We start from the raw sequence: 72,089 nt of genomic DNA, 5'->3' as shown, positions 1-72,089 counted from the left end.
TATATATATATATATATAATATATATATATATATATATATATATATATACATATACATACAGAAATACACATGTAAACATACTACTTTATACGCACATACACATTTTAGCTGTATTTTAACTCTTTTTAATAGTTAAAATAGAGCTAAAATGTCTAATACATAATAAAATCATCATAAAGTTAAATTAAAAACTCTAACAAATGTCAAAGTTCATATCTGAATGTGTAACTAATGGATAAAAGTAAAATATTTGTACTTATCAGCAAAATGGTTATATTAAAAGGTGAAAGAAAGTTTGAGTTTAATTAAAAGGTAAAAAAGCGTTCCGAGGGTATACTGCTAGAACGCACTAAGTCATTTTTCATTGTTTTGAGATAATGGCAGTTTAATTAAAAAAAATTTTTTCATGCAATGGTGTATATTCCCATTGTATATTTGAGAATGATCAATAACTTGGTTTTGGAAGTGATAAAGCATATAATAGTTAGTGTTTATGTTGACTTAACTTAAAACCAACAAAAAATGACTTAGTGCATTCTGGCAGTATACCCTCGGTTTAAACGTAAAAAATTTAATAATTGCTTCATATTATACTAACGCGGACTAAACATTTACATAAATTATATATACTTTGATAAAACTTACGGGAAACTTTTACGATTCAAAAACACGCGGTATACAGTCGGTTGATTGTTGGCACGGAATGCCATCAGTTAGCCAACTATAGCCAATACTGGCCCGTCAGTTGGACCAACTAAAGCGTGTTTGCCGGGTTATTTCTCATTAAGTAAAGTGAATGCAAGTGTAGCCAAAATATAAAAGAAATACTAATTAACTCAGTTTAAAAAAATGTCGCCACTGATTGGAAAATCACTTGTTAACTTAATAGTTAATTAAGTTAATATACTAAAGTTAAGATAGTACATACTTATGAATAAAACGTACAAATCAACGTTTTCAAAAAAAAATTTTAAAAGCAATTAAAGTTCCATGTTAACTGCTTTTAAATTTCCCATAGATATTCCCTGGAAAACTCTATGGAAAATTCCTATAAAATATTTCTCTGTATATCCTTGCATATCAAAAAAACTGCTATTTTTTTACCAGAGTTTATTACTATATTCAGTTTTAAATTTTCAAATTTTCATGTGAACTAGTTAAAATACGAAAAGGTCTAGAGTAGGAAAAGCTTTATACACAAGAAAAAATCATCAAGATGAATTTATTGAATTATCAAGACAAATTTATTGGATTATCAAGATGAATTTATTGAATTTGGTCTCGAAAAAGTGTAGTTGTCGGTTCGAAACTTCCATTAAAAATTGGTCTCTTTTAAGAAGATATTTGCACCTCTGAGAAGTTGACAATATTTGTGGAAAAAGATCGTCTTAAACTCGCGATGTTTTTAACATCATTTTAATTAAGTTTAAAGAAATTTAGGGGAAAACAAGAATTCCAATCAAGCCAGATAACAAATGCCACGACTACTTTTTAAAAGTGTTAATTGAATGGAAAAGTATAAAGAAAATAGGAAAAAGATGCACAAAGAAGACACGTGAAAACTTCAAGACAACAAATAATCTGCTGTGTGATATTTCAGTATCTAAAGTCTACGAAATATTGTGGGAATCTCAAATTTCTTCAAATTTTCTTGAAAAGAGAAGTGGCTGTTCTTACAGAATCAGCAAAAATATCAACAGATATTTTTGCTGATTTTGTAAGAACAATGAAACCTATTCAAGTGGATTGGTTGTAACAACCTATTGAACATTGGACAGAAATGAAGAACTTATAACTACGTTATAAAAGTATTTGAGTTTTTATAAGTGGTTAATGACTGAGCTGAAATCATTACAACTGAGGAGTCAATTTGATCCAAGACTAAAAACAAATTCAAAGATTCAAATCAGTTGCAATACGTACTTCAAATTGTTGAGAGTCATCGCAAACGGGTGCCTCTCATGGGAAAAAACTTAACATATAAATCTTTTAACCATAGTTTAAGGCAACTCTGTACATTAGTAACGTTATTTCTGTCCTGTGCAACCCCTAAATATTTTTCTTTCAGCCCACTTTTTTTTACCAGTAACACAATATTTAGTGAGAAGTAACATCATAGAAGTTCTTAAATGAATTATAAAAAACTGACCGTGAAATCTTAACAAATGTTGGGAAAAAAAGGCGCGAAAACTACAATTTGCTCAAATTAGGTAACTGTGCTACCCCTTAACAATGTTTGATTGTCCCAAAATTTTACAATAACTATTTTTTAATCATTATGCACCTTACGTAAAAAGTTTAACTCAAAATTAAAAAAAATGCGGAAACGAGAACCCTAACCCAACCTAGTCATAACAATTTCCGGGTGAAAACTGTTCAATTTATGGATGTTACGCTTCTAGAAGGTATAATGGCGCTGCTTTCTTTAAAGTTCCTAATAAAGCAGATGGTTTTATCAAAAAATGGGCTTTAGGATTGATTAACATTATCACAAAAGATCCGGTTGTTTATGATACTCTTCGATTTTAGTGATGTAAAAATTCAGGTAAAATTTGATTCAAAATTTACTGGTAAAATTTACCGGTAAAAGTTAAATCAGAGAGGGTAAATTTCCCAAAAAAAGATATGTGAAAAAAATTTTCTGGAAAATTTTTCCTTCGCAACACTATTCGATTTTGAACATAAAAAACTGTGGATATGCGAGCCTTTTTTTCCGAGCAAGTTTGGTGGTATGAAACAAAAAAAAAAGTTGAAAGATGGGGAGCTACCATCCCAAGAAAAAGCACCAAATTGTCAGCTTCGATTGCTATTTCTTGATCCTCATCGTCCATATCTAAGCGAGAGGATTCTCAATTACTTCTTAAAAGTTCTTTATAGACACAGTCTTTTTCTTCTGCCTTCATTAAATAAGTTATGGAAGTTATAGAAGAGATTTTTTTGATTATTTATCTAATGCTTCATTTAATTTATTAGAAGAAGTCATTCCAAAATTTGAATTTTTTGTAGAAGATTCTTTATATTTTAATTATTTTATATATATATATATATATGTATATATATATATATATATATATATATATATATATATATATATATATATATATATATATATAAATATATATATATATATATATACATATATATATATATATATATATATATATATATATATATATATATATATATATATATATATATATATACATATATATATATATATAATACTTATACATAATTATATATACATCAAATATATTGCTGCACTTTTCTTTTCTTAACTTTATTCTTATAAAAAATTTGTGTGCTTGTCGCTTGTTGATATGATGTTTCTTACGAATTGGGGTTGTCCACAAAGTACATACACCAAAAATTTTGAAATTTGACCCCCTCCCCCGGGTTGCCAGGCGTATTTATTAGGCCCCCCACCCCCACTTTTTAAAAAGTACGTACGTTTTTGAAATACCCCGGCGGAGATCGGAGATCGGAGAACGTGTCTCAGCTAAGTCAAAATTTAAGGAGCTTTTTGTTTTAGCATTACCTTGCAGTAAAATGTGGAAGATTTTGAGACCATAAATACACGTTTTTTTTGGTTACCCTCCGACCCTTTAACCACGGTACTGCTAAAACCTGTTTTTTACGAAATCAAAAAAGAGGTTGTCTAAAATACGCCTTACCTAGGACCAGTATATAAGGGGTGGCATGTGTGTGCATACAGAAAAACTATACGCTCGACTTCCCTATACCCCTTTTTTTTATGCTGGCAAACTAGGCAATCTTTAGTCAGAATTTTAACTTTTCTATTGGTTAGCTGGATAGTTTTGAGAAATTAGAAAATTGAAGTACGTACTTTTAAATTGATCTCTCAACCCATCCCCTCTCCTTCCCTCATACGCTTTTGTACGCTATTTGAAGACCCCCCTTCCCCTTTGAGCATACGTACTTTATGCATGACCCCATATCTCTTGCATAAGAAAAGCTTCTTCCCCTTGAGAAAAAAACAAGTTTAATTTCAAGAAGAAGAAAGATATTTCTTTATCAATCTGCATTTCAGTACTGCAACATATTTTGTTTAAGTTACAAAAAATTGTTTCACATTGAATAAAAATATTTTGAGTATAAATGTTAGTTTTAAATAAACCACCTTTATTCATTGTGTTATAATCCGCAGGATTTTTTTGTTGTTGACATTTTTATTTAAGATTAACATGGTTGTATAGAGCTCAAAAAAACCTTTTTTTTATTTTTTTTATTTTATATATATATTTTATCGTTTGACAATAATTACAATAACTAAGTAAATAAATAAAAATTGACATGACAGGAGCAAAAAAAGACTATAGTTGTCTTATCACCTAGCCCCGTAATATATACCATACAAGGCATAGCTTTTAAAAACTGTGTAAGATAATGCAAAATCTTTTAAATATTAATTAAATTTTCTTAAAAATTATATTTTAAATAAAAAAAGAAAGAAAGCAAAAAATAAATAAATTAATAAAAAAATTGAAAAAAATAAAATAAAAATTTTTTATATTTTATCCTCCCATTTCTTCTTCTTTTTTATTTTTTTAATTTCTTTTGTAAGATTGAAAATAATAAAGAAAAAAAAATTTTGAAAAATGCATATATATATATATATATATATATATATATATATAAATATATATACATATAACAAAAACAAAAAGATAAAAAGTGAATGCACACACTCATATAAATACATGGCAAACAATTAGGGGTACTTTTAAGATAAGATTTCAAGAATATATAGCATAAACTTTTTTACTTTCTCGGTAATAAACAAATGATAAAATTAAATAGTGTAAAAATTTACAATATAATTTTTTTTTTTTTTTTAATATATGCATATATAAAATTAATAAATATATTCATAATTATATAAATCAAATCATAGGAGTACTCTTATTTAACGCCTTAGAAGAAATTTAATCTATTGTCGTTTAGAAAAAGAGTTTGCCTAAGTTTTGTTTAAATTAGTTAAGCGAAGAAAGTGTTTTAAGATCATTATTTAAAAGTGTATTCCATAATTTAGGTCCTCGATTTGTGATTGAGTGTTTAGTGGATGAATAATAGGTTTTGGATTGACTGAAGTTGTTTTTGAGAATCTTGTGCTATATATATGATTTATTTTTTTAAATATTGAGTAAGATAAAGGCAGTGTAGTTTTTTTTATCAAGTTTAAACATAAGTATAAGAATTTGATAAAGGTTTATTCTGAAAACATTTAATATATTGAGTTTACTAAAAAGTATTTTTGTACGGGAGAGTCAACCTTCATTTGTAATAATTCTAATAGCATGTTAATGTTTGCCGAGAAGTTTAAGTAACAATGTATAAATGAAAAGTATATGTATTTCAAACAAGATTGGTTTACAAACTGTTTAGCTTTATACAGTATACCAATATTTTTTTAAATTTAATTCTCAATTACATTTATATGTTCTCTCCAATTAATATTTTCATCTAGAATTACGCCCAAGAATTTTAACGATATTTCCCTTTTTATTAAATTATTATCAATAAAAAGATTCGGTAGTTTCCATGGAATATTTTCCGTTTTTCCACCTTCGTATGAAATATATTGCTTCCTGTTAAACAAGTAACTTTTAAACCAAGCCAAGTTTGAATTTCTTATACCGTAGATTTCGAGTTTAGATAAAAAAATTACCGGATCAACTGTATCAAAGGCTTTGCTTAGATCTATAAAAACACCTAAAGTTTACTTTTTTCATTTAACCCTTTAAATATATCATGTACAAGATGTAAGATTGTGTGATCAGTAGAATGACCAGATTTAAAACCAAATTGTTTATTGCACAAATTATTATTTTTGCTTAATAAAGAATAGAGTCTATTATATATAATTCGTTCTAGAATTTTTAAAAAACATGTAAGAATTGAGTTCGGCCTATAAATAGTAACGTCATAAGGATCACCTGATTTTAAAATTGGGATAATTCTAGCGATTTTTAACTTTTCCGGAAAAACTCCTTCTTTTAAAGATAAAATAAATATATACAAAAGTAGGATTGTAATGAGTTTTATTTATAATAATGCTACTACTTATATTGTAAACTCCAATACTTTTTTCGGGCTTTATAAAGAAACTGCGACTAATAATTCTTCTTCAGTAAGTTTTTCATTAGACATAACATAAGTGTTATTAGAAGTCAAGTATGCATCAAAGCTGGTTTGTGAGGATTCAATTTTTGATGCTAATGAAGACCAACATTTACAAAAAATTCATTGAGTGTTTCAGCTACTAGTTGTTTCTTTAAAACGTAATTATTATTAAATTTGAGTAATTTTGGAATAGTATTTCTGCCAGAATTATTTTTACTAATGACTTCCTTAATAATACGCCAAGTACTTTGAGGATCATTCCAGTGCTTTTTTAAGTGATCTGAATAATAATATTTTTTCGATTTTTTTACAATTGACTCGTTTTGTAGGTTTTTTTTAAAGAAATTTGTTATATAGTCATTGTTTTTTTTTTTATAAGATTTAAGAATACCCTTCGTAATCCAAGGGTTTAATAGTGTTTTTGTTTTAACTAATTTTGAAACTTCTGGAAGTGCTTTGTTATAATATTTATAATACTCTGATATGAATATACCGTAGGCTTTATCAGAGTTTTGATTCAGGAATAGGCCATCCCAGTTAACACATGATAAAAGATTGTGAAAATGTTTAACTGAGGAGTCGTTTATTCTTCTTGTTGTTATTTTTTTATTTTTTTTACTATCATTTTTATTACACTTTTGTGAATTAATGAAAATAGGAAAATGATCAGATATATCTGCTTTAAATATTCCTGTTTTTATTTTTATATAAAGGAAGTTATTGGTGATTATTTGATCTATTGAAGTTTCATTTTTTCGAGTTATGCGCGTAGGTTTATTGATGACAGGAATGTTACTATTTTGATAGATTACATTGAAAAGTTGTCTAATATTTTTATTTGTGTCATAATATAAAATATGGAGATTCAAGTTACTAAACAGATAAACAGATTTTTTAAAACGATAATGTTTTCAAACACTTTAATTGATCCATTTGGTTGTCTGTATAAAGCATGGACGATGTTTTTTGAGGTTATATTAACTAGTTCAATACACAATGATTCATAATCATTAGTGGTTGAACTTAAATTTGACTTGTCAAACTTAAGTTATGTCAGTAATCTTTTTTTTTTAGGATCAGAATCTTTTTTTAAAAGTATTGATTTTTTAGTTAGGAATGAATTAAATTTAAACTTTTTTAAAGTTGAATCCTCAGCCACTTTAAATAAGAGTAATATAACAAAGAAAAATTATTAAAAATCAAAAACTATTAAAATCTTAAAAAAAAAAAAAAAATCATTAAACAAAATTTTTATTTCTAAAATCTTTGACAATTAACTTATCGTAAATGACAAAAGAATATTTACCTTTAATTCTATGACTTTTACTTTCTTCAAAAAGTCTTTGTCGAACTGCCGCAGTTTCAGCAATTCGAAAAAGAATTTTTGAAGAAAGTCGATTGAATAATCTTCGTTAATGTAAATTCCCGATTTTTTTAGCTTGTTTGCATTCTTTATAATTTTAACCTTATCTTTGTAGTTTGGTAATTATGTTTCAATAGTTCTTGGTTTTTTTGTATTTAATTTCCCTGTTCTATAATCTCTTTCAATAACTACTCCTTTTACATTAATAGTCTGGTCGCTACATGTAAAAAAAAAGAAAAACTAAACATTTTGAGTGGACATTTTAATTTTTATATAGACTTGTACCTTGTAACTTAAGAAGTTTAAATATTTTTACGTGCCACTTGGAAACTACTAATAACTTTAGTAAGAGACACAATTAAATGCAATCTTGTTTAAAAATCGAATACCGCAAAGCATTGATTTAGTTTTTACAAATTATCGACAGGGGGTTGATATTATGTAAAATTAAATGTTTTAAATATAGTTATTCAAGTATATTTAATCAAAATTTCATAAACCTTTTTCAAAAACAAATTTTTTTATAATTGTTTTTTAATATTGTATTAAAATAATAAAATAGTTGTAATTTAATGAATCTAAAAAAAAAAATTTGTTTTCGTTATTTGTTTACGTTAAAAAATGTTTACTTTTAAAAAACTGTTTTATTAAAAAAACGTGTTTTATTTATTTTTATTAATTAATATTAAAGTAAATAATGGCGAGTAGCAAAAAAACACAGCATCTTAATCTAGTTCCTAGAAAAGAATTTAAAAATGCTTGCATACTTCATTAAGAGGAGAAGTTGCCCATAATAATAACAAACTGCGGGGTTTTACTGAAAATGCGCTTGCGAAAGTGAAGAATGCTTGGTAAGTCACAAACTAAATGCCCAACTCAATTTATTTCTTTTTTATATACCTAAAACATTGTACGGAAAAAACAATAAATAGCATGGATTTGATAATAATATTTTTTTTTACTATAGTCAAATTCGAAATGACTTTAAAGTCATAAACATTCTACCTGATACGTGCCCAACAACTCTCTTGTTCCATCAAAGATGTTACGATAAGTATGTAAATATAAAAACATTAAACATTCTACAACATCAGAAAAGTAGAGCAGAAAAAGTCAACGAGAATGTAGGCGTGAGTAATGTATCCTCATCTAAGCGCAGAATCTCAGCTCGGAAAAGAGATAGATCAGGTAAATTAAAAAACCTTTGGGTGGGAACTGCAAAGCAAATAATATTACCCTCAATTTTCACATTTTTCATTGTTTTATGTACTACTTCAAAGTTAAAATAATTCCCTTGTTTTAGGAAAAATTATTGAAAATAATTTTTCCTAAAACAAGGGAATTATTTTAATTATTTGCTGCACTTTCCGTTACAAAATGCGTAACGGAAAGTGCAGCAAACGTGTTAAAAGAAAACGCTGTAAGTAAAGCTGACAACCCACGACTCATAGCTAGTATATCAGGCACATAATGACAAACCATAATTTCCTTAGAGTTATATTATCATCGGTCTTGTTACCTTAAATATACAAGACCCCAAAAAACTCCTTTTATTACAACAGAAGATGCAATTATGCGTTTGCTCTTCGACTATGTGAAAGAACACGTATTAGACAACTTAGAGATTATTCATACAAGTAAGCTATTTGAATTTTACAAAGAAAACTGCACAGATAGAACAAAAATTCCATATAGAAGGACTTTACAGGATGCTGTAGTTGCAGAATTCGGCGGGTCTGTTCAGTTGTGGTCACCAAAATACGGCTATTCTTTCTTATATAACGATACTATTGAGAAGGGAAAAGTCATTGAAGTTTTTTAAAAAACAATTGAGAATCTAGGAAAAAAGAATAATCCAAAACCGATTGAACAGCTTATCGATCATGTCGCAAAAGAGATTTTGTCTATGAAAAAAACATACTTTAAATGGCCTCCTAATGAAGACGAATTGCTAAGAGTTAAAACTGAAATTCCACCTCTTCTGCATCAACTTTTTGCAAAAATTCTATTTTGTGCTAGAGTTAGTAAAAGAGGAATTGTCAAAATAAACGCTCTTTGCGAAGATGTTATTTACAATGTAACAAACGGCCATCATCGATGCTCTAAACACGTGTTATTAGGGTTAAGTACCAAACGAAAAACTGGATCAAAAGAGTTAGTGAAATGGCCGAGTGAATTAGGACATGGAATTTCGAATAACGAAGTAATTTATTTAGAAACATTTCTTGCACAAAATGCAGTACAAAATCAAATTTTTAAAAGTTTTTGTCCTTCTGTTCTCCAGCCCTCAAAATTTGTGACCTTAGTTTGGGACAACAACGACATAAATCCTGAAACTTTAAAAGGAACTTCTATGCACATTGCAAATGATATTGTTATTCAGTTACAAAATATTGGTCAAGTACACAAAAACGAGGTTAACAAAATAATTTCAAGAAAAAGAGAAAGATCTTTTAAAACAATTAAGAAAGAGTTGCCTCTGTACGTAAAGCATAATCGAGAAGAACCAGATTACCTACAGTATCGGACAAAACGAGTGCAACCAAATTATGCTAATTTAGTTTCTTTATATAAAAAAGCTGCATTTTTTCAATTTAGAAAAACAACTTTGTAACTGTTTAGAGACAAAGTTCTTCAAGTTTTATTCATCACAAAGTTCATTATTTGTACATGAAAATTAATAAATTAATCAAAAGTATTAAAAAAAGTTAATTTTCTTCTGGACAAAACATGCGCAACTCGACAAAATGTTGACCAAGCTGTATTTCGCTATCAATATTTCGTGGCGATTCCTTTGTTGTCGATCATAGTCTTGCATCTTCGAGGCATAGATTCGATCAGGTGATCAATGAAACTTTGTGGAATCGCTGCCCGGGCCTTTTGGATTTGTTCAAACAGTTGATCCTTATTACGAACACCTTCACGATTAATTCTGCGGTTGACGATCTCCCACAGGTTCTTGATAGGGTCGAGATCCGGAGATTGAGGCGACCAATCCATCACCGATAGGTGGTTGTCTTGAAACCACTGCTTGACTACTTTTGCAGTGTGTTTCGGATCGTTGTCTTGCTGAAAAACCCATTTTATTGGCATACTCCATTCAGCATGAGGTAACATAACATCTTTCAGGATATTTTTATACATGAAACGGTCCATTATTCCATCGTTTTGATGTATTGGACCTAGACCGTTAGCAGAAAAACACCCCCTGACCATAACATTGCCTCCACCATGCTTCACGGTCTTATGGCAGTAACGCAAATCGAGGCGTTTTCCGGCCGGTCGACATACACGGCAAATGCCATCGCTCCCAATGATGTTGAACTTCGATTCATCACTGAACAGGACAGTTTCCATTTCTGCACATTCCAGTCAATATGAGATGTAGCAAACAGGAGTCTTTTCCTCTGGTTTTTTAATGAAATCAGCGGTTTCGTTGCAGGGCATTGAGAAAACAATCCGGCTTCAACAGCACGTCGTCTGATTGTTTGGTCCGATACAGGCAGCTCTAATTGCTTTTGTACCTCGACTGATAATATCCAGGGATCCTTCTTGACGGATCTGACGATCATAGAATCCTCTCTAGAAGTGGTGGAACGCGGTCTTCCACCTTTGTTATCTGCTGCCAACTTCTCTGTAGAACGGTATTTGGAACATAGTCTTGATACGGTCCATTTTTTCACGCGATATTTATTACAAATACTTTTTTGTGACGTAATCGCCAACAATTTTCTTTCTTAGTCCAAGACTGTTGGGAGCCATTTTTGTACTTGAAGTCATAAAAATAATAAAAATAAACCATCACGCTTCTCAAGGCTTACCGTGTTACATTTACCTTGTGATGATACAATAATGCTCTGTGGAACACAACGTCTTGGTTGGATGTGGACTGTATTGATGTAATGAAACACTTGTTGTATTTCATTTCTTGTATTGATGTTCTTCGATAAAACACTTTGATAAAACTCACTTCGATAAACTGTCTTGATAATACTGACTGATTGACTTCCATATACTGACTGAATTACATGTCGATTTACATGTCTCTTATATAGTAAAATGAAGCTGTGTAAACCTGTTGTGGAAGATTCTAGATGCTTTTTTTCGATGCTTCTGGAAGCTTCTGGATGCGTCTGGATGCTTCTTAATATTTCTGGATACTTCTGGATGCTACTGGACGCTTCCAGATGCTTCTTCTGGAAACTTCTAGGAGCTTCTGCATGCTTCTGGATACTTCCTTTAATTATTAAAAAACTTCTGTGACGTTGACAAGGACCAGACTTAAGAAAATGAAAAAACCAAAAAAGTTGCACTTGTTTTGTCCGCTGCAAAATGGCACTTGTCAACGAAATTCTGTCTGTGTGCTGTCACCTGTCAGCTGATTGCTCATGTCATGGCATGCTATGACTCAAGTCTCCTGAACTGTTTTTTGTGGTAGTATAGTTCGTTTCGTTTTTAAGACATGTAAAATTAGGAACACTTTTTAGCATTGTTCGATGTTGGTTGCAAATGTTTTGTCCAATACTGTATATAAACGTTTACACACACACGCATACACACACACACACGCATACACACACACACACATACAAAAATCCGAAAATGTGTTTATCCTTGATGTAAATGAAGTCATCAATCAAGAACTTCGACCCTTGTAATATTTTTCCTTTTTAAAAATCTGTTCACGAAAATCTTTTTGGGTATTTTTTTTTCTTTCACGAAATTTGGAAAAATTATTAGCGTGACGTCATCAGTACTAAGTAAGGGCTCAAATTCGACCCTTTAAGCACTTTTAGAATTGCTCGTATGTTTTTCTCACGATTTTATTATTTATTATAAGGTTTTCTCAAGAGGTTATCTAACGTTTGACATAAATATGTATTTTTTAGTTTAATTTTTAAAAAATGTATCAGCATGGCGTCATTAGTACCAAATAAGGGCCCAAATTTGACCCTTTAAGCACTTTCAGAAAAGCTCGTAAAGTTTTTCTCATTCAAGATATCAACCTTAAACTATTTAAGTAGTTTTTGTAATGTCCACTTCATTTCCAAGAAAAAGTTACACGTAGCGTCTAGACTATAAGTTCATTTTCTAACAAATTAATAATTTTTTTTCCAAGTCATTCCAGCTTTCAGAGTCATTTTCTACAATTCTTTTAAAACGAAGATTGTTTCTTTGCTGACGATCTTCAAGTCTGCGTATCTTATTTTTATTTTCTTCTCCTAGGCTTTATTTTTTTTCCAAATCTTTTACTTTTTTGTCGTTGTAATCTTGCGAAAACGTAACACTTTCTTCCATGCCTTGTTGTGTTTTTTCAAAATGTAATATCTTATTGTTTACTTTTAAAAGTTCGAATTTTTTGCCTTCATTTTCTTTTTTTATAAATCTTCATATAAATGTTGTAAAGACGAAACTTCTTTTTGTAAAACGTCAATTCGATCGTTAGTTAATTTAAAGTTTTCGCTAGTCAACTTGGTTATATCTTTTTGCTGTTTTAAAAACATTTCTTGGAATATTTCGCGTTCAAGCTTTTTTGATATTTCTGAATCTTTAATTGAATTCATTATCAGCAAATAAACGCAAAATAATCAATTGTAATGTATCCGTATGTAAGACGTAAAGTATATTTTTCCACAAGTTTAAAAACACGTCCGATCGGACGTGTTTTTAAACTTGTGGACGTGCTTTCTTAACTCCAAACATTTATTTGGCCTCTACGTTTTAAAAATTTCCATTTATTTTATTTCTTGCCCTTCGAGTTAGTATCCTGCTTAAAGTGAATAGAATGAAAATAAGCCTACAAAACAAAAGGGGTCTTTCAACTTTAGAAGTTATGTGGATCCAAAGTTATTTCATTTTTTGTGCTGGAAAAACTTATAATTTTTTTGACAAAAAGCCTTTTTTTTACTTTATAAAATTACTTATAAGTAATTTATGGACAATCTCTTAAGTTTGGAAATTTTGCTGTGCAAAATTGCATTGGTGTAAAATGGCACCAAAATAAAATAAAAAAACATCAAAAATCTAGCGCAAAAATCAAAACAAACGATACGCAAAAGGGGAAAAAAAAACATTATATACATAATTTTTATATACAAACCCTACGTATTAAATTTTCATGGAAACATAACTAAATACTTGTTTGAAATTGAGGAAAGGCTATAAATGCCATTTCCGCACGGACTCTTTTAAAAAACACTTTTTATTCTATATCAATTAGCATTTTTTTTCTATATCGAATTATCATTCTATTCATAATTTCATAATATTAATTTAATTCTATACATCATTCTATTTCAACTCAACCTTGAAGTTTTTAAACGCTGAGTACTAAAAAGTTATATATAAATGTTAAAAAGAGTACACATTCCATTCGATTCCTCGTCCCTTTTTTAAAGTATATGGAAAGTTTCATACAAATTTTATGCGTTTTGGTACTTATGAATCCTTATCTTCATAGAACATAGTTTGAAAAACCTTCACGCCGAGAGTTTTTTTATTAATGATGATCTCAAGACATTAGTAATATATAAGTGAAGCCATATAAAACTTACAACATTCTATATATGGTTAAAAACAGGTTGAGCCCAGTTAGTTGATGCAAAAAATCTCAAGGTCAAATCTCAACCTTATAAAAAAAGCTATAAGAGAGTTCATTAAAATAACGTGTTTTTTGTTAAACGTCATTTATTTTTCGTTGCACTCTGGAATCGCTATCAATCTACATTTGAGTATCATCTGAATCAATTTTGCATGCTGATAATATTTGCTCTTTATACTGCTCATTAAATTTAGAAAAGTTGAATTATAAGTAAACTTTTTGCACAACATAGCCAACCAAATATTGAATTAAACTTAATTCTTATTCATAAAAATTATTGGCTGACAAAATTTCACTATTAGATGAAATATTTACTTCCTGAAACATCTTAAAGTATATAATTGGCATCTTCAGTAGGCAAAGTAATGATCAGTAAAGCATCTTGAAACTTTGATGCCAATAAATTTTTATAAAGAAGCCAATAAAATTGAAATAAAATTCTTCTTCATCACCGTTATACTTTGAAATAAAAACCTGCAATTTTTCAAAAGAGAAACTGAATCTTCAGAATTAAAGCTAAAGCTCTGCTCTAAACACAAATACAATCATATAATTTATAATTGTACAATTTATAAGCAGACTCTTCAACAAATTTTTTAAGATCAAGATGACTAAATGTTATGAAGTTAATTTCTTTGCTAATTGAATTGATTAGTTCGTGTTTTTACAACACAAGTCGAATAAAAAATTGAATACAAAACAATTCTCATATAATAATACAGCTAGATCTTGTATAATTTCCTTATATTTGTGGAAAATTCCATCAATAGCAGCCATATACAAATCATAAAGCTGTGTTTCTATATAACATTCACTGCTAATATTTTTTAGTTGTGAGGGTGAACAGGCAGAATATTAAATTCAAGTTAAAACGACAAAACAAAAGAAACGGCCCGTGCATCCAAACTATCTATTTCTTATGACTATGATTTAAACCAAAAATATTTTTGTTAAAAGAGACTGAAAGGTTTTATTAGGAACATTTAATTAAGAAGTTTCAAAAACTCTCTTGAATCAATTTTGTATATGGGTATACTTTGTTATTAACAACAATATTAGTGACTATTGTTTTAGTTAATTACAAGTATAAATCAATAAAATTATAAAGAGTTTTATGTTGGTAAAAGAAAAACAACAACAACGCGTGTTTTTTCAGTAGAAGTAGTATTTTAAAGAATACCTTTTTAAAAATTTTACTGTAGTTGCATACAATGGCGGAACCATAGGTAGGAAGATAGGAGAGGGGGGAGGGGGCAATGAGGGTTGTTGCCCCGATCCTCCCTTTCTTAGATACTAGAAATAATTTTTTTTTGTAAATATATATTTATATTTACAAAGCATGTTGTCTGAAAATGGACGTAAATTAGGGAGGCTGTTTGAAGGTGATAAAATATTTTATAAATTTGTATCGTGTAAAAAAAAATCGTACTGTTGAAATATCGATATGACGTAATTTCATAGTTACATAGATTAAAACAGCGATTAATTACAACAGACTAATATTCTAAAAAAACTAAATAAAAACGTTTTATGATTTAAATCTGAAAATTGCACCCCTTCCCCTACTTTATTAGAGTCTGGATCCACCGTATCAAAAAAACCTCAAAATTGCTCCCCTTACTAGATGGTTTGGATTCGCCCCTAGTTGCGTAAACTACATGCTCAGTTTTTTTAAAGCAATCTTCGGAGTTTGAAAAAATACTTTGTTGGATGTTTATGATCAATGATTAAAATGGATTTTCAAAGTATTTTGGGAGCAAGTTATTTTGCAATGGAAACATAAATGCTTAGTTTTGAAAGTGGTTCAATTCATAAGTGTTAGAAACTCCAATTTCTATGAACAACGTTTATTATTATTCGACACTTATTATTCGACATTTTATGTATATTTTCTTAACTAATGAAAGGCGTGCGCTTGCCCAAACAATACTGCAATAGTTAATGTAACTATCAATGAACGAATAGTATATCTTTTTAAAGCAAGTTTTATTTATTTTCATTTATTATTTTTTTTTATTAAACAAATGTATAGGAATAACATTTTAGTAAAAACTGTTATTAACATGTGTTCTAATATCAAAAGTTGTACAAAATAAAAGTTATGTGTTTATAATATAAATATTAAAATGAAAGTTTAAAAACTAATTTAGAGAGAAAAAACATTTTAACTCCTTTTCAAAAAGCTTATAGCTTTCCTTTTCATTTTTTTGGGAAGGTTATTATAAGTTTTTGATCCAACAGAGAGATTTTTTTGTCACACTCTAGATTAACTTTTTGGTATTTCGACCAAAAAGTTGTTGATTCATGTGTTTATTTTTTCTCAATTTAAAATAATTGTTAAAATTGCTAAATTTTTTTTTCAGACATTTGCGAAAGATTGTACAGGTATGGATAGAAATCGAAATTTCTATTGTTGTTCAACTGATGTTATCGTCATTAATGATATTTATTGCACGCAAGTGATGCTAAACAAATACTTTGCAAGACTTTAAACAATTACTTTGGGTTGAACTTTAAACTTTAAATTAGCAATAAAGTAACTAGCGGTATAATCATTTTTAAATAAATTTCTTTTGTGGAGTTTGCATTGATGTTCTTTTGCAAGTTATGGAGTAATCTCAAACGTGAAGAAGCTTTTTTATAAACGCTGTTAAAATGGTCGCTCATTTTTAGAGTCGGATTGATAGTGACACCGAGGTACTTGTAGCGCTTTGTAGCAGTTATCTCAATATTTTTAAAAAATAGTGTTAGTTCTTTCGGGCATTTCCTGAGATTTTGTGATGTACCAAATATCAAACTCTCTGTTTTGTTTTTTTTAAAGTTAGCTACTCATTCATTATCTAGAAGGTATTTTTTGATATAACTTATATCATTGTTTAATAATTCTTCAGTGACATTAAAACTCTAATGTGAGCAATAAATAAAAGTGTCATCTGGCAATTTTTTTACATCAACAATTTTTTTACATCACACATCTAGTTCTTTATTTTTTTAAAAAAAAAATCCCAATATGAGAAAGCAAAAAGAGAAGTATATAAAAACGTTAGCAATATAAAAACATAGCTAAAACATAACGTTAGCAATATAAAAACATAGCTAAAACATAACGTTAGCAATATAAAAACATAGCTAAAACATAACGTTAGCAATATAAAAACATAGCTAAAACATAACGTTAGCTAAATAAAAACAGCTAAAAAAGCAAGACCCAAAACTGCTTTATCTTTGTAGGAAATCGCATAAACGTTTTTGAAAAGTATCCAAAACAAAAGTATATTTTTTGACATGTTCTGCAAAAGCGTTTTAATTGTTTTTTTGACAGCCAACAGAACAGTACTCTCAATATGCTTCTTTAACGTTTGTTGCATGGTAGATAAAAGTTCAAAAAGTATGATACCTCATTAATGTGTGCCAAAATATACTTTTCATATTGCACTTGAGACACAAATAGCTAAATTAAGTCTATGGCTGTTGCAATAAGCTTATGCAGCTTTTTCATTTAAGATAAAAGAGGAAAAACCTTTAGTGTGACCACCAATTGCTCCAGCACCATCATATCAATGCCAATGTCATCAAATTAAGTAATATCACCGTCTGTGCGATCTAAAAAACTGATAAATTCTCTTATTAAACTTTGAATGAACAAATCACTCAAATAATAGTTGTTCTTTACTTTAACTGTCACAGGCTTCATCAGCAAAAATAAAAAATTTTAAAATTTTAAAATTAAAAAATATTTTATTGTGTCAGTAAAAGCTTTTCCAAAACACTTTATTACCTAATGATTTGATGTCTTAGATATGTAAGAAGCATTTTTTTAAATAATATTTTAGTTGATCTTAAAGAATTTTATAACCAGGTTTAACACGGAAATGTTGCAAACATTTGTTATTTAAGAAAAATAAATACTTTAAAAGAAATTATATATTTTCTGTAATATACCTCTAAAAGAGATTAATTTTGTTTCCATTATTTGTAGCATGATGTCTTTCGACTTTATGATTAGGTGACATTTTAGACAAACACTTTTATCATCTTACATTAATCAGCATTTTTAATATCATAATAAACCGTATGTGTTTCACGTTGCAAGAGTCGATGGACATCCGAAAGTGTTTTTTTAAAAATAAAAGCAAATACTTAAAGATAAATAAAAATCATTATAAAAAAATTTTGGTGACGTCCATTGGTGTATTTTGTCATGTATTAATTATTAAAACTTACTTTACCTCCTGATTACAGTAAAACAAAGGGCATTGACCAAGATTTTACTTAGCGTGTATTACTTTGGGGACATCCAAAAATTGTTATAAGTAAAGAAATTAATATCTTGTTTTTTTAACAAAACAAATAAAAATTTAAAAACACTTTTATAGTTCAATAAAGTAATATTGATCCTTCTAATAAAATATTATTTATTTATTACTTATATTAAATATATTTTTATATAAACTTGAAAAACCACTATAAACGAGAAGCAATCATTTTTTTTTATTAGTTAACTTAAATCCGATAATAAAAGTTATATCTAATTTACTTGACGGTTAAGTAAAAAAATTTTTCATACGCACTATTAAAGTATTATATTAATTTTTTTTTTTCATACAATTTTATTTTTGGGTACGTCTACAGACGTACTAGACGTACCCTAGATCCGCCCCTATATATATATATATATATATATATATATATATATATATATATATATATATATATATATATATATATATATATATATATATATATATATATATATATATATATATATATATACATATATATATATATATATATATATATATATATATATATATATATATATATATATATATATATATATATATATATATATATATATATATATATATATATGTATGTATATATATATATATATATATATATATATATATATATATATATATATATATATATATATATATATATATATATACACATCTTTTTTTAACGAAATTGTTTTTAATATTTCTTTGTTAAATTTTTTAAACAAATGTATTATAGGAATGGTTATTGGAAAAAATGTTGCCACAGCTATCTATTGATACTCAATGGAACTCCCAATTGGATTTCTTACAGACTTACATTTCCATTCATTCCTTATTGATTATATATTATATATCGATAGGAAGCCTAATTGACGATAGGAAGCCTAATTGACAATGTGGCAACACAGTGAGAAGCAATAAATTTACATCTATAACTGAAAAGTGTTGGTGTTGAATTAGATAAAGTTAATAATATTAGCTGGTAACTAGATATATATAATTTAGTTATCATAAATATAATAAAACTTCTTATTTCTGGCACTGGCAGTTTTATTTCCAAAATTATTAATTAATTTATTGTATTTACTAAAATGCAGGCAGATAGTTCAACCTTGTCTTAGGCAGTTGAGATTTGGTGAAACCGCATGCATGATGAGAAATTGGATTTGTACAAAGATGATATTTGAAAGAGGTTTGAAAAAGCAATCGCTCCACGTCATTTTATGGCCATTTTAACAGATCCGAATGATGAACATATAAAAGCAGATGTAAAACTTTTTTGTTTAAGTTTACTACTTTTACAACTTTACTCATTTGAATTTTGGATAGAAGTCAAAAAGAAGCTGAGGAATGATTAAATAAAGTCTATCCTGAATTAATGCCTGGCTACTATGCTTTTAAACTAAAAGATGCTAATTGTTTCACAGCATATTTTTACAACGGTAGTGTAAAAAGTTCAACATCTGCAACAAATTGGTGGAGAATTATAGAAATGAAGGAACCTAAGTCTTGCAAATTACATGCAAATGTTGCAAGATTTTTACGGCAGTTGCACGCTTGTCCAGCTAGTACTGGATCCATTGAATAATTTTTCTCATCCTTTTGCATTCTTTCGAGCAAAATTAGATCGTTTAGGAAGAGAAAAAGTTAAAATGCTTGTACGAAATTACAGACATTTAAAAATAGAGGGTGCAAAATTCTATACTTTTTGTTTAACCAAGTATTCGTAATTAATTTTTTTTAGTAAATTTCACTAGACAGTTCAGTTTTTGCTATTTTTTTGTAGTTGACCTTCTACTTTAATTTTTAGCATTTTTAAAATATTGAAAAATTAAAAAAAGAAGAAATCTTTGCAGCATGTCCTAAGCGTGTAAAGCTGCGCGACCTTATGTTAAAATTAATGCTGTTTAAACTTGAATTGGATAACTTTGAATTAAAAAGTTACATTTAAACAAAAATAGGTATTTTCTTGTGTAAAAATTTATTTTGATTTACTTCGCTAGAAAATACTTTGCTATTAATTTTGTAAACCGAATTTAGATCGGGGTCGTCCATAAATAACATCACGCAATTTTCGACCCCCTTCCTTCCTCGTCAAAAAATCCTAACACTTTAATAGCAAGTTTTATATGAGTATTCACAAAATCACTAACCCCCTCCCCGCTTAGAGCGTGACGTAATTTATGGACGAACTCATACTGATAAAAATTAAAAATATTGCAACTAGAAGTAACTAACTAATAAGTAAATCATAAACTAGTAAACAAATAAATCAAGATTAATAAACTACTTAAGAAATCTCTCAGTAATAGACAAATTTTTTCATACAAAATTGCCTTTACTCAGGGCTGTTTTTGTACCTGTCTTTAATAAAGTCAATAGTAAACTATATTTCTGAAATTTTCATTAAGTAAGATTGACTACTCAGTAGTTGTAGAAGCAGTTCGTATAACGCATCCAAAAACTTGGATGATTGTATCATTTTTGCAAATAGTTTAGCAAAATTTAGCTATATTTCTTGAACAAAAAATAAAAAAGTGTCGAGGGTTTGGAAAAAAATACAATAAATTAATAAATGATGTTTTACATTTTAAATCAGGTTTTTGCTATTTAAAAAGCAATTATAAATAGTATTGAAGCGTAAGCGTGGCTCTGGTTGCAATCGGCTTCGGAAATACCGTCGATTACAAAAATTTCTCGCGGCAGTATACTTAAATATTCAAACAATTATGAAATCAAGAATAAGGTAAGTTGGAAATATTTCGGGAAATGTGTCTCATTGTTAAAAAATATAATAATATAAAATACATTTGGAACTAGTGACAGAAACAACTGAGAAAGAGCGGGTTAGCAAAAAATGAACTGTAAGCTTTACATTAAGCGTCCTTGAGATATTAAATTATAGCTTGTTCAAAATAATGAGGCAGCCCATTTACTTGCGAATCAGATGTAAATAAATCTATTGAAAAACAGAAAGATATTTTAAAATGTCAAAAAACGATTGATGAATAGAATGTTTACTTTAGTAATAGTAAAAAAATAGTAATTCATTGCAGCAAAGATCCACTTTATTTGAAATCATTATTATTGATAAAAATACAAAAAAACGCTGTCTTATGTCTACAGAAGAATAAGCAAATAACTTAAAGTTTCTACTTAACTTGGAAAGTTCTAACAACAATCCACAATCACCTACGATGACATTTTTTTAGTTATTAAGGTGCTCCAAGAAGAATTAGGCGTCTTATCACAAAGCACTATGGAAGTGCAATTTAACTAGGAACTTTATACATCCTTCCTTATCAATATCACTTATCTGGTCAGAGCCAACATTGAACCTCAGACCTCTTGATTCTGAGAAAGAACTCAAATCACTGCATCACGGTTGCAAAGAGGTTATTTCGCACTTTTACAAGTAGTTGTTACAAATTGTTCCTTATATGGAGTAATTTCATGTATGTCTAATTTTTTTGTTGCATTTATAATAGGGTAACTCTTAAAACAACATTTTGAAAAAACCCTGCTCCTACCCCTCTACTTTATTCTATATAATACTAAAACACTAGATTTAAAATTTTTTTGAGCAAAAGATTATTTTTAGAGGTAGCTCCAGACCCTTAAACACTTAACGGGCCCCTAATATTTTGAAAATGAAAGTTCTTCTCAAGTATGTCAACCTGGTACTCAAAAGAAGCGATATTATATAAAAACTTCAAAAAGAATAATCAATTTACGTAAAAAACATGTTTAAAAAAATTATTTTTTCAAAACTTGAAAATAATAACTTTTTTTATTTTCAGCTTAAAAACAATAGTTTTTATGCATTTGTCTGAAAAAATTATTTTTATGAAAAATGATTTTAATTTTTGAATTTTTTATATAATTTTGCTCATTTTAAAATTTTAAACCTAGTGTTTTAGTATGATATAGAACAAATAAGAGGGGTAGGAGCACGGTTTTTTTGAAAATATTGTTTTAAGAGTCACTCTAATTTATAACTGCACACTATTGATAAAACAAAAAGAAAAATATTTACCAAGGATTCTATTTGATAATAATAATGATTTCATTTAATTTAACAATTGATTGTTTTGTCAAAATAACTACTTTTATTGGAAGTTGAAGACTAAGTATTTATAATCAAAAAATAAAAGGAATTAGTAATTCGAAATCAGCATAAAAAATGTATTAAAAAAAGTGGCTGAAATACACAAAATCCAAAAAAAGTTAATTTTGAACCCCCCCTTTAATATATATATATATATACATATATATGAATATATATATATATATATATATATATATATATATATATATATATATATATATATATATATATATATATATATATATATATATATATATATATATATATATATATATATACACTGTGTGACAAAAGTTATCGTACACTTTAAAAAAATTACTAACTCTTAATTTAGAATAAAAGAAATGCAAGGAACAAGTTAAAAACTGAATAAAAACTATTTGATTTATAATTATTTAAACAAAAATTGAAAAACAGAACAAGAAAAAAATTTTATTTTAATATCTTGATGAAAAAGCAAGAAAAGTAACAAAAAGAAGGTGACAAAAGTTATCGTACGCTTTCAAAATAGTACACTTTGATAAATATTATGGGAACTAAACTTATATTTTAGTATCGTGTATTTTGTCTTTTAGCTTTTACAACAGCAGCAAGACGTCTTGGCATCGATTCAACGAGTTTTTTTGTAATAGACGGATCGATTGATTCCCACGTCTTTACAATTTGGAATTTTAATTGTTCAATGGTGTTTACACCTGTTCTATCTATTCGTCTATTGATTTCATCCCATAAATGTTCTATTACATTCAAATCAGGGCTTTGAGGTGGATGATTTTGTATGTCCCAACCTTTTTTTTCCATAAATTCCATCACATCTTTGGCCTTATGTTTGGGATCGTTATCTTGAAGAAAAACGAAGTCATCACCAATACCAAGATTACGTGCTGATTGTTCAACATTTTCTTTAATAATACGTTTATAGTAATGTTTATCCATATTTCCTTCAATAAATACTAACTTTCCAACACCTGCTGCCGACATACATCCCCAAACCATTACTGATCCATTTCCGTGTTTAAATGTTCGGACTGTAGTTCCATTTTCTAAGCAATTTTTTGATGAACGCCATACACGAATTCTACAATCAGATCTTTTTACATTAAATTTAGACTCATCTGTCCATAAGACTTTATTCCAGAATGAGTCTGGCATATCAATGTACGTTTTAGCATAGTTTAATCGAAGCTTACAATTTTTATCACTAATACAAGGAACCTTTCTTGGAACGCGACTCACTATTCCTTGTCTTTTAAGACTTCGAATGACTGTTTTTGGACTAATTTTAACCCCCAAATCGTTTTCTATTTTGCAAGCTAAAGTTTTGGCACTTACAAAACGATTTTTCTTGATTGTGGAAGCTAAGCTTCGTTCAGCACGCTTATTCAGTTTTTTTGGACGACCACTTCGTGACAAATCAGCTGATTTTCCTGTTTTTTTGAACTTGTTAATAATTGAAGAAACTGTGGATTTTTTAGAATCAACAATTTTTGCAATACAATTTAACGATTTTCCTTTATTCCAATGCTTAATTATTAGCTTACGAATTTCTACAGTGGTCTTAACCCGTTTCGAGCTCATTTTACTTTTTTTTAACCAAAAAATTCATTTAAAACAATTGAAAATAATCTTAAAGTGTTTATAGTTTACTTTATTTTCAAAAATGTATGAAAAATGGTGGACATAACGGTTTGGAGTTAAATAAATATTAGTGTACGCCAAGTGTACGATAACTTTTGTCATCATCAATGTACTTTTTTCAAATTTTGAGCCTAATTTTAATGTTATTTCAATATAAATTCCGAAAAATACATAAATTAACAAAATAAATACTATTAAAAAAAAAATTATAAATAATTTTCATTAAATATAGCAGAAAAATTGTGTCTATATTGAATATTATTTTTTTTTCTTAGCGTACGATAACTTTTGTCACACAGTGTATATATATATATATATATATATATATATATATATATATATATATATATATATATATATATATATATATATATATATATATATATATATAACATGACTATATACTTAAAAAGTCAATTATTTTGATTATTATTATCCAACAATTTTCGAGCTTTAAAACGTTTTATATTTGTTTTAAAATAAAATTTTTAAAAAAATTTTTTAACAGAGAATTTCATTATTTCACTATCCAAAAACAGAGTAATATTATTAATATTTTATTTTATTTTCAATACTATTAGTCTCTGATAATTGATAAAATTTAATAATCTTCAATATATAAAGTATAATCTTTCAACTATAAAAAAACTCGTAGTAAAGTAGCTTGTAGTAGCATTAAAAAAGTATAAAAAATAAAAAATGGCAGAATATTACGTTTGGACTACTAATCCATAATTCGATTTCCGTCTCAGATGAGTATTATATACAAACCAAAAGTTTTTTTTGAACTGTTTGCTTTTAAAACTATATATAAAAGGATTAATACAAGCATTAGAAAAACGAATTAACACAGCGATTTGATAAATTACAGAGTTCCAATGTAAGTTCACACCTAAATGATACAGAAAGTAAAATAAATTATTCGGCACCACACACACAAAAAATGCTATGTTTACTATTTTTAATGTTTGCACTGATTTTAACCGACTTCCCAAGATTAACGATGTTTTGTTTAAACTTCTTCGCTGATTATCACATGCATTGTTGGCTGTCAAAAAAACGTTACTTCTTTTTATTGATGAAATTGTTTGATGATAACACAATAACATAATAACAGCTGGTATTACTGTTTCAAGCATAAACACAAATAAATAAACATAAACTGACTGCAACGAGGAATAATTGAACTTACAAAAACTTCCGACCGTATTGTTTACCGCGTCGTAAGCCATTCCGTTAATTGTGGCAAATTCGAGCGCAAAAGCTAAAATGACTATAAAAAAAAATATTGATAGATTTTTTATGTTTAGTTTATCATCTCGACAACCAAAAGGATCTACAATTGCTTTTCGTCTTTCGATCGCTAAATAAACGAGACAAAACACTGACACGTCTAAAAACAAGAACGGCCAAAAATATCCAGTAAACAATTTGCAGAGTAAGTCTCCTTTAAACCCTTTGGGATGGTTAAACACTTTAGTCGATAAAATGTAATTTGGTAATGCAATAAAAGATGCTATAAAATCTGTTATCGCCAAAAAAAATATTGTAAAATTAAATACAGTAAACTTGATTTTTTTATTCAGAATCATGACCAGCATCACCACGCCATTGCCGACTATTCCAAACAAAGTTATAGATCCATACCAAAAGATCTCCCAATACCGAAGTGGAAAGATATGAGTGTCAACATTCTAGTAAAAATTCACTATCTAGCAATAGTTATATTGTAAATATAAAACAATGTTTTCAATATTTTATAACTTTTCTTTAATGACGCATTATGTCTATTTTAATATGGCCTTCTTTGTACAAAGTATTCTTAGTTATACTTTGATTAAATTAAATATTTATATATAATTGGTATGATTGAGCTCACAAATTAATATACATACATACATATATACAAACATACATATACACATACATACATACAAATATACATAAAGGGCCGGAAAAAGGAGGGAGGGTGCGGTGCGTGGGGTTGGGGGTATGGTTTGGCCCATAACACTAAATACCAAACACTAGTATTCAGTGTTTGGACCCCCCGAACACTAATTACTAGTTGGCAAAAAAAAATTGAGTTTCCTTAGTCGGCAGCTCAAAATGAATTCCATTTTAGAAATTACATTTTATACATTATTTTTAGACTTAAGTTTTCGTAATCAAAAATAAAAAATGGTTAAAAACACAACATTCTATAGGCACTTTAGTAAGTAAAATTGTGCAGAAATTGATAACAAGAGCGGTAAGAAAAGATGATTGAAATGCATTTAAATCCGGTTTGAAGTAAAATCAGATATAGATGTGGCTACATTGTTTTTTACAGGTTCTATTAATTGGTTTATACTGCTCTTTCATCTGTTTTCAGAACAATTTTATTAAAGTGCAGATTTATTTTGTTAGAGGTTACAATGCATGTAAATAGAAACAAAAAAGAAAGAGAACAAAATTGTCGTGTCGTGAGTGTAATAGCATATTTAACTATGATTATAAAAGAAAACAAATTTTATGCATGTATATATGATATTAAACATATAGTATTATGTCTGGCAAAGTAAATGGTAAACAACAAAAATTTGATATTCTTAATTGCTTAATTCCATTTATATCATGCTAGGCCCATAGGAATAATATATTCCTTGAACACCGCGACGATGCCAGTATTCTAGTTAGATTAGATTTATTTTCTGTGTTCTGTGTACAAAGAGATATAGACGTTTACAAAAAAATTTGCCATTGATTATAAATTCTTTATAATCTAATACCTCTGTAATTTATCTGAAATAAGATGACAAGCTCGAGCCTAATTAATAAATTCTGTATGAGTTTAATTTGTATCAATTAAAAATACCGTTGTAGAAACGTCAACTGGCCGATATTTAGATAAAAATACTACACCTTTTCAAGATGTGATTGAGAACTTGAAAGTTGTATTTAAGAAACGGAAGATGTAATATAGAACATGGAAAATGTAATTAAGAAACGTAAGATGTAATTTAGAACATGAAAGTTGTAAATAAAAAATCGTAAGATGTAATTGAGAAGATAAAAGTTGTAATTACGAAAGTTTATAATATAGATTGTCGGAAAGAAGTTCTTTGTATTTTTAATTTTGTTGCCTTTTTGACCCAACCTAAAATTACAAGGTAAATTTTAGGTTGGGTCCTAATTTGGTAAAGGTATATATGGGTTGGTTTTGAACAAATAATAATATATTATCAAAAAAAAAAGAAGTAATAAAAGGTATTTATGGTTTTGGTGTTAACTACACATTTTCCAACGAAATTTGGAATACCCAATTGTATGCTATCTTATATTTAACACCTAAAGTTTGCGCCAGAGTCACCCAATCGTCACTTCGCTCGCACATTCAATAACTCTGCTTCTATCATTCGATGAAGATAAAACATGTTTTCTTTCAACTTATTCAGTTGTATGTATTTCATGTTTGAAATTGGACAAGGTGGTTCTGGTTGTTCCAGAAGTAGATGTAAACAAATTTAGTGAAATAAATGCTTGCACGGAATCAATTTAAACAGAACAGACTTTCTGTTCATAGTGTATTGACAAATAACACAACGATAATTCAATTCCAGTATTGTATTACTGTATTGTTGGTGCATGCAAATACTAAACTTGATATCATTAACTTATTAAAATGCATGTACAAGAAGATTTTTTATAATGACCTTTAAGCTTACATTGTGAATTCGCAATTACAAATAATGTATTCTTATTTATATATTACGATTTCTTAATTATAACTTTTGTTTTTCAAATTACACATTGCAATTTCTTATTTACAGTTGGGTTTCTCAATTACATTTAAAAATTTCTTAATTACATGTTGTGTTTCTTAATTACATATTGCGACTTCTAAACTACATGTTGTATTTCTCAATTAGATCTTACTTTTCATAATTACAACTTTCAAGTTCTCAATTTGATCTTGAAAAGGTGTAGAATTCAAGCTTTTGGATTATTTTAAAAAAAAATGCTAACATTTGAGTTCTTAGTATCTTTGTATTTTATAAAAATTATTATGTACAACACGAAAATTAACATAAATACCTTAACATAGTTGATGTCCTTATGTCGCTAACCAGTTGAACTGAGATTCTTCACAGTATTTATGTTGACAACCTGGTCATGGATAATTTAGCACAATATATTATGCGCTTCAATTAGGCATTGATCCTAAATCTGACTTTAAAAGAATTCATAGAGTCCATATATTTTCAGACGATATATTTAATTTTTATAAATTTTACAAATCAGAATTCGAAAAAGTCTTTAGATACTCTATTTTTATTATCTTCTGAGCATTTGAAAAAGTGTAGTTTAACTATTGTTCATTTTATTAAAAGCACCGTTAAGTACCAAGTACTTCAAATAGATTACTTTAAAAAAAAATTATAAAATTATCCCACGCAGGTTGTGATACATCTATAATAAGTGATTATGATGGAAGTTATTCTGAGGTTTTAGTGTTGGAAGTTGTTAATCAATGGAAAAAAGCAAATTCAGATTTTTCATCTCCAGTAATATTTACAGATAAGTCCATTGACAGAAAGATCAAAAAAAGTTATTGTGATGTTCAGGATATTTGCAGAAAACGATTATTCAAAAAGGAAAAAATTGACAACATAATGGATTCTATGTCACAGCTGTTTGATTTAACTAAATGTAAATGTGCAATTCTTTACTGTAATGAATTAAGTTGTCTGAGATGTGAACGAAAAGTTCATATTAGCTGTAAATGTGAAAAATCAGCAAAGATTCCCTTGATAGAGTTAGAATTTATTCAATCACAGAGAAACTAAGAGGGAGACAAAGCTCAAGTTGTGATAGGATCACAAGACTATAAAGAGGTTGAAAGGAAGCGAAAAGCAATTGAGCGAAGCAGTAAAAAAGAACATGATCTGAAAAAGTTCAAATAAAAGGAGGTAATAAATATTTGCTACTTGAAAAAAACATATGATGAGTTTTTGGAAAACTTTAATGACGAAGTAGAGTGGTCAAACAGTGAGTTAGAGTGTTCTTATAACACAGAAAATTCTCATGTACTAGATAAAAGCGAGGATTTTAAATTAAAGAGAAATTATATGAAGATACAAAATACAGCTATTGCTGCAACTAGGTATGAAGTTTCAAACACTGCTGCTGCTGCTATTGCTTCTGGGTTTTTAAAAGATTTGGTGGAGGCTAAAATTGTTCCGGAATCAGCTGTTTATTTGTTATTGGACAAAAACATACAAAAACATACAAAAACAGACACAAAAAAAAAGTGCATAGAGCCAAAAATAAAGTTATGTCAGAGTGTCAGAATAGTGGAGAAAATAGATTTGAGTGTGAAGATATTTCTTGCATTCTTTTTGTTGGAAGGAGTGACAAAACAAATGTATTGACATTTAATGATGAAACTAAAAAATTTTATCATTCAATTCAAAAGGAAGATCACTATACTTTGACTGACAAATATGATAAATATCTTCATCATTTAACCAAAGAAGAAATACCTAAAAAATCAGAAATCAAACCTGCCGAACATATTGCAAATAAAATATTTCAGTGGTGTAATTTGCATGGGGTAAAAAATAGCTCAAAATTCATTGGTTGTGATAGCACCGCGACAAATGCAGGTCATATTGGAGGTGTTATCCATTGTTTAGAAACTAGATTAGAAAGAAAATTAGGATGGCTAATATGTTCTCTTCACACAAATGAACTTTGTATTCGACATTTAATAGAAGAGCTTGATGGTAAGACAACCTCAAAGACAGGATTTTCTGAACCCACTGGGAAGTTGCTTACAAAGATTACTGAAATGGAAAGAAATTACAGTTTTAAGCCAATATCTATAGATCCTGGCCTAATTGAACATTGTGAAGAAATAGTAAAAGAGTTATCTTCAGATCAGAAATATGCCTATAAAATATGCCAGACAGTAATTAATGGAACTCTTACCAAAGATTTGGCTAATTAAAAACCAGGTACTTTAGTCCATTCAAGGTGGCTCAATACAGGTTCTTCCTTGTTTTTATTGTGGGTAGGCAAGCACGGGTTAGAGGGGGACAACCTAAAAAATCTAGAATTAATTTTTCAGTTTCTTGTACCAGTTTATTTCCCTATGTGGTTCCAAATTAAAGTGAAGCACAGTTGGATAGAAGGGCTATGACACATCTTGAACCAACTCACCCTAATAAAACTTCAAGATGAAAATGGACAAATGATTAATGAAAAGTATGTGAGATCTTCTGCATGGAATTCTCATTCCGAAATTTTATTGCAAACATTACTCTGCAGCGAAAATAAAATTGAAAGAAAATTTGCTGTTAATAAAATTCTGGAAATTAGAACAAATTTAGAAATGGGAAACCTAGCTACCAGAACATACAAGTTTCCGTATTTAAACTTGGATGCAACCATATTAACTGAGCTTATAACATGAGAAGTGGCTTATGAACCCATCTTAACCTGTCAAATGAACATAAGCAAGCTAGAAATGATTGTGGATTGTCCTATGGTGGTTCCATATTTCCCTGTTACACACAAGGAGTTGAGAGGGCAGTTAAAGAGGTAAACGGCTTTTCCTTATAATTAATAATATGTTAATTAATAGAAACTTTCAAAAAATCTTCTTAAAATATGTTTTTTTTAAGGTAACTGCAGCTTCTGAAACAGCGTTTGGTTTTGAGAGGCGAGATGAATATATTCGTGCAAGAGCAGAAAATAGAGCAATAATTCCTCGTTTTAACAGCAAACAAGACCTCATTTTAGTTTAGCATATATTTTTATCTTATATATATTTTAAGTATCTCTAATATAATAAATTAGAAATATAGAGATTAAGGTCTGTTTTTGCAAATGACGCATTTATTCTGGTAAAAATTTTTTTGTCTTTTCCTAATGTATGTACCTAATGGCAAAAAAATCCTAAGGGCCGGTCATTTTTAATAAATGTTGAAAAGTATGGGATGCCCTAATACATACATACATACATACATACATACATACATACATACATACATACATACATACATACATACATACATACATAAATACATATTATGCAAATAAAAAAATCAAACCACCTTATAGTTTTTTAGTTAACATAAACATAGAACAGATTTCTATTTTCTCACTATAAACTACAGCCTGTAACCACCATCACATGTAAAGGATACACCTATTGCACCCACACATGTGAATAAAGATTATACTACTATCTTAAAATATAATTTTTTTTTCATTTCTTATTACATTTATTATTATTTCATTCTATTTTTGGCGCTGTCCAATCAATGTATGTAGCGCTGCAGTGGAGTAGAAGAAGTAAGAATATAAAACCAGGATCCCACGCATTCCCGGAATACATTTTAATCTCAGGGAGGGGATTGGAAAATATTTTGACAAATTCCCAATTTCGTCATATATATATATATATATATATATATATATATATATATATATATATATATATATATATATATATATATATATATATATATATATATATATATATATATATATATATATATATATATATGTATGTATATATAGTCCCTGGCCACAATATTGTGATCACCTACAATTTTTGTGTTATTTTTAACTTCAAGGGTTTGTAAAAAGTATACCAAAAGTACAATTGCAATATTAGTTATATTTTATTGATAAAACATGTTTCCTTAATAATAAAATAATATTTCAAAATCAATATACACACATGTTAACAAACAATTACTCTTTTTGATTGCAAGTCATAAAAAAATATTAATATTTTGTCATTCCTCTTTTCAAAGGAATGACTTTTTCATTGTGGTGCCAATGATTAATTTTTCAATCAAATCCCTTTTGTTTGTTGAAACCTTGGAAGAGATTTCCTTCTTGAGAATGTTTCACAAATTCTCAATCGGATTCAGGTCAGAAGAGTTCCCTGGCCAATTTAAAACAGTGATATTTTTTCTTTTAAGAAAGTTTGTGATCCTTTTAGCTTTATGGAATGGAGCACTTTAATGCATAAACGTAAATGTATTGCTGTTTGGAAATCATTCTTGTATTTGGGGGATAAGTTGGCTCTCCATAACCTCTTGATATTGTATTTGGTTCATCATCCCATTGACAATATAAAGTCTTCTTGTGCCTTTACGACTGATAACTGACCACACCATAACTTTAGTTCGATGTTTAACAGTTTGTACAATGCAATCTGGGTGATATTTTTCATTTGGACTTCTTCGGACAAAGGTGGCTTTGTGACAAAGGTGGCAAAGGTCCAACAAGATCTCAAAAGTTGATTCGTCTGAAAAGCACACCTGAAAAAATGATCATAGTGGACATGTAAGTTTATCAATTTTCATTCAAAATTGATAAACTTACATGTTCTCAATCTACAACAGTCATATACTTATGATTTTTTTCCAACTGCAATCTCTTTTTTATCATTGCTGGAGTTAGCCTTGGCTTTTTAGCTGGTTTGTTTGATTTTAAACCAACTTCAGCCAGCCGTCTCCTCACTATGCGCTCCGAAACTTGTATTCCAGACTCTTGATCAAGTTTTGACCGCAAGAGGGATGATTTTTTTCTATTTTCCAGACAAATATCTCTTATAATTCTGTCTGTCCTGGGAGTGGTTTTACATTTTGACCCACTCCGTCCTTTCCTTTTTGGAAAAAAAGTGATGCCGCATTCCATTTTGTGTTTGATTTTATTGACAAATGGTAGCGAAACTTTACACATTTTAGCAATTTATCGTTGAGAATGCTCTGAATGTTGTAAAAATCCTTTTACTTCTGAAATTTTGATTGGGCTTATGTCCTTACCAGTACCCATGTTTATTTTTTATTGAAATTTTCAATTATACCTATTACACTAAAAATGTTAATAAAATGGTACTATATATTAATTCTTGCTATTTATAGTAACCTTATAAAATGCATTAAAAATAATAAAACACTTTTCATTTAGAAAAAACTGCGAAATGTGACAAATCAACCACGTTTTTTTTTTTTTAATTGACAAAAATTCACATCGCTGACTTAGAACACACCTAACTTCACATTGGTCATGATAATAAAGAAATTTTCTTTTCTATTTTATTTGATAGATGTCAATAATGAATAAGTAATAATAATATACTCACCTTAAAATTACTTTAAAATAACTTTGCAAACAAAATATGTGGAAAAACTGAGGTGATCACAATATTGTGGCCAGAGACTGTATGTTTGTATATGAGCGATTCTCAAATTAGTAAAACCAGAGAGCTAATTTTTTAAACACACTTTTTCAACAATTTTTTTTTGCATAATTTTACAGTAAACGAAGTAAATTTACATTTTAAAATACATTTAGAAGTTTTTGTATAGCGAATGGAAAAACATGGATACTAATTTCTTCAGTTATTAAAATTTGAAACTTTTTAATTTTTAATGTCAGTATATTATTTTCCATTTATAAAAATAATTAAATAAGTAATATTGTTATAATTATATAAAAGCATTTTCTTAACTATTTTAATATAAGTTAAACAAAAAATTTCAACTTTGAAAAAATATTTATACATATATATTACAATGCAGAAAATATCCTTTTTTTGATGTCACACACGTAACAAAAACAATGAAAAGTTTAACTTGTGAGCAAACTAAAATTGAAAAACTAGAATGCTTTTTTTGAAAATATTTTGTAGTTATAAGCAAAAAGTATTTAAGAAACAAAATGAAAAAAAATAGGGAATTTAACAAGATTTTTTGATTATAATTTTTTTTATCTATGTTTTTTTATAAAATGAATATTATTATTGAAATTTGTATATGATTTTGCTTCATTTGAGACCCAACATGACATACTTTTGAAAAACTTTTTTTTTAATATTATTAGGGACCTGTTAGATGTATAAGGGCCTTGTGGCACCCGTAAAAATATTTTTTATTCAAAAAATTTTTAAATCCAGTATTATTTTATTATATAAAACACATTTAGGGGTTGTCAGCTGACATTTTCAAAAAAAGTTGTTTTTAGCACCACCCTAGTATATATATATATATATATATATATATATATATATATATATATATATATATATATATATATATATATATATATATATATATATATATATATATATATATATATATATATATTATATATATATATATATTATATATATATATATATATATATATATATATATATATATATATATATATATATATATATATATATATATATATATATATATATAATATTTATACAAACATATATTATATATCATGATCAAAAGTTTGGAACATTTTTAAAAATTGTGGAAAATTTAAAAAATTTGTTGAAAAACTATTTCTTACATTCAAAACTTTGATCAATTAAATACATAGGTAATTTATATTTTAAGCCACTTAATTTGTTTAAGGCATAGTTTGCTGTTATTTTAGCAAAAAATTAAATTATAGTTAATGGAAATAACTAATGAAATAACAAAAGAGAAAAAATGCTCAGATTGCTTTCCTGCATGACCAAGGACTGAGACTGACTGCTATTGCTGCATGCTTTAATGTAACACAAAGCTGCATCATAAAAACATTGAAGCAATATTATGAAACTAGTGATTTTAAAAATAAAACCCAAACTGGAAGACCAAAGGTGATTACTTAAATGGCAGATAATAGCATTTATTATTATGCAAAAGCCTATCCATTTGTCCATGATTCTAATGTTTCATCTATAGGCACACACTGGTTCGCACCAAGTGTAATGACAATTTGAAGAGGTTTGTGCAAACAATTTCATTTAAAAAGAAATGCTCCAGCAAAAAAACTTTGTCTTTCTCAAAATAATATGAAACTGCATGGCCTTCTGCCTAAAAGAAATTGGGAGGATGTCGTATTTAACAGCAAAATATTAATTTAACAATTTCGTTGTTTTTACAAACATTAGTCACACCTGACAGACACCTGCCTTGACAACAATACAAGCCCAAACATTTGCTGCTACCTGTAAAATATTGCTCTAAAATCAAATGGGATTCCATCACCTTCAATCAAAGTGGTGGCTTAAGATTTATGTATCTTAAAACAACAATAGATAGCCTTGTATATATAATAGATTACCTTAGAATTAGTATAATGAAGCACTCTGTCACTGGGCCAAGCTTTTCAACAGTTGGATGCAAAATGGGATTGAGGTCATTGACTATCGACTTGATAATTCACCCAAGCTCAACTTATTAAAAGTTGTTGTAACCATCTTGAAAAGTCCAGAAACTGAGATACTAATTTTCAGATGATCTACGAGAGAAAGTTTAAACTACAAAAGTTTATGTAAGTATAGATTGAACTTAGGTTTCCTAAATAATTAAGAAAGCTTATTAACTCCTAATTTAATGGCTTATTCATAACTATTTAGCTAATTGTTCAAAAGCTCAAGGACATACCAATTGATGCGAACATTTACTTATCATGATTAATATCATATTTTGATACAGTGAATGAATAACTTAACAAAAATAATGTTTTTAATTGTATTTAATACAATGTTCCAAACTTTTAATTGTAACTGTATATATATATATATATATATATATATATATATATATATATATATATATATATATATATATATATATATATATATATATATATATGATATAAAGACATAAAGAGCGATGTGGTAAAGAATAGTAAAATTAATATCAAAATAAAATATAAAGCTTGCTTTATATTTTATTTTAATAACAATTTAAAGAAAGCTTTGCAAAAACTTGCTACAATTGGAGCTTGGGAATAAAAAACCATAAAATTTGTGATGCCCCTGCCCAAAAATGTGAGAAAGTAAAATTTGTGATAAAATGTGAGAGAGTTGATAAAATATTTTTTTTTACTACTCTTAACTAAATTAATATTCAATAATATCTTAATAATATAAATATATAATAATCAAGTCTTTAAATTTCATAAAATAATCTCTTAAATTAGGAAATTTTTTTTAAAAAAAACCCCTCAGATTGAGAGAAGTTCAAACTTTAGATGGTCATAATTTTTGACAACTAAAACATTACTGCACGAAATTTAAAATTCATCAATGAGTATTTATTTAGTTAAGAATAGTAAAAAAATATTTTTTTAATTTGCTGCACTCATTCTTGGGGCAAAGAAGTTGCAAATTTTCAAGCTTTTTTGTTCCTAGACTCTAACCGTTACAATATTTTGCAGATCATCCTGGCTTGACATAAACATAAACATATAAAAGCTTATGTTTATGTTGTCTCAAACGCTAAAATATGCTGGATCTGCCCCTGAAAGTCATGCATATACAACATACTTTTTTTTATTTTGTCTACTACTACTACTACTACTACTACTACTACTACTACTACTACTACTACTACTACTACTACTACTACTACTACTACTACTACTACTACTACTACTACTACTACTACTACCACCACTACTACTATTTTTATTGTTGTTGCTGTTTACAAAAAAATTATTGTATAGGCATTAATGACTTTTGAATATATGCGATATTTACAACTATTTTATTCTAATATTAACCATAAATGATAACTTCTTTCTGTGAATGTAAACTTTAAAATGGGTTTGTCTAAAGACATGATCACATTTTATTTTCAATACATGCTGAAGAACTAATTTAAGCATTTCAACAACATTTATAATCTTGTTTTCAATTTAATTTCAATGCTTTTTTTCTTTTAGTCTTACAACACATTTCCTTTCAACATTCATTTTTAATGATAAAGTTGTACTATTTTTTTTTTTGGTTTGTTCTGTCTATTTTTTACAAATATACAACTTTTATTGATACAACTTTTTGATACAATTGATACAATTTAATGATACAATTGATACAATTTACAATGATACAATGATACAATGATACAATTTAATGATACAAATTTTGATACAATTGATACAATTTAATGATACAACTTTTAAATTTAAACTTTTAATCAATTTCATAAATAAAAATAAAAAAAAGAAACAATAAAGAATAACAAGGCTACATGTTTTTTAATGTCATTAATTGGAACTCTTTTCATAGATCCAGGTAATATTACCTGGATCCATTAGCATTTTACCAAGAGGATTTTTATACGCTGGCTCAGCATCATTTAAATTATATATATTTTTGCGCTAATACAATAAGATTTTTAACAGATATGTTGATTTTTTATTCTCATATAAGCAATCAAGATTATCTTTTACCTGCATTATATTCTTCTGATTTCAAAAATTTATTACTATTTACAAGAGCGTTATACAGTCACTACTATGAAGGTGGGAATGAAAAGACGGGGGAGAGGGGGAGGAAAGCCAAAAAATTTTTAATGATTTTTTCTCGCTTTTTATGAAGTTAAAATCAAGAAAATTATAAAATAAAAAGAAAGAAAAAGTAATATGACCGTGGAACAAAAAAAAAATTTTAACTTGTCGGCACCGTTTTTGTATAAAAATTTACCCATTTTTTTAAAATCATTTTTATTAAATGTTAAGAATTGAACAGACATTAGCTCCAAAAAAGATGAAGATCACAATACATCATTGTAATCTTTACGCAGAGCCTCAATATTAAGTTTTGACAAAGTATACAACAATTAAAATTTCTAATAAGTATAAGAGTCCTGTACTGATAAATATCAAATAAAGACGAAGATTTTTCAATATAGCTGTAGTTTACTGAGCGTATTGTTATGCTAAACAGACGCCTGGGACACTGTAATAAATAACGATAGCAATTTTTTTTATCGACACAATATATTTATATAGTAAACGTAGTACATACAAAAAGCTTACAACATTTATTTAAAGCCAAATTCATTCTTTAAACAAGAACTGGAGTTGTCTGTTATTATTATAATTACAATTACTTTAATGATGCTATTAATATATTATATTGCTATGTTTACTATTAACACCAAATTGTTTGTTTTTTTTGTCCATTTTGTGGATATATTCGATAACCGATCTTGTTGTATAAATTTATAATTTTACCGGTAAAATCTTAAAAAAATATTTGTAAATTGTGTTGTAATTTAGTAAAACTCCAAAAAAAGTATTAATGGCACTTGTGAAGATGGCTAAATTAATAAGCTTTTAAGAAATAATAAACTTTCCAAGTCACCCCCAACGAAGAATTAAGATTGAAAAAAAATTATATTTAATAGAATCCTATAAAGGAAAGGTATAATGTTAAATCGAAAATGTGAAATCTAAAAAAAAAAATTATACGATAGAATTTATTTGCAAAAATGCTCAAAAACCTATCAAAGTCACCCCGTTTGACGGTAAATCGTAAAATAAGATATATATTTTTTCTTTTAGCAATTAATTTTTCATTTTTATAAGAAGAAAATAAGAAACAAATAAAAATAAAAATAAGTGAGTAATGATGAATTTTTTCTGTTTAATTATTTTAGGTACTAATTAAAAAAAAAAATTTTAAGATCAAAGTTATTTTCTGATAGAAATCGTTTAGATTCTCTTTTGAATTGTTCTGGGGAGAAGTTTAGAAGAGTTTTATTCTTAATTATATTTTTCAAAAAACTTTTTCATATAAATGGCCCACGGTATTGAATTTGAAATGAACTGAGTTTTAAATAAAATCTTGGAACAACAAAATTATAAGTTGAAAACTTTGTGGTGTATTTATGAATAATTTCGGTGAAGTAAGAGTGAAATATATTAGGAGATAAAAGTAAAGCAAATCCAATTGGGAGCAACTTTCAAGTTTCCAGAAGAGTAAAACGAGAAAAATTATTCGCTAAATCGCCCAACTTTTCCTTTCTCAAATGGTCTTACTAACTTACATGGTCCATGCTGCAGAATAGCTTCTATTAAATTAGAACAATTTATTGTTTGAGGAAAAATACCACAATCAGTTGGAGATTAAGTTGACGAAACAAAAATGAATTCATTTATATATCTTTCTGATACACGTGTTTACATACTGCTTTATTTAACGAATTTTTATTTATAGCATCAATGCTATTTTTTATTTGCGTAGGTATGATTGTATCAAAGAGCACCGCGGATGAACGGTGAATAGGAAGTTCACGCCTCCTTTCGAACCGGTGTTGCAAAAATTGCCCAGAGGTGGGGTTTGAACCTTTGTGTCTGAGGCAAGTGCGCGACCACTGCGTCACGGCTGTACATTTTGCTACAGCGACTTCTGCTTTTTGTTTTTTTTTTCTTTCCGTTTTGCAGCCCCTAATGGATACAACCTTTTCATTTAAAATACAAAATGAAAAAGTTGTTAAAACATGTTAATGAGAGTTTAATGAACGTGTATAACTACGGCGTATGCAATTTAAATTTTTCTATATTAAATTTACTATAAGGCATTATTCTTCCAAAGTTAATAAATTAAATTACTTCCTTAATGCAAATTCACTATCCAAAATATATTGTTGCATTAATTTAAAAAACAATATCTAAGAATCAAATAACAATTTGTTTACTTGATTAAGAAAAACCCTGGTTTTGAGCAAAAACCCAATCCAATTGCATTTTTGGGGGTTTTTGCTAAAGTTTGGTATAAGTAATTAAACTTTGTTATTAGATTCACGATGAGAGATTAAGTGTTTGTTAATTAAAGACTCAAAAACCTTGCTTATGATAGAAGAAAACTAATTGGACGGTAGACGGGTCAGATCGGGTCAGACTGACTGATCAGACGGACCAGATTTTTTAAAAAGCAGATGCCGCTTTCCAGCAGTAACAAAGTTTAATTACTTTATAGTTATTTAAAGCTATTTTTTATTTTTACAGGCATATTATTTTATGCAATAGTTTAATCAATAACCAAATTGCATTTTTTTACTAATATAAAGATATTTTTAAATAAAGTTTTCTTTTTAGTTAAATTTAAAATACATTAAAATATATATTTAAAGTATACGTCTTCAACATGTCAAAGTATCATTCACGCCAAAAAATAAAGCTAGTGAGTTAAATAAAGTGACTTTATTAAGTGATCAATTAAATGTTTTAAATATGCTATGGAATTCTCTCACTTCGTCTTGTTTTCCTGATTCATATAATTTGCAATACTTTAAGTTGTCTGTCAATCGTTATCTTGCTCTATAAACTTTATTTTTTCTCTTCCAATAACTTCCATCTCTAGTAGTGGTTGCTTGCATCCTTGCTGTATGTAAAGATGTTGAAAAAAAGTAAAAAGTTGCTCATCGTTTCCATAATGGAAGTAACCCCTGTCTTGTTTCTGCAATTTACACTGGAAACCAATCAAAAACAGCAGAATATTGCACTCAGGTTGCAATATTCTGCTGTTTTTGACCCAATTAGACCCAAAACTGATGTTTTTTTGTAGGAAATTGGATAAAGTTTTTGAAAAGTATTCAAAGCAAAAGTATATTTTTTGCACCCGATATGTTCTGCAAAAACGTTTTAATTGTTTTTTTAACAGCCAACGGGACAGTACTTTTAATAGCTTGCTTTTTTTTACAAGTTTTTAACAAAATAAATAAAAATTTAAAAACGTCTTTTATAGTTCAATAAAATAATATTGGGACATCCATTGATCTTTCTAATTTAATATTATTATATATATATATATATATATATATATATATATATATATATATATATATATATATATATATATATATATATATATATATATATATATATATATATATATATATATATACTTCAAATAAAACAGCTATAATTGGAGGTGATTCTACAAATAAAATGAGAGGGAGAGGGGTTGAATCTTTAAAAAGTACCGGCTAGCTTCTAAAAAAAAAAAGTTCTCAAAACAAAAATTTACCCAACTGAATTATGTCAAATACCTGACTAGCCGACTAAATTCAAATATTTATTTGCAATTATAATTTTAAAAATGTATTTAAATGTAATAAAAGATTTTTATAATAATCTAGTATAAGTGAACTTGAAATTGAAATTAGGTTCAATTAACTAATAAATGATATATATAAGGATAAGGATATTAAATTTAGCTGAAAAGGCTAAATTAAATATCCATGCTATACTATAGATTTCTCTTTGAAATCTATAGTATAGCATGTTATAGCAATTCCTAAATATTTTTGTAATCATCACCAACCACACTTATGTATTAAATTCTAGATTACTATTTATTTTAACTTCTTGATCATATTCTGTGATGAAATGAAATAAAACAACTGTGTTAATTATATAGACCTAAATAATAATGATTGCAAAAGAGATCCTTGCTTTTTTTCAACGAAATTGCCTTTAATATCTCTTTGTTCAATTTTTTAAACAAGTGTATTACAGGAATGGTTATTGAAAAAAAAAGTACTGATACCACAGCTACCTATTGATACTCAATGGAACTCCCAATTGGATTTCTTACGGATTTACATTTCTATTCATTCTCTGTACGTCGACATTAGAGGTGGGCAAATGGAGTCCATTGATCCTTCGATAGTAAGCCTAATTGACAATCTGTCAACACAGTGAGAAGTAATAAATTTACATGAACAACTGAAAAATGTTGGTGTTGAATTAGATAAGGTTAATAATATTAGCTTGTAACTGGATAAATCAAATTTAATTATAATAAATATATTAAAACTTCTTATTTCTGGCACTGGCAGTTTTATTTACAAATTTTTTAATTAAACTATTGTATTTACTTAGTTGCAGGCAGACAATTCAACCTTGTCTGAGGCAGTTGAGATTTGGTGAAACCTCATACATAATGAAAAATTGGATTTGTACAAAGATGACATTTGTAAGAGGTTTGAAAAAGCAATTGTTCCATGTCATTTTATAGCCATTTTAACAGATCCTAACGAGGAACAAATAAAAACAGGTGTAAAATTTTTTATTTAAGTTTACTACTCTTATAACTTATTTATTTACTTAAGAAGAATTTTGGAAATCAAGAAGAAGAAGCTGAGGAATGGTTAAATAAAGTCTGAATTTATGCCTTTTAAACTAAAAGACGCTAATTGTTTCACAGCATAATTTTACAACGACAGTGTAAAATGTTCAAAATCTGCAACGAATTGGTGGAGAATTATAGAAATGAAGGAACCTAAATCATCCGAATTACCTGCAAATGTTGCAAGATTTTTAAGGCAGTTGCAAGCTTGTCCAGCTTGTACTGGATCCATTGAAAGATTTTTCTCATCCTTTGGTATTATTTCGATTGAAATTAGGAATCGTTTAGGAAGAGAAAAAGTTAAAAAGGTTGTACGAATTTACAGACATTAAAGTTAGGGAGTCCAAAACTCTATATTTTTTGTTTAATCAATTCAGTTTTTTCTATTTTTTTGTAGTTAACTTTCTACTTTAATTTTTAGCATTTTTAAAATATTAAAAAAAAAAGATATCTTTGTAGCATGTCCTTGACGTGTAAAGCTGCGCAACCTTATGTTAACATATATGCAGTTTAAACTTTGAATGGGGCAGGATTGAACAGTCGTGATTGTATTATTTTTGCGAATAGTTTAGCAAAGTTTAGCTATATTTCCTGAACAAAAAATAAAATAGTATTGTGGTTTTGGAAAAAAGATACAACAATTTAATAAATGATGTATTACGTTTTTAATCAGGTTTTTGCTATTTAAAAAGCAATTACAAATAACATTGAAGCGTCAGCGTGGCACTTATTGCAATCGGCTTCTGAAATACCGTCGATTAGAACAGTTTCTCGCTGTAATATACTTAAATATTCAAACGATTGTGAAATCAAGATTAAGGTAAGTTGGAAATATTTCGGGTGTCTCATTGTTAAAAATTTAAAAATATAAAATACATTTTTTTTTTTAATAATTTGAATTATTTGTAAAAAAACAAGCACATAACTTGAAAATACAAAAAGAAAAGCACAATATTCACAAAAACATAAAAATAAAATATGCCATTGAAAATGTTATAATACAACACTATTATTAAATACTATATACAAATACAACACTATTATTAAAAGCTATTTACATTAACTGTTTACATTAATACATAAGACATTTGTAATTTTTGTATAAACAAAATCAACTTTAGTAAAAGAGCTTTTGAGGGATTACAACAAAACCATTTTTATGTGGCAGCAGAAAATATTTAGTTCTTAATTTTCTCAATGAATAAACTTTTACAAGGTATGAAAGTTATTCAACATAGAAAATAGACAGTAAAATGAGTCAAGTGGATCTGTAAAAAATGGCTCCTTACGATCAAACTCTACATAAACAACAACAGCATCAGAGTCATTTGAATTATTTCCCGCAAGAATATTTTTACTAAACAAACTTTGTTTTCTATTGCAAAGCAGTTGATTCCATTTTCATTACAAACTATAAACCGAGAACCTAAATGTTGTTTAAATTGTGAGAGGTGGCGTAACGGCAATGGAAAAAGAACCGTCGAAATGTTTTTTTTTTTAAATTTAGAAGTGAAATCAGCATCATTTGTTTCAGAGTATTGTAAATGGCCCTCTGGCAATCTACATACAATTTGCGTAACAGGGGACTGTGGACTACGGATTATCTTCTAAAGTCTTCCTAAATAACTTTCAAAAGGAAACGAAGATACATTGTCTAGGACTCCAAACCTCCGAACACCATCTCGCAAGTGTATTAGTGAATGGACGTTATATACACACTGGTCATTTCCATATAACATGCAAAAATTTGACACAAAGTACTTTAACAGTTGTTCAGAATAATCTACATAGATGTTACATAAGGATGGGCTAATAAGTATTCTAATAGCTACTGACAGACACAGACACATACAACTTTTTTGGCAAAATGCCTTTCAAAACAACAACATCAGAATAAAATAGAAATTGCCTAAGTTCTGTAGCCTTCCAATGTTTATATTCAGAGATTGATCTAGGCTTTCGTGCAAATTCTCGTGTGAAGTTTAATGCAAAGTTCGTGCCGGTGCATCACAAATAACTGCTTTTAATTTGATAGAGTAAATCTTGTCATTTTTTTTAAACCCTGTCTTCTCAAACATAGTCATTTCTGAAACTAAATCTTCCATATAATCATCAAGGGAAGTTGGTTTGCTTTTACTAAAATATATGGCAATTGGAAACGGACACCATCCAGTATTTTTAACCAAGCAAAGTATAGACCACAAACTATTTGTTAAGCTTTTGAAAATTAGCGCACCATCTATATTAATATGCAAGTCTAATTGATTTATATCATTATTGAGAGGACACCTTTCGGTAAAAATAGACTGCCAATACTGTAGGCTAAAATAAAAATATTCCCCACCAGCAACATTTCGAATGTTAACACTTCTTCGAGTACTAAGCAAAGATCTTGCATCTTTTGGCAAATCAGGATGTAACTTGTTTAAAAAACCAAGCAAATCGCTACATGCTGTCTGGGAAATGTTAAATTTTACTGCCCAAGAAACTAACTTATCTTTTAAAGTCTAACTTTTATTGAGTTCTTTAGTGAAGTCAATATTCTCCTCATCACTGTCATCATAAATTCATTAATGATGACAGTGATGAGGAAAGTCATTATATTTTTCAGTGTTACATAAATCATCAAGCTGACTATTGGGGTCATCATTATAACTAATCACATCAATTATTGGCAAATTAATAGGATTTTTTGAACTTGACATTTTTACCATAATTATTAGCAAATTATCATTATTTGCTTGCGAAACATGTGAGGTTAATACATGCGAGTTAGGTATATTCACACATGCACTACTCAATATTTCTGAAACCGCAACAGCTATCTTTCGGTTTTTTGTACATTTTGAATAAAAATGTCTCATTCTAGATAAATAAACTATAAAAATGTTATACTTTTACACTTTTATATTTTATACTTTTAAATAAACTATAACTAATATTATACTTAAATTGCATTGAGGCTTTCCAACTTCCAGGCTGTAAGTTAGAAAGCCTTAATGCATTTTAATACTATTATTAATAAAAAACAAAACAAAAACTTAAATATAATGTATAATATTATATTTGATATCAAATATAATATATAATTGATATCATTAATTTCAATTTTCTTTTATACATATTTATTTCTATTCATATTTACGACACATAAACCATAAATATTTTTTTAGAAAAATATTTGAAAATGTAAAAGAAAAGAATTAATGCAATCATGAACAATTGCATAAGCAATTTATGAATATGGTTATTTCCCATGCGGGTTCCAGACAGATCCCGCGAAAAAAGCCCCAATGTATCCCGTAAAAGTGGCTGAACTACACAAAAATCCAAAATAAGGTAATTTTGGACCCCCTTTATATATATCTTTATATATATATACATATATATATATATATATATATATATATATATATATATATATATATATATATATATATATATATATATATATATATATATATATATATATATATATATATATATATATATATATATATATTAGGGTGGTCCAGAGTTACATAGTAAAAAATAAAAGTGTTCCTAACCACTCTCCACAAGGCTAACTTTGTTCTACTGTATATAAGGAATAACCATGCAAAAAATAGATCTATTTGAGCAATTTTAGGGGTCTATAGGATTTCAACATTTTGGGCAAGCACCTAATTTTACGGTATGTTCGTAGCAGAAATCACATTGTTGAGTCTTTATATATAATTTTTAGTTTTGTTTTTCTGAACAGTCCTTCTCGGACACCATACAAAGTAATTGTTCTAGTTCTTTGTGCAATTTGTAAACAGCAGACATCTTGCCATCGACAAATAATTTTTAAAAATTCAAATATATAGTATTTTTGAATTTTTATTCTTACTATAGAAGAAAAGCTTAAAAGGTTAGTAATTTCCATCAGCTGCTTTATGCACATATCGCATAACTACAATTAATTAGTTACCATGAATAGTTAATTAATAATCTATTGTTTATTAAATGGATTAGTGTAATATTATCAATTTATCAGTCACATAATGAGCCTTAAAACAATTATTGTTGTTTTAAAAATAAAATGAACATTGAACATTTGAACATGACATTTATGAACAGTATAACAATATTTACTATTTAGTATTTTTTATATCCACAGGCAGGTACTTAATTACATAATGGAAGGTGAAAAAAGAAGTTCTGCTGAGGTTTGGATTGTCTTTTACCACCTCGAAGAACACCTTACTGTGAAGGGAAGTATTAATCGCGCAATTAAAGATATTATTATGATTTGGAGCAAAGCAAGAATTTCAACTCAGGGGATTAATTCAGGTGAAAGAAAATTGAAGAAGTTGTATAGTGAATATCAGCTGTTGAAGGTGAATTGGACAAAAGCATATGAAAACTGCACATTTAAAGAGCAAATGTTACGACTTGATGGAACTTTTTGACTTGGCCACAAAGAATGCTTTGGACATCATGACGAACAATGGAGACAGACAATTCCTAACGATGCAGAGAGAAGATGTTACCAGTTCAAGCATGGCTGGAGTGGATCGCAATCTTGCAGAAAAAGAGACGAAAAAGAGAGCTCGTATAGAAGCTAATGAAAATCGAAGACTGAAAGAGACAGAAAAGCTGCAGCAAATAGAAACATCTGGTCCTGCTTTGGATATCACTTCTTCTAAGTCTGAAGATAAGGACGACGTCGACAATGAAGACTTCAGAGTTCCATCATCATCATCTGCCCAAACTCCTTCCTCAAAGCCTAAACGACTGAAAAGCGTGATAGCAACTCCAGAAGTTGCAGGGGCTTTAGATAGAGTAAATCTTTCTAATCGTGGAGCTATGTATTCTGTTGCATCAGTAGCAAAGGCTTAAGGCCATCTTCTTGACGACCTGACTCTGTCTAGTAGGTTACGGATGGCTACTCGAAAAAAAGTAGCTGAAGCAGAGAAAAGTTCTTTTTCAACTAAATTTCCTCTTCTTCTCCATTGGGATGGGAAACTGCGTTCCGGACATAGCTGGTGAAAAAGAAACCGTCGATTGAATTGCTGTGATTGTCACTGGGAATGGTTGTTGGCAGTCAAAAAAATTAAAGGAGGAACTGGGGAAGAACAGGCTGCTGCATGCTTAAAAGTACTAGATGACTGGAATCTACAAGAAAAAATTCAAGGTCTATTTGATACAACTTCCTCCTACACATCGAGGGGCATGCGTTCTTATTGAGGAAGCCATTGGCTATGAACTTGTAAACATTGGATGCCGTCATCATTTCCTGGAAGTCATTCTGAGCAGTGTCTTCGCAGCTGTTTTTGGACGGGTGGACCAGAAATTGGTCTTTTTAAGAGGTTTCAGAAGAAATGACCATACATAAGGCAAACAGAGTACTCGCTAGTTAGAGACGAAATCTTCAATTAGGATACCGAAACTCTTCGGACGGTGATGATTGTCTACTACACCAAAGCCTGTCCTACATCTGCATCCTCATGAGTTTAGCCGAAGGAGGTCGGGATTATCTCGAGCTCCTTCGGTTATGTCTTGCCTTCCTCGGTGGAAACAGTTTTAAGATGGAGTTCCAGTTTCGAGTTCCAGGAACAATGCATCATGCTCAATGGATGTCAAAGGCCATCTATTCTCTAAAAATGGTGCTATTTGAAGGCCAGTTGGAAATGACTGCTAAAGAAAAGCGAGGTCTGAAAGAAATGGCACTTTTTGTCTCTCTCATTTATGGGCGTTTCTGGCACAAGGCTCCACTGGCTTCATACGCTCCCCTGAATGATGCAATGATGATCGGGCTTCTCAAGAAATATCCAAACTATATCATTGCTAATCGGCTTACACTGCATTTACTCGACATCTATGCTTCTTCTCAGAACACCTCGTGGGCTTAGCTTTTTTTGACGACCGAGTCCCTCTAGATATTAAAAGAGTCATGATAGCCAACCTCCAGCTTCCAAAGACTCAGTCAGCCTTGAAGAGAATAAGCACGTATGGCGCAGACTTCAATCATCTTGAAAAGTTTGTGAACCGAAGAACATTTTGTCTCTTCAAAGTACTTAGTATCACTGGAAAGGAGGAGGCTAAGAGTTTCCTGTTGAAAAATCCAGAAGCATGGAAATCGGATGCTTGCTACCAAAATTTGAAGGATCGAGTCGACAAAAATGAAGATTATCAATGATAGAGCAGAGCGTGGCATTGCTCTTATCCAAAAATATAATGAAACCCTCACCAAAGACGAGGACCAAAAATAGTTTCTGCTTCGTTTTATCTAGCAACATCGCCAGACTTACTCATCCTCCTCTAAGGCAGCCATGATCGCGGTTGATGACATTTGATAGGGCATTACTTATACGCCATACTTGTGAAATAAGTATTATAACAATTTTTCATTAAAAATTTTAAATATTAAAATAAGAAAATATCAAACGAAATTTTTACTCTTTTGACTGTATACATGAAAAGTCAAAATTTTTATTGACCCTTAAATATTGTCCGATTTGCTTCAAATTTTTAGAGAAATTCTTTAATATTTTATGAAAAAAGATAAGCCTTGTGGAGAACAGAATTTCCAAACTTCATTTTTTTTGACCACCCTAATATATATATATATATATATATATATATATATATATATATATATATATATATATATATATATATATATATATATATATACATATATATATATATATATATATATATATATATATATATATATATATATATATATATATATATATATATATATATATATATATATATATATATATATATATATATATATATACATATATATATATATATACATATATATATATATAACTATATACTTAAAAAGTCAATTAAATTTAATTATTGCTATCCAGCATTAACTTATTGCTGCCTGCAACAATAACAACAATAGCTTGCTTAAAATAATAACACGTGTTATTATTTTAAGCAAGCTATATTGTTTACACAATTAAATATTACAATAGTAATATGGCTGCTTTAAAACGTTTTATATTAAAGTTCTAACATAAAATTTGTAAAATTTTTTAATTTTTTTTTTCGGTTATATACTTTTAGTACATAACAGAGTTTCGGTTATATACTTTTAGTATATAACAGAGTTTCGGTTATATACTTTTAGTATATAACAGAGTATTTCATAATTTCACTATTCGAAAACAGAGTAATATCATTAGTATTTTATTAAAATATTATTAATATTTTATTTTATTTTTAATACTATTAGTCTCCGATCATTGATAACATTTAATAATCTTTAATATATAAAATATAACCTTTAATATATAAAATATAATCTTTCAACATAGGGGAGACCGGGGCTAGTTGGCCGCAGGGGTAAGTTGACGAACTGCGTTTATCTTTAGAGCCTTTCATCAGAAAGTGACAAAAATTACTCAGAAACTTCCTTATTGATCATTTCATCATTCACTGTAGTATTGTCAGGATTCGCGCATGCGCATGGGAGATATTGAGATTTATGCGTTTTTTGGACAAAAACGTAACTTTTAGAACATCGTTTTCTTTTTACTTTACAAAGAAAATATTTAGTCGTATGAAAAAACAATTGTTGTAAAAGTTCCGGTCAAAATTGGTTTACTATATCCAGTCATACTTTTTTTTCAAAGCCGCCGTTTTTCAGGATGTATAGACTGTTTATTAAAAAAAAAGCTTTCGGGGTAAGTTGACAAATTTTTCACGGGGTAAGTTGGCTCATAGCATTTACTATGGAAAAAAATATTTATTTTTACAAAATTATTTTTTTTATTTTTAACAATATTGAAAATATTTATTCTTACAAAAAAATTAAAAAAAAATTTTTTTTGTTTTTTTTTTCCACAGATAAAAGGTGGGTTACTGTTTTGCTTTTATACGGACTAATATTTGGTACCAGCAAAAGTAATATTAAATTTTGGGATAAAATTGTTGCAAAAATTAATTTTTAAAAAATTTCTGTTAATTTTTCACTTAACAGTGCATTAATAATCATTTTTATAGTTTGCGCCAACTTACCCCGTGGTGGGGTAAGTTGGCGCAAATTTTTTTTTTTTTTTGAGGGTCCGGAAAGGCCCCAAGAATTTTTTTTTGTAAAAGAATGCAAACTTTATAAGATACCCTAATCCATACTCTTTAAGACTACACTTTATTATTTTTAAAAAAATGTACTGTTAGGGCTACAGAGCTCATAGAGTAAAAACCGAGCCAACTAGCCCCGGTCTCCCCTAACTATAAAAAAACTCGTAGTAAAGTAGTATAAAAAATAAAAAACGGCAGAATTACGTTAAAAAACAAAAAACGGCAGAATATTACGTTTGCACTACAAATCCTTATTTCGATTTCCGTCTCAAACGAGTATTATATACAAACCAAAAGTTTTTTTTGAACTGTTTGCTTTTAAAACTATATATAAAAGGATTAATACAAGCATTAGAAAAACGAATTAACACGACGATTTGATAAATTACAGAGTTCCAATGTAAGTTCACACCTAAATGATACAGAAAGTAAAATAAATTATTCGGCACCACACACACAAAAAATGCTATGTTTACTATTTTTAATGTTTGCACTGATTTTAACCGACTTCCCAGGATTAACGATGTTTTGTTTAAACTTCTTCTCTGATTATCACATGCATTGTTGGCTGTCAAAAAAACGTTACTTCTTTTTATTGATAAAACTGTTTGATGATATCACAATAACATAATAACAACTGGTATTATTGTTTCAAGAATAAACACAGATATATTAACATAAACTGACTGTAACGAGGAATAATTGAACTTACAAAAATTTCCGACCGTATTGTTTACCGCGTCGTAAGCCATTCCGTTAATTGTGGCAAATTCAAGCGCAAAAGCTAAAATTACCATTAAAAAAAATGTTGATAGATTTTTTTTGTTTAGTTTATTATCTCGACAACCAAAAGGATCTACAATTGCTTTTCGTCTTTCGATCGCTAAATAAACAAGAAAAAACACTGACACGTCTAAAAAAAAGAACGGCCAAAAATATCCAGTAAACAATTTGCAGAGTAAGTCTCCTTTAAACCCTTTGGGATGGTTAAACACGTTAGTCGATAAAATGTAATTTGGTAATGCAATAAAAGATGCCATAAAATCTGTTACCGCCAAAATAAATATTGTAAAATTAAATACAGTAAACTTGATTTTTTTATTCAGAATCATGACCATCATCACCACGCCATTGCCGACTATTCCAAATAAAGCTATAGATCCATACCAAAAGATCTCCCAATACCGAAGTGAAAAGATATGAGTGTCAACATTCTAGTAAAAATTCACTTTCTGGCAATAGTAACTATAAATCAATGTTTTCAATATTTTATAACTTTTTTTTAATGACACATAATGTCTATTTTAATATGGCCTTCTTTGATCAAGGCATTCTTAGTCATACTTTGATTAAATTAGATATACAATTGGTATGATTAAGCTCACGAAATAATATACATACATACATATATACATACATATATTCAAACACACATACATACATACATACATACATACATACATACATACATACATACATACATACATACATACATACATACATACATACATACATACATACATACATACATACATACATACATACATACATACATACATACAGGGCCGGAAAAATGGGGGTGTGTGGGGGTGGATGGGTATGGTTTGGTCCATAACACTAAATACCAAACACTAGTATCCAGTGTTTGGTCCCCCCAAACACTAAATACTAGTTGGCAAAGAAAGAGTTGAGTTTCCTTAGTCGACAATTTAGTTATAAAATGTTGATTAGTACACAACAACATTGTATAGGCACTTTAGTAAGTAAAATTGTGCAGAAATTGATAACAAGAGCGGTAAGAACAGATGATTGAAATGCATTTAAATCCGGTTTGAAGTATAGTGTAATCGGACATAGATGTGGCTACATTGTTTTTTACAGGTTTTTTAATTGGTTCATACTGCTCTTTTATCTGTATTCTGAACAATTTTATTAAAGATTTATTTTGTAAGAGGTTGCAATGAATATAAATAAAAAAAAAAAAAAAAAGAGAACAAAATTGGTTAGTCGTGAGCGTAATTTTTGACGATGATTATAAAAGATAACATACTTTATGCATGTTTGTATGATATAAAACATATAATATTTTGTCTGGCAAAGTGAATGGTACACAACAAAAATTTGATATTCTTAATTAATAAATTCCATTTATATCATGTTAGGCCCATAGGATTATCATATTCCTTGAACACCGCTACGATGCCAGTATTCTAGTTAGATTAGATTCTGTGTTCTGTAAATAAAGAGATATAGACGTTTACAAAAAAGTTTGTCATTGATTATAAATTCTTTGTAATCTAATACCTCTGTAATTTATCTGAAATAAGATGACAAGCTCGAGCCTAATTAATAAATTCTGTATGAGTTAAATAAGTATCAATTATAAATACCGTTGTAGAAATGTCAACTGGCTGATATTTAGATAAAAATACTAGAACTTAAGCTTGAGGATTATTAAAAAAAAAAAATGCTAACATTTGAATTCTTAGTATCTTTGTATTTTATGAAAAATATTATGTACAAAACGAAAATTAACATAAAGACCTTAACATAGTTGATGCCCTTATGTTGCTAAACAGTTGAACTGAGATTTTTTACAGTACTTTTGTTGACAACCTGGCCATGGATAATTTAGCGCACTATGCGCTTTAATTAGGCATTGATCCTAAATCTGATTTTAAAAGAATTTATAGAGTCCATATATTTTCAGACGATATTTAATGTTTATAAATTTTACAAATCAGAATTCAAAAAAGTCTTTAGATACTCTATTCTTATTACTTTTCTTTCTTATTTCTATTTTTCTTCTGAGCTTCTGAAAAAGTTTAACTATTGTACCATTGTTCATGTTATTAAAAGTTATTAAAAGCACCGTTAAGTAACAAATATTACAGATAGATTACTTTAAAAAAAACATTATGTTGTGATACATGTAAAATAAGTGATTATGATGGAAGTTATTCTGAGCTTTTAGTGTTGGTTCCTTATTTATCAGAAATTTTTAATGTATAAGAAATACACTTGAAACTTCTGCCAAAATATTAGGATTATGCCAAAATATTAGGATTTATCTAATTGCGAAAGCCATGGCCTTTATGGCTTCCTCAGAGCCGGGGCTATGTCATCAAATAAACAAAAACTCATCAAATTAAAATTAATCATAATTCATTTCAGATCCACAATGCACGTTGATCCACTAAAAAGCTTGATGCTTTTTAATTCTAATAAAGATGTCGGACATAATTGATTTAAAAAGAAATGTTAAAAATGGACGTCGGTGAAACAAAGGATATCAATCTTTAATTAAATTAAGAATCAATTCTCTGATTAAAAAAATACCATAGTTTTTCTTTAACAAGAGAAAAAAAAAATAGTCGGCATTTTTTTCTACTCATACCCTCTAACCCTCCTCCATACCCCCCCCCCCCCAAAAAAAAAAACCCACCTTTTTCGCGCCGGCTCTGCATACACGCGTGCATACGTACATACATACATACCTACATACATACATGCACACACTATGGTGCGTCACACGTTATTTTTCCGGTTTGAAAACCCTGTATTCTAAAAACTTGTATTTATTTAAAAATTCAAAAATCAGAAATTTTTAAGTTACCGGGATTAGAACCCTAACACTGACTTGAATCCTAAACCTGACTTTTGTACACGTATTGTACTTATACACGTTTTCCATATACCACGTTTATGTAAAAACAATTTTATTAAAAAATCAAAAAGTATAACACACCCTAATACATACATACACACATACATGCAAACAGTTGAGAACAAAATAATAGTAGTGTGTTCAAAATTAAAGAGCCAGCGCATTTTTTTGTTAAACAGTTACTGTTAATGCAAATATAATATTGAATAAAAAAATAAATAGATGTAAGATGATTTACCGATTTGGAAAATTTTAAAGAAAAAATTTTTTTCAAAGTTTACTGGGACTAACATTAATTATATACATGTAGTGACTTTGTAGTGAATTATATACATGACATGTAGTGACAATGTAGTGACACAGTAGTGACATGTAGTGACACATAGACATGTAGTGAATTATATACATGTAGTGACAAGGAAAAATGACATAATAATAGTTGTATTTGTTTTAATGTTTTATAACAAATAATTAATTTTAAGGATAATTAGTGACACTAAATTAGTAAAATAATAATAAAATTATTATTATTAAATCGCATGTCCCCGATTTGGATCACAGCCTTGCACCGATTTGGCATTCAGCTGATTAGAACTTTGCATTATTGTAAAGACATGTTTTTCCAAGAATTTTGAACAACATTTCATATTTCTTGATTTTTTTTTTTTTTTTGAAACTGTCTCTTTGACATAGGTACATATTAGTAAGATTTTCAGTAAAATATGTTGGTCCATAATTCCATCAATTTTATAGATTGATGGAATTACGACCTTCATAGTCTTTTCCTATCGCAGCCCTACGCCGTGATAGGAAAGACAACCCCGAATATTTATTTTTGGTTCGTCATTTTTAATAGCTTTTGTAGCGTATTGTGGTTTGTAGGCAGAGTTAGTTAGCCTACTTCGTATACCCTGTATACCTAAACAGATCTAAATATAAACATATATAATATAAAAATGCTACAAATGTTATAACTTAAAATGCAAAAAATCAATGTTTTAATTTCATTATTCAATATTTGTGCCACAATTATATAAAAAATATTAATTCATGATTAAGATTAAAAAATTTTTAATTATAAATAACTATTTTGCTAAACACTACTATTAATTTGTTCAAAACTGTACACGCACATACATACATACATACATACATACATACATACATACATACATACATACATACATACATACATACATACATACATACATACATACATACATACATACATACATACATACATACATACATACATACATACATACATACATACATACATACATACATACATACATACATACATACATACATACATACATACATACATACATACATACATACATACATACATACATACATACATACATACATACATACATACATACATACATACATACATACATACATACATACATACATACATACATACATACATACATACATACATACATACATACATACATACATACATACATACATACATACATACATACATACATACATACATACATACATACATACATACATACATACATACATACATACATACATACATACATACATACATACATACATACATACATACATACATACATACATACATACATACATACATACATACATACATACATACATACATACATACATACATACATACATACATACATACATACATACATACATACATACATACATACATACATACATACATACATACATACATACATACATACATACATACATACATACATACATACATACATACATACATACATACATACATAAATACATATGATGTAAATAAAAAAATCAAACCACCTTATTTTTTTTTTAGTTTAATATCCATGGACATTTAACTAAATCAACATAAACATAGAACAGATTTCTATTTTCTCACTATAAACTACAGTGAGTTATTGAATAAGCTGGTGGAATAGTAAAGTAAAAATATATAGTGAGTTATTGAATAAGTTTCAAGGTGGAACAGTAAAGTAAAAATATATAACGGGTGATGCGGAAGTTATCGGACAAAATAAAAACGTCAATAACTTATTTATAAATAAAAAAACAAACTACTATTATATTTTTTTTAAATAAAGCATTTATCTTTTAATAAAAATATATTATTTTTTTATATGAAAAAACACCACCATCTGCAATTGATCTCAATTTTGCTCTGACGCCTTTCATATGCGATTGTAAAAAGTTTAAATCAATTTCTTGTAGTTTTAGTTTAATGCGATCAATCAAAACTTGTTCTGTTGAAGCTTGCCAATCTCCCTCGTAAACCTTCTGTGCCAAATGACCCCAAAAATTTTCAATTGGTCGTGCTTGAGGCACATTTGGTCCATCCAATTTAGAGAATCTTTAGAATAATGAGAACTTGCTAAATCTGGCCAAAATAAATAGTTAAAGTCTCCATGATACTTGTGAATAAATGGAAGAAGTCGTTTTTCTAAACATTTATTAATATAGATTGATGAATTGATCGCAACAGCCATGGAAGTGCGAAACACTGGCTCGGACATACCACGGTCAAATATGGCTATCCACATTAATAATTTTTTTTGGAAATTTCTCTTTTCCTATAAAACGAACACTTTCTGGGCATGTCTTTTTGTTGTTTGTGTAGTATCCAGAATTTCCAGGCATGTTGTCCCCTACAAAACAAAAGTATTTTTCGTCATCGATGACTAGAAGCGATTTTATGTTATAGAGTCTTTTTAGGTTATTAATATTGTACTTCGAGCAAATCCTTCCTTTTCGAAATGATTTACGATTTTTTTATTTTTTTATATTAGGTTTATTTACAAAAAACATTTTTAGTCGCTTTCGAAAAGATTCTCTTTCAGCTACGATTAACCTCATTTTAAATAATTGTGTTTCAATTAATAAAGTTTATATTTTATAGAACGTTTATGCCTACGCATAAAACTACAAAAACTAATTATTATGCTCAAATAATGAAATTAGGATTTGTCCGATAACTTCCGCATCACCCGTTAGTGAGATATTGAATAAGTTTCCAGGTGGAACAGTAAAGTAAAAAGTAAAATAATTACAAATAAAAAGTAATAAAATTATCAAATAGTGAAAATAATCTTTAAATAGATGCTACAATACAAAAATTTAATGACCATAGTCCCATAACCGCCAGCCCAGGGCGGATACTGCATTTTTTGGTCTTTAAGAAAATATTTTAGCGTTCAAAAATTATGACCATATAAAGTTTAAGCCCCATCAATTTGAGGAAACTACAAATTTTTTATGTTCATAATTTGTAAAAGCTGAGAAATTATACTATGAAGTTTACAACTTATCAAGTCTAGTTGAGAATAGTACAAAAAAAAATATTATCATCTTGTTGCTCTCACGTTTGGGCAGGATAAAGGGGCAAAGTTTTAAGGCATTTTTTAATCCCAGACTAAAACCATCGCAATTTTTTGCAAAGCATCCTTATTGACGTAAGTATAAACATATAAATGTTTAGAGTTTGCTCATGCCTGGAAGTTCTCAAAGACCAAAAATTGCCGCCCCTGCCCTCAGCTCAACATAAGTAAAACATTTAGCATTAAACATTAAAGCAACACTGTATTATTGAAACGTATGTAACTGTGTTTATATATATATATATATATATATATATATATATATATATATATATATATATATATATATATATATATATATATATATATATATATTATATATAAACGTATGTAACTGTAAGGTGGCTTATGTAGCCACAAAAATAAAGTTAGAGCTCTAAAACTTTACAGATCTCATCTTCTCACATATACACAGCAGAAAAATGCTAGGAGCAGTCAAAATAAAAAGTGACCCTGAAAACGGGACACCCTAATATATATATATATATATATATATATATATATATATATATATATATATATATATATATATATATATATATATATATATATATATATATATATATATATATATATATATATATATATATATATATATATATATATATGTTATTCGACCGTTCCCTGTTTTTTATTTTCTACATGACACCACTGACCCACAGTGACTCAAAGCAACAAAATTGGCAATAAACCCCTCACAAATTTTTTTAATTTTTTAAATTACAATAATTTTTTATTTTATAGTTAAAAAAAGTGAAAAAAATTTGATACTATTTTTAAAGAAATCTGAAAAATGTGAGATTTTTATTTAACTAAATTAGAGAATCTGAAGTTTAAACAAAAGTGTATATTTATTTTTAAGATAATCTTTTGACTCTATATATTTCAAATATACTAAAAAAGAATAAAAAAAAGTCTGATTTTTTTGTTTAAATTTAAAAACTTTTCTAAAAAAAGGAGCAAATAATTGCATTTTTTTGGTTTATATATATCAGCTAAAAAAATATTCCACCGAGTTCCAAAAAATTTTTTTTTTTTCCAGTAAATTAACATTTCTACTTTTATAAAGGGATTACTGCGGTCCCCAGCGGTATTGGAAGTTATTAAAGAAATTCCGATGTTAATGAAATCATAAAAAACCTTATTTGCCGCCATTTTTTAAAGTATTTTATTATATCAAACAAACGAGACTGGCAAAACCTAAGTTTGAGTTTTTTGCTTGTAGAACTTGTTCTAATATACTATTTCGAAGTTTGTTAAAATATTTATTATCAATTTGGAAGAATAATTTATAATTCGATAAGTACAGCATGTTTAAAATAGCTCAACGACTTTAGTATTTCCTCTGATACAAAAGTAACTTTGTAATATAACATTATTACAGGAAATCTAATGCCATAATTGTTGAAGCAAAAATAACATAAAATTATAGACACTTTAAAGTAAAGAAATGTATGAGGTAGTTTAAAATGTTTCTGATAAATTAAAGATTTTATTATATTAATCGTTCTTAAAAACAATAACAATTAAAAAATTAGATCTTATCTAAAATATACGTGAAGTAGGAGAGGATAAATAAAGATTTTGGAAGGATTTACTTAATGAAATAAAAAATACTGAAGAAACTCACAAAAAAAACTTAAATAAAGATTGCTTTAGTTACAATTATTTCAAAGGTGAAGAAAAAACTAAAACAACGTGGCCAAAATTACGATACCTTTATACAAAAAGAAAATCATTGGCTTCAGAGAATTCTTATGTCCAATAAAAATATTCATTTTGGTTCTGGAAGGCCCTTTAAATAATGGAGTGTTCTTAAAGATCGAAGCAAAAGGATAAAGATAAAAGAACTAGCTACTGAACATCATGAAGCTTTACCTTTAGCTTTTGCAAGAATTGCAAATGCTGCTAAAAAAAAAAAAAAGCCTCCATTTAAAAAGATAACTTTTCTAATGTTTAAGAGACCAAAAATGTTAATGAAACTTTGAATAAAACTTTTCCCATTATAATGAGTGTGGAGGAAGCTATTGTATTAAAAATGAACACTGATCTCAACGATAAACAATATCAAATGATCAGAAATTCAGCTCTTTTACACAATGTACATATTTATCCTTGCACGATATTTTAGTGAAACAATTGAAATGCTATCCTGAAAGTAAAAATTTTATCTGAAATTTCTGCAAAGTACACTCTTCAAAGGATGTTAGACACACTGTTAGAAGAACAACTGAAATAATTGATATGTCAAGTTTAGTCAAACTAACGAAATATTTGGAGTTTTATATGAAAAGATTGGTTTTGATGGAACATCAAGCCAAAGTATTTATTAGCAGAAATACGAGACAAGCAACATAATTAAAGAACTTGAGCATGAAGAAAGCTTTTGTGCCATTATTGCTCAAAGCAGGATATGACAAAATTTGGAAAAATAAAAAATTCTTAAAATTGTGTCTTTTGTAGACCTCTTCAACATAAAAAAGAGAGTTCAATTTTATGCAGAGAAGCAAAATTAGATCTAAAAAATCAAATAAATACCTTAAAGTCGTTTTGCGAAGTTTTTAATTTTGAAGGAAAAATGGTGATCTTTAATATCAGCTATAGGTTTGATCTTACAATGTTTGATAATAAAGTAGTTAATGCACTTACAGAGACAAAATCAACTCAATCCTGCAATGTGTGCATTGCTAAACCCAATGAAACGAACAATATTGATTTAGTAAAAGCAAAAACTGAAAATGAGTCAGCCTTGGCGCTCGGAATTTCAGTTTTGCACTGCTGGGTAAAGAACTTGGAGTTTATTCTTTAAAATTAACGGAAACGTGGTGTTCTAAAGAATTTTTTGATTATAACTCTAATCTCCATCTCCCAGGTTTTAATTTGGTATTTTTAGAACGTAAAGATAATAAGCGAGGAGGAGGAGTACATTTTTACATAAAAGAAAATATTCTTTATAAGATTAGACGCGATATGAGTGTTTCTGATGAAGATCAAGTGATTTTAACAATTGAAATTATAAACAAAAAATCTAAAACCTTCCCTATTCGATAAATAATCCTTAACGCAAAGGACGTATCAAGTCCTTGGATAAATAAAGGACTTAAAAAATCATCAAAAAGGAAACAAAAACTGTATATTAAATTCCTAAAATATAAATAAGTCAATCATAAAAATAACAACTTAATTTATAAAAATAGTTTTGAAAAACTACGCAAAAATGCGAAAAAAGATTACCACTCCGACTTGTTTGCAAAGCATAAACATAATTCAAAGCGTATTTCCCGTGATTTCTTCCAATTAGTTGGCAACTAATGAAAGAGATCACGGGAAAAAATAAAAAAAGTACAATATCAGTACGAAATGCAATAGAAATTAAAAACAAATTATTCAATGACCCTAATAAAATTGCTTTTAAAAATATATATATTTTTTCCAATCGGAACAAGCCTATTAAATAAAATTCCTTATCTTAATGACAAATCAATTGATGAGTTCATAACATCATCTAATTTAGTTTTAAATTTTTTAAACCTAACAAACAGCGAATTTGGAGAAGAGTTTAAATCATTAAAACGGAATAAAACAATTGGGGCTGATTGCATCAATGGAAATGTTATAATAGACACCTTGACGTTTTTAAAGATATACTCTTTAAAACTTGTAAAGCCTCTATTGCTCAAGGATCCTTTACAGACTCTCTAAAAGTAGCACAAATTACTTCTATTTATACATCAGGTGACCATTGTAACATTACAAATTATCGTCCTATTTCAGTTCTTCCAGTTTTCTCTAAAATACTTAAAAGAATAATGTATAACAGAGTCTACAATTATTTTGTTGAAACTAAACTTTCATATAATAATCTGTTTGGCTTCCAGAGAAACATTTCTACTGAACACGCCATTCTCCAACTAACACGTAGCATTTTTGATTCTTTTGAAAATTCTCATTATACCCTAGAAGTATTCATCGATTTGTCTAAAACTTTTGATACTGTCGATCACCGCATTCTATTAATAAAAGTAGAACTCAATGGAATTAAAGATAAATCCCTAAGCTGGTTCAAAAGCTATCTCAGTAATTGTAAGCAGTTTGTTAATATCCAAGACTCTTCTTTGCCTTTATTAATGAATGTAACATGTGGTGTCCCACAGGGATCCATAGTTAGGCCCCTATTATCTTTAATATATATAAATGACCTTGGCAAAGCCTCTAACTTAACTACTAAAATTTTTGCTGATGACGCAAACCTATTCCAATCTCATGAAAAAATAAATACACCTTTTGAAAATATGACACAAGAATTAAATAAAATCTCATATTGGTTTAAGAAAAATAAGTTTTCCTTCAATATTGATAAAACAAAATGGACAATTTTTTACAGAATATCCAGAAAAAAATGTTTACCAAATACGATGCCCGACCTCTTCATTGATAATACAATACTAAAAAGGGAAAAAGTTACAAAACTTCTCGGAGTTTTTGTGAACGAAAACTTATCCTGGAAACAACAAATCGACAATATCTCCATGAAAGTTGCTAAAAGTATAGGAATTATATATAAAGTTCGACACATGTTAAATAAACAACAATTAAAACAACTATATTATTCGTTTATCCACTGCCATTTAAATTATGCAAATATTGTATGGGTAAGCGCGCACAAATCTAAACTTAAATCTCTTTATCAGCATCAGAAACACGCTGCTCGCCTAATTAATTTTGTAAATCGTTTTTCAAATTCAAAACCACTTCTGAGAGAAATGAAAGCCTTAAGTATACGAACTAAATGACAATAATATTTTATGCTTCATGTTTAAATGTAAAAATCATTTATCTCCTGATGTATTTATAAACCTCTATAATGTAAAACCCATAAGCAAATACAATCTTTGCAATGGAAAAAATCTACAAGAACCTTTCTACAAGAAACTTTCTACCAAACTAAATTTGAACAACTAGTTATTTCTTAATTTTTTATTAATGGAATAAAATAGTTTTTGCAAATTTTGATTTGTCTTTAAAATTGAATTTAACTTCTTTTAAACAAAAACTAAAAGAAGTAATCTTTTCAGCAGAAAATATTTATTCTTGTTTTTAGTTCTTTTGTTTCATATATTTTATCCAGTATATGTATATTTTAAATGCACAATTATATATGTTGATGTTGATTTATTTTTATTGGTTAATTTTATTTTCTTCTGGAGGTCCTGCCGATTATATTTGTAATAAAGCTATTCTGTAAATGTAATTTTTTTTATTGAAGGCAAATAAATTTAGAAAAAAAAAAAAATAAAACAAAATAAAATGGAAATTAAAAAGTATAAGTCAAAAATAATTGAGGAAAATTATCTGTTAACTTAAGAAAGAAAGAAATTCAGGTACTCTTCAGAGAACGATTAAGCCTATTGCCTATTGACATGCCTAAAGCTGGGTTTGGCAATACCAATGACAGCAGTGCTGTCAAATGAGCATTTAAAAATAATGAAGTTTTATCTGAAATTACTAAAATTGTTTGTGATATAATTAAAAGGTTGCATAATATTTTCATAACCATATCTTTGCGGATTTATCTGCATAATTCTTCTAAATCACACAAACTACCTTTGACAGTCGGGGTATATTCGGAAGATGCATTGGAGAATTTAAATAAACAAATAAGAAATTCTAGAATTAAGCACAAGATACACAGATGCACTACCTTCTAGTAAGATCATATCCAAAAGTATCAAGCATATCTTTTAGAAAACATAAGAATTATTGAGGAAAACCTCTACCAGATGAAATTATTAAATTAATTGTAATATAAATGATAAAATAAATGTAATAAATTACAGTTTTTTTCACAATGTATCAACATCCTTTAAAAAATATTTTCATAAAAATAGGGGTAGAGTAAGTTATCAAAATGACGTGTTTGTCTTAATGATTCTAAAACTTGAGAAAAAAATATTTTGTACGCGTATAGTCAACTTTAACGCGCGCATAAACGCGTAAGTGCGCATTGTATGCGTTGAAGCTGCGCTAAAAAAAATTTTTATAAACAAATTTGAAACCTTTGACTCAAAATATAGCTTTTTTTTTTTTAAGAATTAAATCAAATTTTATTTAATTTTTGTCGTTTTTTGATCGTCCTGAGTCACTATGCGACGGTGTTAGAACTAACTATGCTGAAAAAAAAAATTTTCTTGTTGCTTTGGCATTTCTTCCATCACGATCTTAAACTTCATAAACATTTCCGTTATTAATTTTTTAACTTCAAAAAGTGTTTGTTTAATAAGTGTAAATTGAAGTGCCGTTGAAGAAGTATTACAACCTATTGGTTGTAACATTTCCATGGGCGCCCGCCAGGAGAAAAAAAGTTTCTTATTTGTTACCGATCTGCATGCCATAAAGTTTGTTACTAAATTTTTTGATACGTGGCGGTATGGTTTTGGTAAAAAGTATCTTTTAGTGATATTTCCTTACGATTTCGGAAAAAACTTAAGTTTTTTCCGAAATAATTAATTACTTAATAATTAATAAATGTAACTAATTACTTATTTGTACGGTTTAGGTAAAATATAATGATGTGTCAGTTTTTTAGAAGAAAAAAAACATTCAATTGTTAGAAGTTCAAAATATTCAACTGTTTAGAAGAAAAAAAATATTCAACTGAAGAAAAAAAATATTCAACAAAAACTTCAACTGTTTCAATACAGTTAAAGTAAAAAAATTGTGAAGATTTTTGACCCAGAAATTTCAAAATTTTAAAAATAATTTAAAAAAACTTTTGTTATGTAAAACCTTAAAAAAAAATTATTTAACAAAAAACTTAAGGTGGTATCCAGCCATTATTTTGGTGAAAATGAAAAAAAAAAATGAAAAATTGAAAAAATGTTATTTAGACAAACGAACCTTGTAGAATTCAATAGTAAAAATATTTTTACCGAAATAATCTTATAATAATATTAAGAATATTCTTCTTGAACACCTTAAGGTATATTTTAATCACATAGCAACGACCATAGCAACGACCATGGCAACCTTTTATCCTTTAAGTTAGTCCTGTCACGGAGAAATCTGTCCGCTGGAGTAAACTGTCCGATCCGACATTTTAATCCGGAGGAGAATGTCCTAGTTTGGAGTAAGTTGTCCGACCTAGAGAGTAGTGTAATTTTATGAATTGCGACTGATTTTGTACCATCATTCTGAAAATAATTTTAAAAATGGATGAATAGAATAATAATGCTGAAGAAAGAATGCTTGCTGATGCTAGTAACTATCTATCTACATCTGTTTATTGCCATGACTGCTCACCGAATGAAAAGCGGGCGATTCGACGAAGAGCAAGCGGGTATAGATTAAAAATATTAAACATAGATTATATCATTTTGGATCTATGTTACTAGTAACATAGTTACAATATGATATATACTTTTATACACTGTTAAGAAAGTTACAAATATAGTCATTATGAAAAATTATTTGTGACATTTGTGACACTGTAAAGTAGATTACAAATATTGTCGATATGACAAACAGAATATATGATTATTGCATATTCTATTTGTCAAATAGAATATATAATTATCATATATTCTATTTGACATATCGAATATATTTGTAATCTACTTTACAGTGTCACTGTTACAGATCACTAAAGCATATGATATAATATATGTTAGTGATCTATTTTGCAGTGTACATATAACATTTTGTAATATATGGTGGCATTATTGCTACCATTTTACATTACATGTTTTGTTATGTATTAGAGTATGTATGTTCCTAGTATACTAGCAATCGACAAAGTATGTCCACTGAATATAGATATTAGGTATACTAGGTTATCACACAAGTATATACCTAGTATACACACAGTACCTGCAAACTAAGCATAGTGGATTCTTTTTACTCAAAGTAAACCCTTTGCTCCCATTTAATAATACTTACAAGGATATTCAAAAAAATTATGGCACAAAAAGTTTATTTATGTATTATGGAAGCAGTTCCAACAATACATAAATAATTACTTATACTTTACAGGTTAATGATGGAGGATGATAAACTGCATCACAAGACTAAGAATGACATATAATTTGTTGTCTTTGCTCTTTGCTGAAAACCATATAAGTGGTTTTCAGCAAAGAGCAAATTAAACAAATGGGTAATTTTTGTCATAGCAAACCTACTGTCGGTCACCTTGGTAGAACACGAAACTTTTACAAGGTGTCAGAACGTTTTTACTGGCCAGGAGTTTTCAAAGATGTAGAAAATGCTGTATGTATATTACAACATTGTTATCAATATTAATATGCCATTTATTTATATCTATATATATATATATATATATATATATATATATATATATATATATATATATATATATATATATATATATATATATATATAAATATATATATATATATATATATATATATATATATATATATATATATATATATATATATATATATATATATATATATATATATATATATATATATATATATATATATATATATATATATATATATATATATACAGTATTGGACAAAACATTTGCAACCAACATCGAACAATGCTAAAAAGTTTTCCTAATTTTACATGTCTTAAAAACGAAACGAACTATACTACCACAGAAAACAGTTCAGGAAACTTGAGTCATAACATGCCATGACATGAGCAATCAGCTGACAGGTTACAGCACACAGGCAGAATTTCGTTTACAAGTGCCATATTGAGGCGGACAAAACAAGTACAACTTTTTTGGTTTGTTTCATTTTCTTAAGTCTGGTCCGTGTCAACGTCACGGAAGTTTTTTAATAATTAAAGAAGCATGCAGAAGCTTCCAGAAGTTTCTAGAAGAAGCCTCTGGAAGCATCCAGTGGTATCCAGAAATATCCAGAAACATTCAGAAGCATCCAGACGCATCCAGAAGCTTCCAGAAGCATCGAAAAAAAGCATCTAGAATCTTCCGAAACAGGTTCACACAGCTTCATTTTACTATATAAGAGACATGTAAATCGACATGTAATTCAGTCAGTATATGGAAGTCAATCAGTCAGTATTATCAAGACAGTTTATCGAAGTGAGTTTTATCAAAGTGTTTTATCGAAGAACATCAATACAAGAAGTAAAATACAGCAAGTCTTTCATTACATCAATACAGTCCACATCCAACCAAGACGTTGTGTTCCACAGAGCATTATTGTCTTTATTTATTATTATCATCACAAGGTAAATGTAACACGGTAAGCCTTGAGAAGCGTGATGGTTTATTTTTATTATTTTTATGACTTCAAGTGCAAAAATGGCTCCCGACAGTCTTGGATAGGAACTAAGAAAGAAAATTATTGGCGATTACGTAAGTAAAATGTCACAAAAAAGTATTTGTGATAAATATCGCGTGAAAAAATGGACCGTATCAAGACCATGTCCCAAACACGGGGAAGTTGGCAGCAGATAACAAAGGTGGAAGACCGCGTTCCACCACTTCTAGAGAGGATTCTATGATTTTCAGATCCGTCAAGAAGGATCCCTGGATATCATCAGTCGAGATACAAAAGCAATTAGAGCTGCCTGTATCGGACCGAACAATCAGACGACGTGCTGTTGAAGCCGGATTGTTTTCTCGACGCTCTGCAAAGAAACCGCTGATTTCACTAAAAAACCAGAAGAAAAGTCTCCTGTTTGCTACATCTCATATTGACTGGAATGTGCAGAAATGGCGAACTGTCCTGTTCAGTGATGAATCGAAGTTCAACATCATTGGGAGCGATGGCATTTGCCGTGTACGTTGACCGGCCGGAAAACGCCTCGATTTACGTTACTGCCATAAGACCGTGAAGCATGGTGGAGGCAATGTAATGGTCTGGGGGTGTTTTTCTGCTAACGGTCTTGGTCTAATATATCGAAACGATGGAATAATGGACCGTTTTATGTATAAAAATATCCTGAATGATGTTATGTTACCACATGCTGAATGGAATATGCCAATAAAATGGGTTTGTCAGCAAGACAACGATCCGAAACACGCTGCAAAAGTAGTCGAGCAGTGGTTTCAAGACAACCACCTATCGGTGATGGATTGACCGCCTCAATCTCCCGATCTCAACCCTATCGAGAACCTGTGGGAGATCGTCAACCGCAGAATTAATCGTGAAGGTGTTCGTAATTAGGATCAACTGTTTGAACAAATCCAAAAGACCTGGGCAGCTATTCCACAAAGTTTCATTAATCACCTGATCGAATCTATGCCTCGAAGATGCAAGGCTGTGATCGGCAACAAAGGATTCGCCACGAAATATTGATAGCGAAATACAGCTTGGTCAACCTTTTGTTGAGTTGCACTTGTTTTGTCCAGAAGGAAATCAACTTTTTTTAATACTTTTGATTAATTTATTAATTTTCGTTTACAAATAATGAACTTTGTGATGAATAAAACTTGAAGAACTTTGTCTCTAAACATTTACATAGTTATTTCTCTAAATTGAAAAAATGCAGCACTTTTATATAAAGAAAATAAATTAGCATTATTTGGTTGCACTTGTTTTGTCCGATACTGTAAGTAAAGTGGTTCTAATTTAGATTTGTGGTTACTGCCCCATGCTATATTGGCATATATGAGATAGCAATGTATGAATGAACTTTTTTGTGACAAAAATGGTCTTGCCTTGTAAAGTAAACCTATGTTCTTTGATATTTTTGTGTTTATGTAGTTAATGTGGGGTTTCCAGGAGATGTGTTCATCAATAAGAACTCCTAAAAACTTTGTATTCAGAGCTCTTTTGATGGTTATATTTTCTATATTAATTGTTGGTAGGTTCAGGGGTATTTTTTTAATTTGTTGATACTTAGTTTTACTTTGTTTTTTCTATATTGAGTGACAGTTTATTTGATTTAAACCATATGTTGACTTTTTTTAGTTCAGCATTTGTTTTTTCATAGAGGTCTTCGATTGTCTTTGACGAGTAAAATAAGTTTGTATCGTCGGCAAACATTATAGTTTTAAAGATATTAGAGGCATTTGGAAGAAATTTTATATGGTTATAATATTTGAACGCTAATAGAAAATGCTATGAAACTTAAAATTTATCGATAAATAATAGTCTAGTTGAGAATAAGACAAAAAATATTTTATCAAATTGTTATGATGGATGATAATGGTTTTTGCAATAAAATTCATTCGTATTTTTTATTCGTATTTTGGCTCATCATAAATTATATGCCGGAATTTGTTTCAAATACTTGCAAACTTTTGGCAATGATAACTTATTGGTTGCAAAAATAAAGTCAGGTATGTATATGGCGTAGGGGAAAGGGGGGTAACTAGTACCGCTGTGCAATTCGTACCAGCGTCATTGTTCTTTTTCTGATTCGTTGAAATTGGCGGAAACACGATAAAATCAAGCCAGCAAATGAAATATGTATACTGACCAAAAAATGGCGGAATCGAACATTAAAGAAAAAAGGTAAGTCTGTTTCCCTTTTTTTACACTATTTGATGAAATAATACACTGTCCTACTAGTCGTACCTTGCAGGCGTGGATATACGTAACTTATTTATAATTTTTTTAAGGTGTTAGCCCATTCATTCTTCTTCATTAATAAATACGTTTTTTTCCCATTAAAAGTGTGAGCAGCGTTGGTACTGCTTCATGTGTGATGAGGACATTGAGGAGGATATGATCCAGTGTTTAATTTGTGGAGCATGGGTACATGTTGCACGCTCATCATCTGAGTCTCAAAATGGGTCACATGATAGTTATATATGTGAATTATGTCAATAAATATATTTTACAAGTGTAGAATGAACCAGTTATTGTTTTATTTATTACTTATTATTAGTGCTGAGCTTTTTTTTCTTCATACCCTTTGGTACTTATTAGCTTCACTAGTGGTATTATTTGAACCTTTTTGTGGGTAATTAGTACCACCTTGTTTATTTGTAGTTTTTATTAGTGTGCTCTTTATTTTTATATTTACATCTTGAAATCATGATTTTTTGTTTCAGTTTCATCAATGCTTGTTTCTATCTAAAAATAAACTTTTTCTTACATTTAGTTTTATTTTTACTAATTTTTTTCCTTAGAGGGTACTAATTTAGCCCCCTTTTGTGATTGGTCAAGACATTAGCGCTTGAAATTTGATATAAATAAACGCAAAAGAACGAATCTAGAGATGTTAAGGGGTGTTACACCAACCACACAACACCCCCAAGAAGACAATTTTAAATTATAGTCGGTTTTTTGTGAAATATGGTTGGTTAGTAGGGCATTTAACACATTTCATTCGGTTGATTTTAGTTTTAATGAACTTTGTTTTTTATTTAATAATCAGTTGGTACTTTTAAGGGTTCACCCCTCATTTTATTATCGACAGATTTTAAATGCCAAAGTTATCTTGCTTGTCGAATCGTCACACTATTTTATATTCTATTTACTATTTTCTTCATATTATTTTTTTTGCAAAGTTGACAGATTACAAATTTATTATATGATTTAGTTACTTCAAATTTTCTTTAGTTTTTTTTTATTTTTATTTGTGGCTATAAGTGGCTTTAACTAGCCTCCTTCCTTACCAATATTGTTTATTGAGCCAGACCCAGCGTCGAACCTCGGGCCCTTTTGGTTCTGAGCCGAAACTCTAATCGTTTTGGGACGACTGCAAAGTGTTGTTAATGTTATTTACATTATTTAAATCTTGTTTGTTAAATGACATTTTAGAAGTATATATTATGAATACAATCATTTATTTATAAAAAATTTTATACGTATTTGACGCTTATAAATTTCAATAAATAAATAGCACTTAGTTACATAGCAAGTTAAACATTTTTGGTTTCTAAAATATAATTTAATACATCTATAATGACGTGTTTCATAATTTTTTTCTCCGAAATTGACTTTTTTGCAAGTTACTTTTGCAAAAGAGTTCTTTTAAAAAAATTCTTTAAAGATTTTTTTATCATTGTTTCAAAAAGTAAACTTTTATATTTGCCCATTGTTATCAACGCACTGGATAAAAGAAAGGTGGAATTTTGCCCATTGTGCCCATTGTACTGGACAAAAGAAAGTCGGAAGACTTCGGACAATAGTTCTCAACCTTCAAAGATATAAAGATAAAGTGAAAATATAAAAAGAACTAAATCAATTAAAATAAACAAATATTTTCGTTAACAAAGACTTTTCACTAGAAACCATTGTACTATGTGTTTTGGGGTGGCCAAAATACAAAAAAAAGTTGTCTCAGATTTTTGAAAACTAAATTCCTTTAAAATACTTATTAAAATCTCTGACTGGTTCAAATCAAACAAATTATCAATTAATATAGAAAAAACTAAATGGATGCTTTTTTACCCAAATTCAAAAAAAAAATTAATTCCAAGTATTACGCCACTTATTTTTGTTGATAATATTGAAATAAAGCGAACAAAAATTACAAAATTTTTAGGCATTTATATTGATGAAAATCTTAAATGGAAACACCACGTTAACAACCTAAATAACAAAATTGCTAGAACTATAGGAATATTATATAAATCAAGAAGTTTCTTAAATAAACATACTTTAACTCAATTATATTATTCCTTTATTCACTGCCATATTAACTACGCTAACATTGCTTGGGGTAGTGTGAACAAAAGTATACTAGAACCTCTTTATCGTCAACAGAAACACATTGCACGTCTTATAAACTTTAAAGACCGTTTTACTCATGCCAGGCCTCTCTTACTTGAAATGAATATTTTAAATATATATCAGTTAAACGTTTATAATATTTTATGTTTTATGTATAAATGTAAAACCAACGATTCCCCTTCTTCCTTTCATAACCTATACTCAATAAAAGAAAAAAACAAGTACAATCTACGAAATGATAATTCTATTCGACTACAATTTTTGCATACAAATTTTGGTAAATCTTGTGTTTCTTTCCAAGGAGCCTTTCTTTGGAATAAAATAGTTTTGAAACATTTTGACTTTTCTCATGAATGGACTTATACCTCTTATAAAAGGAAACTTAAGAAAATTATTTTGTCTATTGATATTATACTTTTATACTTTTAATAGGAAATTTATTTGAAAATTTCTATTTTTTATTTAAATTATGTTTTTCTTCTAATATTGTTAAACACAGTTTTTTTTTATTTATTTTAAAATATGTAACACGTAAATTTGTAACGAATTTGCAGCGGTTCTCGACGACAAGACCTTAAGGTCTTCTACGAGTCTCCGCATTCTTTTTTTTTTTATTATTTATAGTAAAAATCCTTACTTGTAATTGTTTATATTATTATATCTTAACTTGTAATTTTATAAATATTGAAGAAATGTAAAAAAGAAAAAAAAAAAAAAAAAAAGAAAAAAAAAAATCCAAAACAAGTTGCAACCGATGGTTTAAGCACTGCCAAAGAATAATTGTTGGAAAATCTTTTTTCAGTCTAACACCCACACCTGACAATTGTTCAAGCATCACACTGGCCCCATCTGAGCAAAAAGCAATGAGATTCTTTTTCAAAAAATTCATATCAAAACCAACATTATTCAACGGTTCTACTAAACACCCGTGTATGTTTTCTCCTCCTTGTTCTTCAAGTTTAACAAGTCCCAGGAAAATCATCGGAGACAGCTCATTATTTTCCACTTTCACATAGATTATAAGAATAGACTTACTTGATATTGCAGAAGCTCATCGACAATGACGCATATTTTACGGCTTTCTTCCATAATCTTTGAAAATATTTGACCTCTAATGTCCTTTGCAATGTGAGATACTATTTTTACGGCAGTTTTGCGGGAATGAAGGCATAAACCCATGTCAATTAAATTAAATTTTTAATTTGGAGTTCAATTTCGTTTTCCACATCACTAAATGGCCTGCTCCTTTTTGCTAACGTATACACTGTGTTGAAAACTTTCCAT

At 28.5% G+C, this 72,089-nt stretch overlaps 1 protein-coding gene and 1 pseudogene across 3 annotated transcripts; both read right to left on the bottom strand.

Moving 5' to 3' along the window:
• Window positions 1–17,316: 17,316 nt before the first annotated feature.
• On the bottom strand, window positions 17,317–37,456 carry LOC105844508 (galanin receptor 2b). 3 transcript variants are annotated; one of them, XR_010643976.1, is made up of 3 exons: window positions 37,368–37,456; window positions 35,250–35,426; window positions 17,317–17,720 (listed from the first exon to the last, which is right to left on the bottom strand). XR_010643976.1 is itself a non-coding variant. In XM_065818966.1 (2 exons), the coding sequence occupies exons 1-2, from the start codon at window positions 37,371–37,373 to the stop codon at window positions 24,849–24,851; spliced, it is 990 nt and encodes a 329-aa protein (XP_065675038.1). In that variant the 5' UTR covers window positions 37,374–37,456; the 3' UTR covers window positions 24,685–24,848. The 3 variants fall into 3 exon arrangements, 1 of the variants encoding a protein (XP_065675038.1); XR_010643975.1 differs by lacking the exon at window positions 17,317–17,720 and adding an exon at window positions 25,699–25,832; XM_065818966.1 differs by lacking the exons at window positions 17,317–17,720; window positions 35,250–35,426 and adding an exon at window positions 24,685–25,832.
• A 12,833-nt stretch (window positions 37,457–50,289) lies between these two features.
• On the bottom strand, window positions 50,290–51,664 carry LOC136091653 (galanin receptor 2b-like; annotated as a pseudogene).
• Window positions 51,665–72,089: the final 20,425 nt, after the last annotated feature.

The sequence above is a fragment of the Hydra vulgaris genome, chromosome 15 (assembly GCF_038396675.1).
Source record: "Hydra vulgaris chromosome 15, alternate assembly HydraT2T_AEP".
Lineage (NCBI taxonomy): Eukaryota > Metazoa > Cnidaria > Hydrozoa > Anthoathecata > Hydridae > Hydra > Hydra vulgaris.
The sequence above is the reverse complement of the archived record's forward strand: the minus strand, read 5'-3'. Positions and strand labels throughout refer to the sequence as shown.